The sequence below is a fragment of the Taudactylus pleione genome, unplaced genomic scaffold (assembly GCF_031769625.1).
Source record: "Taudactylus pleione unplaced genomic scaffold, aTauple2 ptg000026l, whole genome shotgun sequence".
Taxonomy (NCBI): domain Eukaryota; kingdom Metazoa; phylum Chordata; class Amphibia; order Anura; family Myobatrachidae; genus Taudactylus; species Taudactylus pleione.
The window spans coordinates 20,639,795-20,711,883 of NW_028284428.1; positions in this window are offsets into that span (position 1 = coordinate 20,639,795).

The window sequence follows — 72,089 nt, forward strand, 5'->3', positions numbered from 1 at the left end:
CCAGCACTTTCATCATACAGATCCCGGAACTCCATGGGGTCCTATGTAGTGAACCGTGTCAATCCTTTGCAAATGACTGATGTCACTATCTTCTTAGCAAAAGACTCCTATGTTTCATCTTGACTGTAGACAACATCAGCAGTGGAGAATAAGGCCAGCCATTTAACTCTCAGCATCATGGTGGAGACCAAACAGCAGTCAAAGAAAGATTCCGGCTAAATTGGTGTACTTTACAGCTGCATTACGACGCATTATTACATTGTTTGGCATCATATTTACTTAATGTTATCTGACATAGCATTTTGTCCTATATTAAATGTTCATGTATCACTGTTATGAAATGTTATCTGCTGCATATTAGCTTTATGTTTAACATTGTTATTTGTTATACACTTTTTACTGTATGACACAGTATAATGTGCTTATATTACCGTTGTGCATTGTCTATATTATTTGTACATTGCCGCAGTATTGTTTTAATATTAAATTGTTATGTAATAGTTATATGTTGTTCACTGAAGCATTTTTGCCTCTGTATATAGCATTGTTACATATTAAGTTAATACACTGTTATCTTATGCAAAAATAGTGTTCAGTAAAATTATGTATTGTGTTTATACATTGTTGGGTTGGAGTAAAGGGTCCTGATTCACTGATTGGCTCGAAAATGGTTTAAATTAAAAATGGTGTTTCCTGACTAGCTGAGCCTCATTCTTTACAGATTGAGGCTTACCAAATAGAAGAAACATTGCAAATGTACCTGCTATAGTTTGAGCGATGGGGAAAACCTCACGGAATGATCCTTCTTCTGGCAGATAAGTGCTACTAATGGACGTCATCAAGCAGACACTTCCTGCCAAAATGCTGTATATTGCTTTGATCGTCCAGCACTTTCATCCTACTGATCTCGGAGCTCCATGGGGTCCCATGTAGTGAACCGTGTCATTCCTTTGCAAATGACTGATGTCTCTATCTTCTTAGCAAAAGACTCCTACGTTCCATCTGACTGTAGACAACATCAGCAGTGGAGAAGGCCAGCCATTTAACTCTCAGCATCATGGTGGAGACCAAACAGCGGTCAAAGAAAGATTCCGGCTAAATTGGTGTACTTTACCGCTGCATTACGACGCTTTATTACATTGTTTGGCATCATATTTACATAATGTTATCTGACATAGCATTTTGTCCCTATGTAAAATGTTCATGTATCACTGTTATGAAATGTTATCTGCTGCATTTTAGCTTTATGTTTAACATTGTTATATGTTATACACTTTTTATTGTATGACACAGTATAATGTGCTTATATTATCGTCGTGCATTGTCTATATTATTTGTACATTGCCGCAGTATTGTTTTAATATTAAATTGTTATGTAATAGTTATATGTTGTTCACTGAAGCATTTTTGCCTCTGTATATAGCATTGTTACATATTAAGTTAATACACTGTTATCTTATGCAAAAATAGTGTTCAGTAAAATTATGTATTGTGTTTATACATTGTTGGGTTGGAGTAAAGGGTCCTGATTCACTGATTGGCTCGAAAATGGTTTAAATTAAAAATGGTGTTTCCTGACTAGCTGAGCCTCATTCTTTACAGATTGAGGCTTACCAAATAGAAGAAACATTGCAAATGTACCCGCTATAGATCCAGCGATGGGGCAAACCTCACGGAATGATCCTTCTTCTGGCAGATAAGTGCTACTAATGGACGTCATCAAGCAGACACTTCCTGCCAAAATGCTGTATATTGCTTTGATCGTCCAGCACTTTCATCCTACTGATCTCGGAGCTCCATGGGGTCCCATGTAGTGAACCGTGTCATTCCTTTGCAAATGACTGATGTCTCTATCTTCTTAGCAAAAGACTCCTACGTTCCATCTTGACTGTAGACAACATCAGCAGTGGAGAAGGCCAGCCATTTAACTCTCAGCATCATGGTGGAGACCAAACAGCGGTCAAAGAAAAATTCCGGCTAAATTGGTGTACTTTACCGCTGCATTACGATGCTTTATTACATTGTTTGGCATCATATTTACCTAATGTTATCTGACATAGCATTTTGTCCCTATGTAAAATGTTCATGTATCACTGTTATGAAATGTTATCTGCTGCATATTAGCTTTATGTTTAACATTGTTATATGTTATACACTTTTTACTGTATGACACAGTATAATGTGCTTATATTACCGTCGTGCATTGTCTATATTATTTGTACATTGCCGCAGTATTGTTTTAATATTAAATTGTTATGTAATAGTTATATGTTGTTCACTGAAGCATTTTTGCCTCTTTATATAGCATTGTTACATATTAAGTTAATACACTGTTATCTTATGCAAAAATAGTGTTCAGTAAAATTATGTATTGTGTTTATACATTGTTGGGTTGGAGTAAAGGGTCCTGATTCACTGATTGGCTCGAAAATAGTTTAAATTAAGAATGGTGTTTCCCGACTATCTGAGCCTCAGTCTTTACAGATTGAGGCTTACCAAATAGAAGAAACATTGCAAATGTACCTGCTATAGTTTCAGCGATGGGGCAAACCTCACGGAATGATCCTTCTTCTGGCAGGTAAGTGCTACTAATGGACATCATCAAGCAGACACTTCCTGCCAAAATGCTGTATATTGCTTTGATCATCCAGCACTTTCATCATACAGATCCCGGAACTCCATGGGGTCCTATGTAGTGAACCGTGTCAATCCTTTGCAAATGACTGATGTCGCTATCTTCTTAGCAAAAGACTCCTATGTTTCATCTTGACTGTAGACAACATCAGCAGTGGAGAATAAGGCCAGCCATTTAACTCTCAGCATCATGGTGGAGACCAAACAGCAGTCAAAGAAAGATTCCGGCTAAATTGGTGTACTTTACAGCTGCATTACGACGCATTATTACATTGTTTGGCATCATATTTACTTAATGTTATCTGACATAGCATTTTGTCCTATATTAAATGTTCATGTATCACTGTTATGAAATGTTATCTGCTGCATATTAGCTTTATGTTTAACATTGTTATTTGTTATACACTTTTTACTGTATGACACAGTATAATGTGCTTATATTACCGTTGTGCATTGTCTATATTATTTGTACATTGCCGCAGTATTGTTTTAATATTAAATTGTTATGTAATAGTTATATGTTGTTCACTGAAGCATTTTTGCCTCTGTATATAGCATTGTTACATATTAAGTTAATACACTGTTATCTTATGCAAAAATAGTGTTCAGTAAAATTATGTATTGTGTTTATACATTGTTGGGTTGGAGTAAAGGGTCCTGATTCACTGATTGGCTCGAAAATGGTTTAAATTAAAAATGGTGTTTCCTGACTAGCTGAGCCTCATTCTTTACAGATTGAGGCTTACCAAATAGAAGAAACATTGCAAATGTACCTGCTATAGTTTCAGCGATGGGGCAAACCTCACGGAATGATCCTTCTTCTGGCAGATAAGTGCTACTAATGGACGTCATCAAGCAGACACTTCCTGCCAAAATGCTGTATATTGCTTTGATCGTCCAGCACTTTCATCCTACTGATCTCGGAGCTCCATGGGGTCCCATGTAGTGAACCGTGTCATTCCTTTGCAAATGACTGATGTCTCTATCTTCTTAGCAAAAGACTCCTACGTTCCATCTTGACTGTAGACAACATCAGCAGTGGAGAAGGCCAGCCATTTAACTCTCAGCATCATGGTGGAGACCAAACAGCGGTCAAAGAAAGATTCCGGCTAAATTGGTGTACTTTACCGCTGCATTACGACGCTTTATTACATTGTTTGGCATCATATTTACCTAATGTTATCTGACATAGCATTTTGTCCCTATGTAAAATGTTCATGTATCACTGTTATGAAATGTTATCTGCTGCATATTAGCTTTATGTTTAACATTGTTATATGTTATACACTTTTTACTGTATGACACAGTATAATGTGCTTATATTACCGTCGTGCATTGTCTATATTATTTGTACATTGCCGCAGTATTGTTTTAATATTAAATTGTTATGTAATAGTTATATGTTGTTCACTCAAGCATTTTTGCCTCTTTATATAGCATTGTTACATATTAAGTTAATACACTGTTATCTTATGCAAAAATAGTGTTCAGTAAAATTATGTATTGTGTTTATACATTGTTGGGTTGGAGTAAAGGGTCCTGATTCACTGATTGGCTCGAAAATAGTTTAAATTAAGAATGGTGTTTCCCGACTATCTGAGCCTCAGTCTTTACAGATTGAGGCTTACCAAATAGAAGAAACATTGCAAATGTACCTGCTATAGTTTCAGCGATGGGGCAAACCTCACGGAATGATCCTTCTTCTGGCAGGTAAGTGCTACTAATGGACATCATCAAGCAGACACTTCCTGCCAAAATGCTGTATATTGCTTTGATCATCCAGCACTTTCATCATACAGATCCCGGAACTCCATGGGGTCCTATGTAGTGAACCGTGTCAATCCTTTGCAAATGACTGATGTCGCTATCTTCTTAGCAAAAGACTCCTATGTTTCATCTTGACTGTAGACAACATCAGCAGTGGAGAATAAGGCCAGCCATTTAACTCTCAGCATCATGGTGGAGACCAAACAGCAGTCAAAGAAAGATTCCGGCTAAATTGGTGTACTTTACAGCTGCATTACGACGCATTATTACATTGTTTGGCATCATATTTACTTAATGTTATCTGACATAGCATTTTGTCCTATATTAAATGTTCATGTATCACTGTTATGAAATGTTATCTGCTGCATATTAGCTTTATGTTTAACATTGTTATTTGTTATACACTTTTTACTGTATGACACAGTATAATGTGCTTATATTACCGTTGTGCATTGTCTATATTATTTGTACATTGCCGCAGTATTGTTTTAATATTAAATTGTTATGTAATAGTTATATGTTGTTCACTGAAGCATTTTTGCCTCTGTATATAGCATTGTTACATATTAAGTTAATACACTGTTATCTTATGCAAAAATAGTGTTCAGTAAAATTATGTATTGTGTTTATACATTGTTGGGTTGGAGTAAAGGGTCCTGATTCACTGATTGGCTCGAAAATGGTTTAAATTAAAAATGGTGTTTCCTGACTAGCTGAGCCTCATTCTTTACAGATTGAGGCTTACCAAATAGAAGAAACATTGCAAATGTACCTGCTATAGTTTCAGCGATGGGGCAAACCTCACGGAATGATCCTTCTTCTGGCAGATAAGTGCTACTAATGGACGTCATCAAGCAGACACTTCCTGCCAAAATGCTGTATATTGCTTTGATCGTCCAGCACTTTCATCCTACTGATCTCGGAGCTCCATGGGGTCCCATGTAGTGAACCGTGTCATTCCTTTGCAAATGACTGATGTCTCTATCTTCTTAGCAAAAGACTCCTACGTTCCATCTTGACTGTAGACAACATCAGCAGTGGAGAAGGCCAGCCATTTAACTCTCAGCATCATGGTGGAGACCAAACAGCGGTCAAAGAAAGATTCCGGCTAAATTGGTGTACTTTACCGCTGCATTACGACGCTTTATTACATTGTTTGGCATCATATTTACATAATGTTATCTGACATAGCATTTTGTCCCTATGTAAAATGTTCATGTATCACTGTTATGAAATGTTATCTGCTGCATTTTAGCTTTATGTTTAACATTGTTATATGTTATACACTTTTTACTGTATGACACAGTATAATGTGCTTATATTATCGTCGTGCATTGTCTATATTATTTGTACATTGCCGCAGTATTGTTTTAATATTAAATTGTTATGTAATAGTTATATGTTGTTCACTGAAGCATTTTTGCCTCTGTATATAGCATTGTTACATATTAAGTTAATACACTGTTATCTTATGCAAAAATAGTGTTCAGTAAAATTATGTTTTGTGTTTATACATTGTTGGGTTGGAGTAAAGGGTCCTGATTCACTGATTGGCTCGAAAATGGTTTAAATTAAAAATGGTGTTTCCTGACTAGCTGAGCCTCATTCTTTACAGATTGAGGCTTACCAAATAGAAGAAACATTGCAAATGTACCCGCTATAGATCCAGCGATGGGGCAAACCTCACGGAATGATCCTTCTTCTGGCAGGTAAGTGCTACTAATGGACGTCATCAAGCAGACACTTCCTGCCAAAATGCTGTATATTGCTTTGATCGTCCAGCACTTTCATCCTACTGATCTCGGAGCTCCATGGGGTCCCATGTAGTGAACCGTGTCATTCCTTTGCAAATGACTGATGTCTCTATCTTCTTAGCAAAAGACTCCTACGTTCCATCTTGACTGTAGACAACATCAGCAGTGGAGAAGGCCAGCCATTTAACTCTCAGCATCATGGTGGAGACCAAACAGCGGTCAAAGAAAAATTCCGGCTAAATTGGTGTACTTTACCGCTGCATTACGATGCTTTATTACATTGTTTGGCATCATATTTACCTAATGTTATCTGACATAGCATTTTGTCCCTATGTAAAATGTTCATGTATCACTGTTATGAAATGTTATCTGCTGCATATTAGCTTTATGTTTAACATTGTTATATGTTATACACTTTTTACTGTATGACACAGTATAATGTGCTTATATTACCGTCGTGCATTGTCTATATTATTTGTACATTGCCGCAGTATTGTTTTAATATTAAATTGTTATGTAATAGTTATATGTTGTTCACTGAAGCATTTTTGCCTCTTTATATAGCATTGTTACATATTAAGTTAATACACTGTTATCTTATGCAAAAATAGTGTTCAGTAAAATTATGTATTGTGTTTATACATTGTTGGGTTGGAGTAAAGGGTCCTGATTCACTGATTGGCTCGAAAATAGTTTAAATTAAGAATGGTGTTTCCCGACTATCTGAGCCTCAGTCTTTACAGATTGAGGCTTACCAAAAAGAAGAAACAGTGCAAATGTACCTGTTATAGAACTAGCGATGGGGGCAAACCTCACGGAATGATCCTTCTTCTGACAGGTAAGTGCTACTAATGGACATCATCAAGCAGACACTTCCTGCCAAAATGCTGTATATTGCTTTGATCATCCAGCACTTTCATCCTACAGATCCCGGAACTCCATGGGGTCCTATGTAGTGAACCGTGTCAATCCTTTGCAAATGACTGATGTCACTATCTTCTTAGCAAAAGACTCCTACGTTTCATCTTGACTGTAGACAACATCAGCAGTGGAGAAGAAGGCCAGCCATTTAACTCTCAGCATCATGGTGGAGACCAAACAGCGGTCAAAGAAAGATTCCGGCTAAATTGGTGCACTTTACCGCTGCATTACGACGCTTTATTTCATTGTTTGGCATCATATTTACATAATGTTATCTGACATAGCATTTTGTCATATATTAAATGTTCATGTATCACTGTTATGAAATGTTATCTGCTGCATTTTAGCTTTATGTTTAACATTGTTATATGTTATACACTTTTTACTGTATGACACAATATAATGTGCTTATATTACCGTCGTGCATTGTCTATATTATTTGTACATTGCCGCAGTATTGTTTTAAAATTGAATTGTTATGTAATAGTTATATGTTGTTCACTGAAGCATTTTTGCCTCTGTATATAGCATTGTTACAGTTAATACACTGTTATCTTATGCAAAAATAGTGTTCAGTAAAATTATGTATTGTGTTTATACATTGTTGGGTTGGAGTAAAGGGTCCTGATTCACTGATTGGCTCGAAAATGGTTTAAACTAAGAATGGTGTTTCCCGACTATCTGAGCCTCAGTCTTTACAGATTGAGGCTTACCAAAAAGAAGAAACAGTGCAAATGTACCTGCTATAGAACTAGCGATGGGGGCAAACCTCACGGAATGATCCTTCTTCTGACAGGTAAGTGCTACTAATGGACATCATCAAGCAGACACTTCCTGCCAAAATGCTGTATATTGCTTTGATCATCCAGCACTTTCATCATACAGATCCCGGAACTCCATGGGGTCCTATGTAGTGAACCGTGTCAATCCTTTGCAAATGACTGATGTCGCTATCTTCTTAGCAAAAGACTCCTATGTTTCATCTTGACTGTAGACAACATCAGCAGTGGAGAATAAGGCCAGCCATTTAACTCTCAGCATCATGGTGGAGACCAAACAGCAGTCAAAGAAAGATTCCGGCTAAATTGGTGTACTTTACAGCTGCATTACGACGCATTATTACATTGTTTGGCATCATATTTACTTAATGTTATCTGACATAGCATTTTGTCCTATATTAAATGTTCATGTATCACTGTTATGAAATGTTATCTGCTGCATATTAGCTTTATGTTTAACATTGTTATTTGTTATACACTTTTTACTGTATGACACAGTATAATGTGCTTATATTACCGTTGTGCATTGTCTATATTATTTGTACATTGCCGCAGTATTGTTTTAATATTAAATTGTTATGTAATAGTTATATGTTGTTCACTGAAGCATTTTTGCCTCTGTATATAGCATTGTTACATATTAAGTTAATACACTGTTATCTTATGCAAAAATAGTGTTCAGTAAAATTATGTATTGTGTTTATACATTGTTGGGTTGGAGTAAAGGGTCCTGATTCACTGATTGGCTCGAAAATGGTTTAAATTAAAAATGGTGTTTCCTGACTAGCTGAGCCTCATTCTTTACAGATTGAGGCTTACCAAATAGAAGAAACATTGCAAATGTACCTGCTATAGTTTCAGCGATGGGGCAAACCTCACGGAATGATCCTTCTTCTGGCAGATAAGTGCTACTAATGGACGTCATCAAGCAGACACTTCCTGCCAAAATGCTGTATATTGCTTTGATCGTCCAGCACTTTCATCCTACTGATCTCGGAGCTCCATGGGGTCCCATGTAGTGAACCGTGTCATTCCTTTGCAAATGACTGATGTCTCTATCTTCTTAGCAAAAGACTCCTACGTTCCATCTTGACTGTAGACAACATCAGCAGTGGAGAAGGCCAGCCATTTAACTCTCAGCATCATGGTGGAGACCAAACAGCGGTCAAAGAAAGATTCCGGCTAAATTGGTGTACTTTACCGCTGCATTACGACGCTTTATTACATTGTTTGGCATCATATTTACATAATGTTATCTGACATAGCATTTTGTCCCTATGTAAAATGTTCATGTATCACTGTTATGAAATGTTATCTGCTGCAGTTTAGCTTTATGTTTAACATTGTTATATGTTATACACTTTTTACTGTATGACACAATATAATGTGCTTATATTACCGTCGTGCATTGTCTATATTATTTGTACATTGCCGCAGTATTGTTTTAATATTAAATTGTTATGTAATAGTAATATGTTGTTCACTGAAGCATTTTTGCCTCTGTATATAGCATTGTTACATATTAAGTTAATACACTGTTATCTTATGCAAAAATAGTGTTCAGTAAAATTATGTATTGTGTTTATACATTGTTGGGTTGGAGTAAAGGGTCCTGATTCACTGATTGGCTCGAAAATGGTTTAAATTAAAAATGGTGTTTCCTGACTAGCTGAGCCTCATTCTTTACAGATTGAGGCTTACCAAATAGAAGAAACATTGCAAATGTACCCGCTATAGATCCAGCGATGGGGCAAACCTCACGGAATGATCCTTCTTCTGGCAGGTAAGTGCTACTAATGGACGTCATCAAGCAGACACTTCCTGCCAAAATGCTGTATATTGCTTTGATCGTCCAGCACTTTCATCCTACTGATCTCGGAGCTCCATGGGGTCCCATGTAGTGAACCGTGTCATTCCTTTGCAAATGACTGATGTCTCTATCTTCTTAGCAAAAGACTCCTACGTTCCATCTTGACTGTAGACAACATCAGCAGTGGAGAAGGCCAGCCATTTAACTCTCAGCATCATGGTGGAGACCAAACAGCGGTCAAAGAAAAATTCCGGCTAAATTGGTGTACTTTACCGCTGCATTACGATGCTTTATTACATTGTTTGGCATCATATTTACCTAATGTTATCTGACATAGCATTTTGTCCCTATGTAAAATGTTCATGTATCACTGTTATGAAATGTTATCTGCTGCATATTAGCTTTATGTTTAACATTGTTATATGTTATACACTTTTTACTGTATGACACAGTATAATGTGCTTATATTACCGTCGTGCATTGTCTATATTATTTTTACATTGCCGCAGTATTAAATTGTTATGTAATAGTTATATGTTGTTCACTGAAGCATTTTTGCCTCTGTATATAGCATTGTTACATATTAAGTTAATACACTGTTATCTTATGCAAAAATAGTGTTCAGTAAAATTATGTATTGTGTTTATACATTGTTGGGTTGGAGTAAAGGGTCCTGATTCACTGATTGGCTCGAAAATAGTTTAAATTAAGAATGGTGTTTCCCGACTATCTGAGCCTCAGTCTTTACAGATTGAGGCTTACCAAAAAGAAGAAACAGTGCAAATGTACCTGTTATAGAACTAGCGATGGGGGCAAACCTCACGGAATGATCCTTCTTCTGACAGGTAAGTGCTACTAATGGACATCATCAAGCAGACACTTCCTGCCAAAATGCTGTATATTGCTTTGATCATCCAGCACTTTCATCCTACAGATCCCGGAACTCCATGGGGTCCTATGTAGTGAACCGTGTCAATCCTTTGCAAATGACTGATGTCACTATCTTCTTAGCAAAAGACTCCTACGTTTCATCTTGACTGTAGACAACATCAGCAGTGGAGAAGAAGGCCAGCCATTTAACTCTCAGCATCATGGTGGAGACCAAACAGCGGTCAAAGAAAGATTCCGGCTAAATTGGTGTACTTTACCGCTGCATTACGACGCTTTATTTCATTGTTTGGCATCATATTTACATAATGTTATCTGACATAGCATTTTGTCCTATATTAAATGTTCATGTATCACTGTTATGAAATGTTATCTGCTGCATATTAGCTTTATGTTTTACATTGTTATATGTTATACACTTTTTACTGTATGACACAGTATAATGTGCTTATATTACCGTCGTGCATTGTCTATATTATTTGTACATTGCCGCAGTATTGTTTTAATATTAAATTGTTATGTAATAGTTATATGTTGTTCACTGAAGCATTTTTGCCTCTGTATATAGCATTGTTACAGTTAATACACTGTTATCTTATGCAAAAATAGTGTTCAGTAAAATTATGTATTGTGTTTATACATTGTTGGGTTGGAGTAAAGGGTCCTGATTCACTGATTGGCTCGAAAATAGTTTAAATTAAGAATGGTGTTTCCCGACTATCTGAGCCTCAGTCTTTATAGATTGAGGCTTACCAAAAAGAAGAAACAGAGCAAATGAACCTGTTATAGAACTAGCGATGGGGGCAAACCTCACGGAATGATCCTTCTTCTGACTGGTTAGTGCTACTAATGGACATCATCAAGCAGACACTTCCTGCCAAAATGCTGTATATTGCTTTGATCATCCAGCACTTTCATCCTACAGATCTCGGAACTCCATGGGGTCCTATGTAGTGAAACGTGTCAATCCTTTGCAAATGACTGATGTCACTATCTTCTTAGCAAAAGACTCCTACGTTTCATCTTGACTGTAGACAACATCAGCAGTGGAGAAGAAGGCCAGCCATTTAACTCTCAGCATCATGGTGGAGACCTAACACCGGTCAAAGAAAGATTCCGGCTAAATTGGTGTACTTTAACGCTGCATTAACACGCTTTATTTCATTGTTTGGCATCATATTTACATAATGTTATCTGACATAGCATTTTGTCCTATATTAAATGTTCATGTATCACTGTTATGAAATGTTATCTGCTGCATTTTAGCTTTATGTTTAACATTGTTATATGTTATACACTTTTTACTGTATGACACAATATAATGTGCTTATATTACCGTCGTGCATTGTCTATATTATTTGTACATTGCCGCAGTATTGTTTTAAAATTGAATTGTTATGTAATAGTTATATGTTGTTCACTGAAGCATTTTTGCCTCTGTATATAGCATTGTTAAATATTAAGTTAATACACTGTTATCTTATGCAAAAATAGTGTTCAGTAAAATTATGTATTGTGTTTATACATTGTTGGGTTGGAGTAAAGGGTCCTGATTCACTGATTGGCTCGAAAATGGTTTAAATTAAAAATGGTGTTTCCTGACTAGCTGAGCCTCATTCTTTACAGATTGAGGCTTACCAAATAGAAGAAACATTGCAAATGTACCTGCTATAGATCCAGCGATGGGGCAAACCTCACGGAATGATCCTTCTTCTGGCAGGTAAGTGCTACTAATGGACGTCATCAAGCAGACACTTCCTTCCAAAATGCTGTGTATTGCTTTGATCGTCCAGCACTTTCATCCTACTGATCTCGGAGCTCCATGGGGTCCCATGTAGTGAACCGTGTCATTCCTTTGCAAATGACTGATGTCTCTATCTTCTTAGCAAAAGACTCCTACGTTTCATCTTGACTGTAGACAACATCAGCAGTGGAGAAGGCCAGCCATTTAACTCTCAGCATCATGGTGGAGACCAAACTGCGGTCAAAGAAAAATTCCGGCTAAATTGGTGTACTTTACCGCTGCATTACGATGCTTTATTACATTGTTTGGCATCATATTTACCTAATGTTATCTGACATAGCATTTTGTCCCTATGTAAAATGTTCATGTATCACTGTTATGAAATGTTATCTGCTGCATATTAGCTTTATGTTTAACATTGTTATATGTTATACACTTTTTACTGTATGACACAATATAATGTGCTTATATTACCGTCGTGCATTGTCTATATTATTTGTACATTGCCGCAGTATTGTTTTAAAATTGAATTGTTATGTAATAGTTATATGTTGTTCACTGAAGCATTTTTGCCTCTGTATATAGCATTGTTACATATTAAGTTAATACACTGTTATCTTATGCAAAAATAGTGTTCAGTAAAATTATGTATTGTGTTTATACATTGTTGGGTTGGAGTAAAGGGTCCTGATTCACTGATTGGCTCGAAAATAGTTTAAATTAAGAATGGTGTTTCCCGACAATCTGAGCCTCAGTCTTTACAGATTGAGGCTTACCAAAAAGAAGAAACAGTGCAAATGTACCTGCTATAGAACTAGCGATGGGGCAAACCTCACGGAATGATCCTTCTTCTGACAGGTAAGTGCTACTAATGGACATCATCAAGCAGACACTTCCTGCCAAAATGCTGTATATTGCTTTGATCATCCAGCACTTTCATCATACAGATCCCGGAACTCCATGGGGTCCTATGTAGTGAACCGTGTCAATCCTTTGCAAATGACTGATGTCGCTATCTTCTTAGCAAAAGACTCCTATGTTTCATCTTGACTGTAGACAACATCAGCAGTGGAGAATAAGGCCAGCCATTTAACTCTCAGCATCATGGTGGAGACCAAACAGCAGTCAAAGAAAGATTCCGGCTAAATTGGTGTACTTTACAGCTGCATTACGACGCATTATTACATTGTTTGGCATCATATTTACTTAATGTTATCTGACATAGCATTTTGTCCTATATTAAATGTTCATGTATCACTGTTATGAAATGTTATCTGCTGCATATTAGCTTTATGTTTAACATTGTTATTTGTTATTAGGGGTGAGCGGGTTCGGATTTCTGAAATCCGAACCCCCCCGAGCCCCCCCGATCCGAGTCCGATCCGAGTCAGGCTCGACTTTTCCCGCCTGACTCGGATCTGACATCGAGGCAAAACGTCATCATCCCGCCTTCCGAGTCTCGCGGGTTTTGGATCCTATATAAGGTACCCGCATCGGCGCCATTTTCTCACTCGGCTGTGGACAGTGAAGAGGGAGGGTGGGAGTTAGTGCTGTGTAGTGTAGTGTAGTGTAGTGCTGCTGTTGTCCACTACTTCAAAGTCCATAGGGGCTGGCTGTGTTGTGCTGTGCTGCTGTTGTTAATAGGGGCTGTGTCCACTACTTCAAAGTCCATAGGGGCTGGCTGGACTGTGTTGTGCAGTCAGTTCTCCATAGGGGCTGTGTCCACTCCAAAGTCCTGTGCAGTGTCCCAGTCCTATCGGGGTGCTGTAGTGTTGTCCAGGGGGTGCTCTGTCCATCAGGGGTGCTCCCCCCAAGTGCTAAAAAAATAATATATTTTCTGTGTTTGTGAATTGTGTGCGCAGTAGCCGCACGTGCATCAACAAAGTAGTGCCAAGCGTGCGCCTGTGTCATAAGTAAAGGGCCGGCTGGCTTGACCGTTAAGGGTGCTGTAACCCCCGAAAGTACACTCCAGTCCAAACCAAAAAAAAAATTATTTTCTGTGTTTGTGAATTGTGTGCGCAGTAGCCGCACGTGCATCAACAAAGTAGTGCCAAGCGTGCGCCTGTGTCATAAGTAAAGGGCCGGCTGGCTTGACCGTTAAGGGTGCTGTAACCCCCGAAAGTACACTCCAGTTCAAACCTAAAAAAAAATTATTTTCTGTGTTTGTGAATTGTGTGCGCAGTAGCCGCACGTGCATCAACAAAGTAGTGCCAAGCGTGCGCCTGTGTCATAAGTAAAGGGCCGGCTGGCTTGACCATTAAAGGGTGCTGTAACCCCCGAAAGTACACTCCAGTCCAAACCAAAAAAAAATTATTTTCTGTGTTTGTGAATTGTGTGCGCAGTAGCCGCACGTGCATCAACAAAGTAGTGCCAAGCGTGCGCCTGTGTCATAAGTAAAGGGCCGGCTGGCTTGACCGTTAAGGGTGCTGTAACCCCCGAAAGTACACTCCAGTCCAAACCAAAAAAAAAATTATTTTCTGTGTTTGTGAATTGTGTGCGCAGTAGCCGCACGTGCATCAACAAAGTAGTGCCAAGCGTGCGCCTGTGTCATAAGTAAAGGGCCGGCTGGCTTGACCGTTAAAGGGTGCTGTAACCCCCGAAAGTACACTCCAGTCCAAACCAAAAAAAAATTATTTTCTGTGTTTGTGAATTGTGTGCGCAGTAGCCGCACGTGCATCAACAAAGTAGTGCCAAGCGTGCGCCTGTGTCATAAGTAAAGGGCCGGCTGGCTTGACCGTTAAGGGTGCTGTAACCCCCGAAAGTACACTCCAGTCCAAACCAAAAAAAAAATTATTTTCTGTGTTTGTGAATTGTGTGCGCAGTAGCCGCACGTGCATCAACAAAGTAGTGCCAAGCGTGCGCCTGTGTCATAAGTAAAGGGCCGGCTGGCTTGACCGTTAAGGGTGCTGTAACCCCCGAAAGTACACTCCAGTCCAAACCAAAAAAAAAATTATTTTCTGTGTTTGTGAATTGTGTGCGCAGTAGCCGCACGTGCATCAACAAAGTAGTGCCAAGCGTGCGCCTGTGTCATAAGTAAAGGGCCGGCTGGCTTGACCGTTAAGGGTGCTGTAACCCCCGAAAGTACACTCCAGTTCAAACCTAAAAAAAAATTATTTTCTGTGTTTGTGAATTGTGTGCGCAGTAGCCGCACGTGCATCAACAAAGTAGTGCCAAGCGTGCGCCTGTGTCATAAGTAAAGGGCCGGCTGGCTTGACCGTTAAAGGGTGCTGTAACCCCCGAAAGTACACTCCAGTCCAAACCAAAAAAAAATTATTTTCTGTGTTTGTGAATTGTGTGCGCAGTAGCCGCACGTGCATCAACAAAGTAGTGCCAAGCGTGCGCCTGTGTCATAAGTAAAGGGCCGGCTGGCTTGACCGTTAAAGGGTGCTGTAACCCCCGAAAGTACACTCCAGTCCAAACCAAAAAAAAATTATTTTCTGTGTTTGTGAATTGTGTGCGCAGTAGCCGCACGTGCATCAACAAAGTAGTGCCAAGCGTGCGCCTGTGTCATAAGTAAAGGGCCGGCTGGCTTGACCGTTAAAGGGTGCTGTAACCCCCAAAGTACACTCCAGTCCAAACCAAAAAAAAATTATTTTCTGTGTTTGTGAATTGTGTGCGCAGTAGCCGCACGTGCATCAACAAAGTAGTGCCAAGAGTGCGCCTGTGTCATAAGTAAAGGGCCGGCTGGCTTGACCGTTAAAGGGTGCTGTAACCCACAAAGTACACTCCAGTCCAAACCAAAAAAAAAATTATTTTTTGTGTTTAGCCGCACGTATATATCAAATCGATATAACATAAATGGAGGACCAAACTTTCTCCGATAAAAATAAAATAGAGAAAGATCAAGAACCACTTCCTCCTAGTGCTGAAGCTGCTGCCACTAGTCATGACATAGACGATAACATGCCATCAACGTCGTCTGCCAAGGCCGATGCCCAATGTCATAGTAGAGGGCACATACAATCCCAAATGGCAAAGTTCAGGAAAATGACCTTGAAAAAGACATTTAAATCAGCTGAAGAGAAACGTAAACTTGCCAATATGCCATTTACGACACGGAGTGGCAAGGAACGGCTAAGGTCGATCCCTAGTATGTTCATGACTAGTGGTTCAGCTTCACATGACGATGGAAGCACTCCTCCCACTAAAAAAATCAAAAGAGTTAAGCTGGCAAAAGCACAGCGAAGAACTGTGCTTTCTAAGAAGATATCACAAATCCCCAAGGAGAGTCCAAGTGTGGTGGTGGTTGCGATGCCTGACCTTCCCAGCACTGGACGGGAAGAGGTGGCTCTTTCCACCATTTGCACGCCCCCTGCAAGTGCTGAAAGGAGCACCCACAGTCCACTTGCTGATATGCAAATTGAAGATGTCACTGTTGAAGTACAACAGGATGAGGATACTGGTGTAGCTGGCGATGAGGAGGAAGTTGGCGAGGAGGATTCTGATGGTGATGTGGTTTGTTTAAATCAGGCTCCGGGGGAGACAGTTGTTGTCCGTGGGATGAAAAAGCCCATCACGGTCATGCCTGGGCAGAAGACCAAACATTCCACCTCTTTGGTCTGGCAATATTTCTATCCAAATCCGGACAACAACTGTCTTGCCATATGTACCATATGTAAAGGTGAAATAAGTAGGGGTAGGGACGTCAACCACCTAGGAACATCCTCCCTTATACGGCACCTGCAGCGCGTTCATAAAAAGTTACTGTCAAGTTCAGAAACTTTGGCTCAGACCGTAAGCAGTCCACGGACACCTAAATCCCGTTGTCCTGTTGTATCCAAGCGCCTGCAAACCACACCGTCAACTCCCTCCTCGTCAATTTCCTCCTTAGTCAGGATCGGAAGTAGTCCTGCAGGCCATATCACTGGCATGACTGACTCTCCTATCCGGGATTCCTCCGGAGGATCCTGCATTGCTACGCCTACTGCTGCCGCTGCTGCTGTTGCTGCTGCTGGGAGTCGTTCATCATCCCAGAGAGGAAGTAGGAACACCACTACTTTTACTAAACAATTGACCCTCCAACAGTCCTTAGCGAGGAGGATGAAGTACGACAGCAGTCATCCTGAAGCAAAACGTATAACTGAGGCCTTGACTGCTATGTTGGTGTTAGACGTGCGTCCGGTATCCGCCATTAGTGCAGTGGGATTTAGACAATTGATGGAGGTAGTGTGTCCCCGGTTCCAAATCCCGTCTAGATTCCACTTCACTAGGCAGGCGATACCGAGAATGTACAGAAACGTCAGAAAAAGTGTCCTCAGTGTCCTGAAAAATGCCGTTGTACACAATGTCCACTTAACCACGGACATGTGGACAAGTGGAACAGGGCAGACTAAGGACTATATGACTGTGACAGCCCACTGGGTAGATGTATCACCTTACGCAGCAACAGCAGCAGCGTCACCAGTAGCAGCATCTCAGAAACGCCAGCTCGTTACAAGGCAGGCTACGCTGTGTATCACCGGTTTCAGTAAGAGGCACACCGCCGACAACCTCTTAGAGAAACTGAGGGAAATCATCGCCCAGTGGCTTACCCCACTTAGACTCTCCTGGGGATTTGTGATATCTGACAACGCCACCAATATTGTGCGGGCATTACATCTGGGCAAATTCCAGCATGTCCCATGTTTTGCTCACACAATAAACTTGGTGGTGCAGAATTTTCTGAAAAGCGACAGGGGCGTGCAGGAGACGCTTTGGGTGGCCCGAAAAATTTCTGGCCACTTTCGCCATTCAGCGACTGCGTGCCGAAGACTGGAGCGCCAGCAAACACTCTTGAACCTGCCCCGCCATCACCTGAAGCAAGAGGTTGTGACGCGGTGGAACTCAACCCTCTATATGCTTCAGAGGATGGAGGAGCAGCAAAAGGCCATACAAGCCTATACATCCACCTATGACATAGGCAAAGGAGGGGGTATGCACCTGACTCAAGCGCAGTGGAGAATGATTTCCGTGTTGTGCAAGGTTCTTCAGCCCTTCGAACTTGCCACACGTGAAGTCAGTTCAGACACTGCCAGCTTGAGTCAGGTCATTCCCCTCATCAGGCTTTTGCAGAAGCAGCTGGAGAAAGTGAAGGAGGAGCTAAGACGGAGCGATTCCGCTCGGCATGTGGGACTTGTGGATGAAGCCCTTCATTCGCTTTGCCAGGATTCCAGGGTGGTCAATCTGTTGAAATCAGACCACTACATTTTGGCCACCGTGCTCGATCCTAGGTTTAAAGCCTATGTGGTGTCTCTCTTTCCGGCCGACACAAGCCTGCAGAGGTGCAAAGACCTGCTGGTGAACACACTGTCAGCTGAAGCGGAACGTGACACGTCAACGGCTCCTTCTTCATTTTCTCCCGCAACTGGGGCTGCCAGGAAAAAACTTAGGTATCCTAAGCAACCCGCTGGCGGTGATGCAGGGCAGGCAGGACCAAGTTTGGACATCTGGTCCGGACTGAAGGACCTGGCAACAATTTCTGACATGTCTACTGTCACTGCATATGATACTGTCACCATTGACAGAATGGTGGAGGATTACATCGGTGACAGCATCCAAGTAGGCATGTCAGACAGTCCATACCTGTACTGGCAGGAAAAAGAGGCAATTTGGAGGCCCCTGTACAAACTGGCTCTATTTTACCTGAGTTGCCCCCCCTCCAGTGTGTACTCCGAAAGAGTGTTTAGTGCAGCCGGGAACCTTGTCAGCGAAAGGCGTAGGAGGTTGCTTCCACAGAATGTGGAGAAGATGATGTTCATCAAAATGAATTATCAGCTCTTCCAGGGAGACCAGCCTCCAGAACGTACAGAGGGACCTGTGGTGGTGGATTCAAGTGGGGACGAGTTAATACTTTGTGAGGATGAGGATGTACACACTGAAGAGGGTGAGGAATCGGTGGATGAGGAGGATGAGGATGACATCTTGCCTCCGTAGAGCCAGTTTGTGCAGGGACACATTAATTGCCAGCTTGTTTTGTGGGGGCCCAAACGAACCAATCATTTCAGCCACAGTTGTGTGGCAGACCCTGGCGCTGAAATGATTGATTTGTTAAAGTGTGCATGTCCTGTTTATACAACATAAGGGTGGGTGGGAGGGCCCAAGGACAATTCCATCTTGCACCTCTTTTTTTCTTTGCATTATGTACAGTTTGGGGCCTAGTTTTTCTAACTGCCATCCTGTCTGCCACTGCAGTGTCACTCCTAGATGGGTCACGTGTTTGTGCCGCATAACTCGTGTCGCTTAGCATAGTCATCCAGCTACCTCGGTGCAACCTTTTGGACATAAAAACACTATTGTGAGGTGTGAGGTGTTCAGAATAGACTGGAAATGAGTGGAAATTAAGGTTATTGAGGTTAATAATAGCATAGGAGCAGAAAAACCTACAAATTCTGTGATTTTAGCTGTTTTTATGCTTTTTTTCAAAAAAATACAGATCCAAAACACAAAACCCAGAACCCAAAACACGGAAGGGTGGTTTTGGCAAAACCAATCCAGATCCAAAACACGAAGAAAGATCCAGATCCAAAACCAAAACACAAAACACGAAAAGTGGCCGGTGCACACCCCTATTTGTTATACACTTTTTACTGTATGACACAGTATAATGTGCTTATATTACCGTTGTGCATTGTCTATATTATTTGTACATTGCCGCAGTATTGTTTTAATATTAAATTGTTATGTAATAGTTATATGTTGTTCACTGAAGCATTTTTGCCTCTGTATATAGCATTGTTACATATTAAGTTAATACACTGTTATCTTATGCAAAAATAGTGTTCAGTAAAATTATGTATTGTGTTTATACATTGTTGGGTTGGAGTAAAGGGTCCTGATTCACTGATTGGCTCGAAAATGGTTTAAATTAAAAATGGTGTTTCCTGACTAGCTGAGCCTCATTCTTTACAGATTGAGGCTTACCAAATAGAAGAAACATTGCAAATGTACCTGCTATAGTTTCAGCGATGGGGCAAACCTCACGGAATGATCCTTCTTCTGGCAGATAAGTGCTACTAATGGACGTCATCAAGCAGACACTTCCTGCCAAAATGCTGTATATTGCTTTGATCGTCCAGCACTTTCATCCTACTGATCTCGGAGCTCCATGGGGTCCCATGTAGTGAACCGTGTCATTCCTTTGCAAATGACTGATGTCTCTATCTTCTTAGCAAAAGACTCCTACGTTCCATCTTGACTGTAGACAACATCAGCAGTGGAGAAGGCCAGCCATTTAACTCTCAGCATCATGGTGGAGACCAAACAGCGGTCAAAGAAAGATTCCGGCTAAATTGGTGTACTTTATCGCTGCATTACGACGCTTTATTACATTGTTTGGCATCATATTTACATAATGTTATCTGACATAGCATTTTGTCCCTATGTAAAATGTTCATGTATCACTGTTATGAAATGTTATCTGCTGCATTTTAGCTTTATGTTTAACATTGTTATATGTTATACACTTTTTACTGTATGACACAGTATAATGTGCTTATATTATCGTCGTGCATTGTCTATATTATTTGTACATTGCCGCAGTATTGTTTTAATATTAAATTGTTATGTAATAGTTATATGTTGTTCACTGAAGCATTTTTGCCTCTTTATATAGCATTGTTACATATTAAGTTAATACACTGTTATCTTATGCAAAAATAGTGTTCAGTAAAATTATGTATTGTGTTTATACATTGTTGGGTTGGAGTAAAGGGTCCTGATTCACTGATTGGCTCGAAAATAGTTTAAATTAAGAATGGTGTTTCCCGATTATCTGAGCCTCAGTCTTTACAGATTGAGGCTTACCAAAAAGAAGAAACAGTGCAAATGTACCTGTTATAGAACTAGCGATGGGGGCAAACCTCACGGAATGATCCTTCTTCTGACAGGTAAGTGCTACTAATGGACATCATCAAGCAGACACTTCCTGCCAAAATGCTGTATATTGCTTTGATCATCCAGCACTTTCATCCTACAGATCCCGGAACTCCATGGGGTCCTATGTAGTGAACCGTGTCAATCCTTTGCAAATGACTGATGTCACTATCTTCTTAGCAAAAGACTCCTACGTTTCATCTTGACTGTAGACAACATCAGCAGTGGAGAATAAGGCCAGCCATTTAACTCTCAGCATCATGGTGGAGACCAAACAGCAGTCAAAGAAAGATTCCGGCTAAATTGGTGTACTTTACCGCTGCATTACGACGCTTTATTACATTGTTTGGCATCATATTTACATAATGTTATCTGACATAGCATTTTGTCCCTATGTAAAATGTTCATGTATCACTGTTATGAAATGTTATCTGCTGCATTTTAGCTTTATGTTTAACATTGTTATATGTTATACACTTTTTACTGTATGACACAATATAATGTGCTTATATTACCGTCGTGCATTGTCTATATTATTTGTACATTGCCGCAGTATTGTTTTAAAATTGAATTGTTATGTAATAGTTATATGTTGTTCACTGAAGCATTTTTGCCTCTGTATATAGCATTGTTACAGTTAATACACTGTTATCTTATGCAAAAATAGTGTTCAGTAAAATTATGTATTGTGTTTATACATTGTTGGGTTGGAGTAAAGGGTCCTGATTCACTGATTGGCTAGAAAATGGTTTAAACTAAGAATGGTGTTTCCCGACTATCTGAGCCTCAGTCTTTACAGATTGAGGCTTACCAAAAAGAAGAAACAGTGCAAATGTACCTGCTATAGAACTAGCGATGGGGGCAAACCTCACGGAATGATCCTTCTTCTGACAGGTAAGTGCTACTAATGGACATCATCAAGCAGACACTTCCTGCCAAAATGCTGTATATTGCTTTTATCGTCCAGCTCTTTCATCCTACTGATCTCGGAGCTCCATGGGGTCCCATGTAGTGAACCGTGTCATTCCTTTGCAAATGACTGATGTCTCTATCTTCTTAGCAAAAGACTCCTACGTTCCATCTTGACTGTAGACAACATCAGCAGTGGAGAATAAGGCCAGCCATTTAACTCTCAGCATCATGGTGGAGACCAAACAGCGGTCAAAGAAAGATTCCGGCTAAATTGGTGTACTTTACCGCTGCATTACGACACTTTATTACATTGTTTGGCATCATATTTATATAATGTTATCTGACATAGCATTTTGTCCCTACGTAAAATGTTCATGTATCACTGTTATTTAATGTTATCTGCTGCATATTAGCTATATGTTTTACATTGTTATATGTTATACACTTTTTACTGTATGACACAGTATAATGTGCTTTTATTACCGTCGTGCATTGTCTATATTATTTGTACATTGCCGCAGTATTGTTTTAATATTAAATTGTTATGTAATAGTTATATGTTGTTCACTGAAGCATTTTTGCCTCTGTATATAGCATTGTTACATATTAAGTTAATACACTGTTATCTTATGCAAAAATAGTGTTCAGTAAAATTATGTATTGTGTTTATACATTGTTGGGTTGGAGTAAAGGGTCCTGATTCACTGATTGGCTCGAAAATGGTTTAAATTAAAAAAGGTGTTTCCTGACTAGCTGAGCCTCATTCTTTACAGATTGAGGCTTACCAAATAGAAGAAACATTGCAAATGTACCTGCTATAGATCCAGCGATGGGGCAAACCTCACGGAATGATCCTTCTTCTGGCAGGTAAGTGCTACTAATGGACGTCATCAAGCAGACACTTCCTGCCAAAATGCTATATATTGCTTTCATCATCCAGCACTTTCATCCTACTGATCTCGGAGCTCCATTGGGTTCCATGTAGTGAACCGTGTCATTCCTTTGCAAATGACTGATGTCTCTAACTTCTTAGCAAAAGACTCCTACATTCTATCTTGACTGTAGACAACATCAGCAGTGGAGAAGGCCAGCCATTTAACTCTCAGCATCATGGTGGAGACCAAACAGCGGTCAAAGAAAGATTCCGGCTAAATTGGTGCACTTTACCGCTGCATTACGACGCTTTATTACATTGTTTGGCATCATATTTACCTAATGTTATCTGACATAGCATTTTGTCCCTATGTAAAATGTTCATGTATCACTGTTATGAAATGTTATCTGCTGCATATTAGCTTTATGTTTAACATTGTTATATGTTATACACTTTTTACTGTATGACACAGTATAATGTGCTTATATTACCGCCGTGCATTGTCTATATTATTTGTACATTGCCGCAGTATTGTTTTAATATTAAATTGTTATGTAATAGTTATATGTTGTTCACTGAAGCTTTTTTGCCTCTGTATATAGCATTGTTACATATTAAGTTAATACACTGTTATCTTATGCAAAAATAGTGTTCAGTAAAATTATGTATTGTGTTTATACATTGTTGGGTTGGAGTAAAGGGTCCTGATTCACTGATTGGCTCGAAAATAGTTTAAATTAAGAATGGTGTTTCCCGACAATCTGAGCCTCAGTCTTTACAGATTGAGGCTTACCAAAAAGAAGAAACAGTGCAAATGTACCTGCTATAGAACTAGCGATGGGGCAAACCTCACGGAATGATCCTTCTTCTGACAGGTAAGTGCTACTAATGGACATCATCAAGCAGACACTTCCTGCCAAAATGCTGTATATTGCTTTGATCATCCAGCACTTTCATCATACAGATCCCGGAACTCCATGGGGTCCTATGTAGTGAACCGTGTCAATCCTTTGCAAATGACTGATGTCGCTATCTTCTTAGCAAAAGACTCCTATGTTTCATCTTGACTGTAGACAACATCAGCAGTGGAGAAGATGGCCAGCCATTTAACTCTCAGCATCATGGTGGAGACCAAACAGCAGTCAAAGAAAGATTCCGGCTAAATTGGTGTACTTTACAGCTGCATTATGACGCATTATTACATTGTTTGGCATCATATTTACTTAATGTTATCTGACATAGCATTTTGTCCTATATTAAATGTTCATGTATCACTGTTATGAAATGTTATCTGCTGCATATTAGCTTTATGTTTAACATTGTTATTTGTTATACACTTTTTACTGTATGACACAGTATAATGTGCTTATATTACCGTCGTGCATTGTCTATATTATTTGTACATTGCCGCAGTATTGTTTTAATATTAAATTGTTATGTAATAGTTATATGTTGTTCACTGAAGCATTTTTGCCTCTGTATATAGCATTGTTACATATTAAGTTAATACACTGTTATCTTATTCAAAAATAGTGTTCAGTAAAATTATGTATTGTGTTTATACATTGTTGGGTTGGAGTAAAGGGTCCTGATTCACTGATTGGCTCGAAAATGGTTTAAATTAAAAAAGGTGTTTCCTGACTAGCTGAGCCTCATTCTTTACAGATTGAGATTTACCAAATAGAAGAAACATTGCAAATGTACCTGCTATAGATCCAGCGATGGGGCAAACCTCACGGAATGATCCTTCTTCTGGCAGGTAAGTGCTACTAATGGACGTCATCAAGCAGACACTTCCTGCCAAAATGCTGTATATTGCTTTTATCGTCCAGCTCTTTCATCCTACTGATCTCGGAGCTCCATGGGGTACCATGTAGTGAACCGTGTCATTCCTTTGCAAATGACTGATGTCTCTATCTTCTTAGCAAAAGACTCCTACGTTCCATCTTGACTGTAGACAACATCAGCAGTGAAGAAGGCCAGCCATTTAACTCTCAGCATCATGGTGGAGACCAAACAGCGGTCAAAGAAAGATTCCCGCTAAAATGGTGTACTTTACCGCTGCATTACGACACTTTATTACATTGTTTGGCATCATATTTATATAATGTTATCTGACATAGCATTTTGTCCCTATGTAAAATGTTCATGTATCACTGTTATTTAATGTTATCTGCTGCATATTAGCTTTATGTTTTACATTGTTATATGTTATACACGTTTTACTGTATGACACAGTATAATGTGCTTATATTACCGTCGTGCATTGTCTATATTATTTGTACATTGCCGCAGTATTGTTTTAATATTAAATTGTTATGTAATAGTTATATGTTGTTCACTGAAGCATTTTTGCCTCTGTATATAGCATTGTTACATATTAAGTTAATACACTGTTATCTTATGCAAAAATAGTGTTCAGTAAAATTATGTATTGTGTTTATACATTGTTGGGTTTGAGTAAAGGGTCCTGATTCACTGATTGGCTCGAAAATGGTTTAAATTAAAAAAGGTGTTTCCTGACTAGCTGAGCCTCTTTCTTTACAGATTGAGGCTTACCAAATAGAAGAAACATTGCAAATGTACCTGCTATAGATCCAGCGATGGGGCAAACCTCACGGAATGATCCTTCTTCTGGCAGGTAAGTGCTACTAATTGACGTCATCAAGCAGACACTTCCTGCCAAAATGCTATATATTGCTTTGATCGTCCAGCACTTTCATCCTACTGATCTCGGAGCTCCATGGGGTTCCATGTAGTGAACCGTGTCATTCCTTTGCAAATGACTGATGTCTCTATCTTCTTAGCAAAAGACTCCTACGTTCCATCTTGACTGTAGACAACATCAGCAATGGAGAAGGCCAGCCATTTAACTCTCAGCATCATGGTGGAGACCAAACAGCGGTCAAAGAAAGATTCCGGCTAAATTGGTGTACTTTACCGCTGCATTACGATGCTTTATTACATTGTTTGGCATCATATTTACCTAATGTTATCTGACATAGCATTTTGTCCCTATGTAAAATGTTCATGTATCACTGTTATGAAATGTTATCTGCTGCATATTAGCTTTATGTTTAACATTGTTATATGTTATACACTTTTTACTGTATGACACAGTATAATGTGCTTATATTACCGTCGTGCATTGTCTATATTATTTGTACATTGCCGCAGTATTGTTTTAATATTAAATTGTTATGTAATAGTTATATGTTGTTCACTGAAGCATTTTTGCCTCTGTATATAGCATTGTTACATATTAAGTTAATACACTGTTATCTTATGCAAAAATAGTGTTCAGTAAAATTATGTATTGTGTTTATACATTGTTGGGTTGGAGTAAAGGGTCCTGATTCACTGATTGGCTCGAAAATGGTTTAAATTAAAAATGGTGTTTCCTGACTAGCTGAGCCTCATTCTTTACAGATTGAGGCTTACCAAATAGAAGAAACATTGCAAATGTACCTGCTATAGATCCAGCGATGGGGCAAACCTCACGGAATGATCCTTCTTCTGGCAGGTAAGTGCTACTAATGGACGTCATCAAGCAGACACTTCCTGCCAAAATGCTGTATATTGCTTTGATCGTCCAGCACTTTCATCCTACTGATCTCGGAGCTCCATGGGGTCCCATGTAGTGAACCGTGTCATTCCTTTGCAATTGACTGATGTCTCTATCTTCTTAGCAAAAGACTCCGACGTTCCATCTTGACTGTAGACAACATCAGCAGTGGAGAAGGCCAGCCATTTAACTCTCAGCATCATGGTGGAGACCAAACAGCGGTCAAAGAAAGATTCCGGCTAAATTGGTGTACTTTACCGCAGCATTACGACGCTTTATTACATTGTTTGGCATCATATTTACCTAATGTTATCTGACATAGCATTTTGTCCCTATGTAAAATGTTCATGTATCACTGTTATGAAATGTTATCTGCTGCATATTAGCTTTATGTTTAACATTGTTATATGTTATACACTTTTTACTGTATGACACAGTATAATGTGCTTATATTACCGTCGTGCATTGTCTATATTATTTGTACATTGCCGCAGTATTGTTTTAATATTAAATTGTTATGTAATAGTTATATGTTGTTCACTGAAGCATTTTTGCCTCTGTATATAGCATTGTTACATATTAAGTTAATACACTGTTATCTTATGCAAAAATAGTGTTCAGTAAAATTATGTATTGTGTTTATACATTGTTGGGTTGGAGTAAAGGGTCCTGATTCACTGATTGGCTCGAAAATAGTTTAAATTAAGAATGGTGTTTCCTGACTATGTGAGCCTCAGTCTTTACAGATTGAGGCTTACCAAAAAGAAGAAACAGTGCAAATGTACCTGTTATAGAACTAGCGATGGGGGCAAACCTCACGGAATGATCCTTCTTCTGACAGGTAAGTGCTACTAATGGACATCATCAAGCAGACACTTCCTGCCAAAATGCTGTATATTGCTTTGATCATCCAGCACTTTCATCCTACAGATCCCGGAACTCCATGGGGTCCTATGTAGTGAACCGTGTCAATCCTTTGCAAATGACTGATGTCACTATCTTCTTAGCAAAAGACTCCTACGTTTCATCTTGACTGTAGACAACATCAGCAGTGGAGAAGATGGCCAGCCATTTAACTCTCAGCATCATGGTGGAGACCAAACAGCGGTCAAAGAAAGATTCCGGCTAAATTGGTGTACTTTACCGCTGCATTACGACGCTTTATTTCAATGTTTGGCATCATATTTACATAATGTTATCTGACATAGCATTTTGTCCTATATTAAATGTTCATGTATCACTGTTATGAAATGTTATCTGCTGCATTTTAGCTTTATGTTTAACATTGTTATATGTTATACATTTTTTACGGTATGACACATTATAATGTGCTTATATTACCGTCGTGCATTGTCAATATTATTTGTACATTGCCGCAGTATTGTATTAATATTAAATTGTTATGTAATAGTTATATGTTGTTCACTGAAGCATTTTTGCCTCTGTATATAGCATTGTTACATATTAAGTTAATACACTGTTATCTTATGCAAAAATAGTGTTCAGTAAAATTATGTATTGTGTTTATACATTGTTGGGTTGGAGTAAAGGGTCCTGATTCACTGATTGGCTCGAAAATGGTTTAAATTAAAAATGGTGTTTCCTGACTAGCTGAGCCTCATTCTTTACAGATTGAGGTTTACCAAATAGAAGAAACATTGCAAATGTACCTGCTATAGATCCAGCGATGGGGCAAACCTCACGGAATGATCCTTCTTCTGGCAGGTAAGTGCTACTAATGGACGTCATCAAGCAGACACTTCCTGCCAAAATGCTGTATATTGCTTTTATCGTCCAGCTCTTTCATCCTACTGATCTCGGAGCTCCATGGGGACCCATGTAGTGAACCGTGTCATTCCTTTGCAAATGACTGATGTCTCTATCTTCTTAGCAAAAGACTCCTACGTTCCATCTTGACTGTAGACAACATCAGCAGTGGAGAAGGCCAGCCATTTAACTCTCAGCATCATGGTGGAGACCAAACAGCGGTCAAAGAAAGATTCCGGCTAAATTGGTGTACTTTACCGCTGCATGTCGACGCTTTATTTCATTGTTTGGCATCATATTTACCTAATATTATCTGACATAGCATTTTGTCCCTATGTAAAATGTTGATGTATCACTGTTATGAAATGTTATCTGCTGCATTTTAGCTTTATGTTTTACATTGTTATATGTTATACACTTTTTACTGTATGACACAGTATAATGTGCTTATATTACCGTCGTGCATTGTCTATATTATTTGTACATTGCTGCAGTATTGTTTTAATATTAAATTGTTATGTAATAGTTATATGTTGTTCACTGAAGCATTTTTGCCTCTGTATATAGCATTGTTACATATTAAGTTAATACACTGTTATCTTATGCAAAAATAGTGTTCAGTAAAATTATGTATTGTGTTTATACATTGTTGGGTTGGAGTAAAGGGTCCTGATTCACTGATTGGCTCGAAAATGGTTTCAATTAAAAAAGGTGTTTCCTGACTAGCTGAGCCTCATTCTTTACAGATTGAGGCTTACCAAATAGAAGAAACATTGCAAATGTACCTGCTATAGATCCAGCGATGGGGCAAACCTCACGGAATGATCCTTCTTCTGGCAGGTAAGTGCTACTAATGGACGTCATCAAGCAGACACTTCCTGCCAAAATGCTATATATTGCTTTGATCGTCCAGCACTTTCATCCTACTGATGTCGGAGCTCCATGGGGTTCCATGTAGTGAACCATGTCATTCCTTTGCAAAGGACTGATGTCTCTATCTTCTTAGCAAAAGACTCCTACGTTCCATCTTGACTGTAGACAACATCAGCAGTGGAGAAGGCCAGCCATTTAACTCTCAGCATCATGGTGGAGACCAAACAGCGGTCAAAGAAAGATTCCGGCGAAATTGGTGTACTTTACCACTGCATTACGACGCTTTATTACATTGTTTGGCATCATATTTACATAATGTTATCTGACATAGCATTTTGTCCCTATGTAAAATGTTCATGTATCACTGTTATGAAATGTTATCTGCTGCATATTAGCTTTATGTTTAACATTGTTATATGTTATACACTTTTTACTGTATGACACAGTATAATGTGCTTATATTACCGTCGTGCATTGTCTATATTATTTGTACATTGCCGCAGTATTGTTTTAATATTAAATTGTTATGTAATAGTTATATGTTGTTCACTGAAGCATTTTTGCCTCTGTATATAGCATTGTTACGTATTAAGTTAATACACTGTTATCTTATGCAAAAATAGTGTTCAGTAAAATTATGTATTGTGTTTATACATTGTTGGGTTGGAGTAAAGGGTCCTGATTCACTGATTGGCTCGAAAATAGTTTAAATTAAGAATGGTGTTTCCCGACTATCTGAGCCTCAGTCTTTACAGATTGAGGCTTACCAAAAAGAAGAAACAGTGCAAATGTACCTGTTATAGAACTAGCGATGGGGGCAAACCTCACGGAATGATCCTTCTTCTGACAGGTAAGTGCTACTAATGGACATCATCAAGCAGACACTTCCTGCCAAAATGCTGTATATTGCTTTGATCATCCAGCACTTTCATCCTACAGATCCCGGAACTCCATGGGGTCCTATGTAGTGAACCGTGTCAATCCTTTGCAAATGACTGATGTCACTATCTTCTTAGCAAAAGACTCCTACGTTTCATCTTGACTGTAGACAACATCAGCAGTGGAGAAGAAGGCCAGCCATTTAACTCTCAGCATCATGGTGGAGACCAAACAGCGGTCAAAGAAAGATTCCGGCTAAATTGGTGTACTTTACCGCTGCATTACGACGCTTTATTTCATTGTTTGGCATCATATTTACATAATGTTATCTGACATAGCATTTTGTCCTATATTAAATGTTCATGTATCACTGTTATGAAATGTTATCTGCTGCATTTTAACTTTATGTTTAAAATTGTTATATGTTATACACTTTTTACTGTATGACACAATATAATGTGCTTATATTACTGTCGTGCATTGTCTATATTATTTGTACATTGCCGCAGTATTGTTTTAAAATTGAATTGTTATGTAATAGTTATATGTTGTTCACTGAAGCATTTTTGCCTCTGTATATAGCATTGTTACATATTAAGTTAATACACTGTTATCTTATGCAAAAATAGTGTTCAGTAAAATTATGTATTGTGTTTATACATTGATGGGTTGGAGTAAAGGGTCCTGATTCACTGATTGGCTCGAAAATGGTTTAAATTAAAAATTGTGTTTACTGACTAGCTGAGCCTCATTTTTTACAGATTGAGGCTTACCAAATAGAAGAAACATTGCAAATGTACCTGTTATAGATCCAGCGATGGGGCAAACCTCACGGAATGATCCTTCTTCTGGCAGGTAAGTGCTACTAATGGACGTCATCAAGCAGACACTTCCTGCCAAAATGCTGTATATTGCTTTGATCGTCCAGCACTTTCATCCTACTGATCTCGGAGCTCCATGGGGTCCCATGTAGTGAACCGTGTCATTCCTATGCAAATGACTGATGTCTCTATCTTCTTAGCAAAAGACTCCTACGTTCCATCTTGACTGTAGACAACATCAGCAGTGGAGAAGGCCAGCCATTTAACTCTCAGCATCATGGTGGAGACCAAACAGCGGTCAAAGAAAGATTCCGGCTAAATTGGTGTACTTTACCGCTGCATTATGACGCTTTATTACATTGTTTGGCATCATATTTACCTAATGTTATCTGACATAGCATTTTGTCCCTATGTAAAATGCTCATGTATCACTGTTATGAAATGTTATCTGCTGCATATTAGCTTTATGTTTAACATTGTTATATGTTATACACTTTTTACTGTATGACACAGTATAATGTGCTTATATTACCGTCGTGCATTGTCTATATTATTTGTACATTGCTGCAGTATTGTTTTAATATTAAATTGTTATGTAATAGTTATATGTTGCTTACTGAAGCATTTTTGCCTCTGTATATAGCATTGTTACATATTAAGTTAATACACTGTTATCTTATGCAAAAATAGTGTTCAGTAAAATTATGTATTGTGTTTATACATTGTTGGGTTGGAGTAAAGGGTCCTGATTCACTGATTGGCTCGAAAATAGTTTAAATTAAGAATGGTGTTTCCCGACTATCTGAGCCTCAGTCTTTACAGATTGAGGCTTTCCAAAAAGAAGAAACAGTGCAAATGTACCTGTTATAGAACTAGCGATGGGGGCAAACCTCACGGAATGATCCTTCTTCTGACAGGTAAGTGCTACTAATGGACATCATCAAGCAGACACTTCCTGTCAAAATGCTGTATATTGCTTTGATCATCCAGCACTTTCATCCTACAGATCCCGGAACTCCATGGGGTCCTATGTAGTGAACCGTGTCAATCCTTTGCAAATGACTGATGTCACTATCTTCTTAGCAAAAGACTCCTACGTTTCATCTTGACTGTAGACAACATCAGCAGTGGAGAAGAAGGCCAGCCATTTAACTCTCAGCATCATGGTGGAGACCAAACAGCGGTCAAAGAAAGATTCCGGCTAAATTGGTGTACTTTACCGCTGCATTACGACGCTTTATTTCATTGTTTGGCATCATATTTACATAATGTTATCTGACATAGCATTTTGTCCTATATTAAATGTTCATGTATCACTGTTATGAAATGTTATCTGCTGCATTTTAGCTTTATGTTTAACATTGTTATATGTTATACACTTTTTACTGTATGACACAATATAATGTGCTTATATTACCATCGTGCATTGTCTATTTTATTTGTACATTGCCGCAGTATTGTTTAAAATTGAATTGTTATGTAATAGTTATATGTTGTTCACTGAAGCATTTTTGCCTCTGTATATAGCATTGTTACATATTAAGTTAATACACTGTTATCTTATGCAAAAATAGTGTTCAGTAAAATTATGTATTGTGTTTATACATTGTTGGGTTGGAGTAAAGGGTCCTGATTCACTGATTGGCTCGAAAATGGTTTAAACTAAGAATGGTGTTTCCCGACTATCTGAGCCTCAGTCTTTACAGATTGAGGCTTACCAAAAAGAAGAAACAGTGCAAATGTACCTGCTATAGAACTAGCGATGGGGGCAAACCTCACGGAATGATCCTTCTTCTGACAGGTAAGTGCTACTAATGGACATCATCAAGCAGACACTTCCTGCCAAAATGCTGTATATTGCTTTGATCATCCAGCACTTTCATCATACAGATCCCGGAACTCCATGGGGTCCTATGTAGTGAACCGTGTCAATCCTTTGCAAAGGACTGATGTCGCTATCTTCTTAGCAAAAGACTCCTATGTTTCATCTTGACTGTAGACAACATCAGCAGTGGAGAATAAGGCCAGCCATTTAACTCTCAGCATCATGGTGGAAACCAAACAGCAGTCAAAGAAAGATTCCGGCTAAATTGGTGTACTTTAAAGCTGCATTACGACGCATTATTACATTGTTTGGCATCATATTTACATAATGTTATCTGACATAGCATTTTGTCCTATATTAAATGTTCATGTATCACTGTTATGAAATGTTATCTGCTGCATTTTAGCTTTATGTTTAACATTGTTATATGTTATACATTTTTTACGGTATGACACATTATAATGTGCTTATATTACCGTCGTGCATTGTCAATATTATTTGTACATTGCCGCAGTATTGTATTAATATTAAATTGTTATGTAATAGTTATATGTTGTTCACTGAAGCATTTTTGCCTCTGTATATAGCATTGTTACATATTAAGTTAATACACTGTTATCTTATGCAAAAATAGTGTTCAGTAAAATTATGTATTGTGTTTATACATTGTTGGGTTGGAGTAAAGGGTCCTGATTCACTGATTGGCTCGAAAATGGTTTAAATTAAAAATGGTGTTTCCTGACTAGCTGAGCCTCATTCTTTACAGATTGAGGCTTACCAAATAGAAGAAACATTGCAAATGTACCTGCTATAGATCCAGCGATGGGGCAAACCTCACGGAATGATCCTTCTTCTTGCAGGTAAGTGCTACTAATGGACGTCATCAAGCAGACACTTCCTGCCAAAATGCTATATATTGCTTTGATCGTCCAGCACTTTCATCCTACTGATCTCGGAGCTCCATGGGGTTCCATGTAGTGAACCGTGTCATTCCTTTGCAAATGACTGATGTCTCTATCTTCTTAGCAAAAGACTCCTACGTTCCATCTTGACTGTAGACAACATCAGCAGTGGAGAAGGCCAGCCATTTAACTCTCAGCATCATGGTGGAGACCAAACAGCGGTCAAAGAAAGATTCCGGCTAAATTGGTGTACTTTACCACTGCATTACGACGCTTTATTACATTGTTTGGCATCATATTTACATAATGTTATCTGACATAGCATTTTGTCCCTATGTAAAATGTTCATGTATCACTGTTATGAAATGTTATCTGCTGCATATTAGCTTTATGTTTAACATTGTTATATGTTATACACTTTTTACTGTATGACACAGTATAATGTGCTTATATTACCGTCGTGCATTGTCTATATTATTTGTACATTGCTGCAGTATTGTTTTAATATTAAATTGTTATGTAATAGTTATATGTTGCTTACTGAAGCATTTTTGCCTCTGTATATAGCATTGTTACATATTAAGTTAATACACTGTTATCTTATGCAAAAATAGTGTTCAGTAAAATTATGTATTGTGTTTATACATTGTTGGGTTGGAGTAAAGGGTCCTGATTCACTGATTGGCTCGAAAATGGTTTAAATTAAAAATGGTGTTTCCTGACTAGCTGAGCCTCATTCTTTACAGATTGAGGTTTACCAAATAGAAGAAACATTGCAAATGTACCTGCTATAGATCCAGCGATGGGGCAAACCTCACGGAATGATCCTTCTTCTGGCAGGTAAGTGCTACTAATGGACGTCATCAAGCAGACACTTCCTGCCAAAATGCTGTATATTGCTTTTATCGTCCAGCTCTTTCATCCTACTGATCTCGGAGCTCCATGGGGACCCATGTAGTGAACCGTGTCATTCCTTTGCAAATGACTGATGTCTCTATCTTCTTAGCAAAAGACTCCTACGTTCCATCTTGACTGTAGACAACATCAGCAGTGGAGAAGGCCAGCCATTTAACTCTCAGCATCATGGTGGAGACCAAACAGCGGTCAAAGAAAGATTCCGGCTAAATTGGTGTACTTTACCGCTGCATTACGACGCTTTATTTCATTGTTTGGCATCATATTTACCTAATATTATCTGACATAGCATTTTGTCCCTATGTAAAATGTTGATGTATCACTGTTATGAAATGTTATCTGCTGCATTTTAGCTTTATGTTTTACATTGTTATATGTTATACACTTTTTACTGTATGACACAGTATAATGTGCTTATATTACCGTCGTGCATTGTCTATATTATTTGTACATTGCTGCAGTATTGTTTTAATATTAAATTGTTATGTAATAGTTATATGTTGTTCACTGAAGCATTTTTGCCTCTGTATATAGCATTGTTACATATTAAGTTAATACACTGTTATCTTATGCAAAAATAGTGTTCAGTAAAATTATGTATTGTGTTTATACATTGTTGGGTTGGAGTAAAGGGTCCTGATTCACTGATTGGCTCGAAAATGGTTTCAATTAAAAAAGGTGTTTCCTGACTAGCTGAGCCTCATTCTTTACAGATTGAGGCTTACCAAATAGAAGAAACATTGCAAATGTACCTGCTATAGATCCAGCGATGGGGCAAACCTCACGGAATGATCCTTCTTCTGGCAGGTAAGTGCTACTAATGGACGTCATCAAGCAGACACTTCCTGCCAAAATGCTATATATTGCTTTGATCGTCCAGCACTTTCATCCTACTGATGTCGGAGCTCCATGGGGTTCCATGTAGTGAACCGTGTCATTCCTTTGCAAATGACTGATGTCTCTATCTTCTTAGCAAAAGACTCCTACGTTCCATCTTGACTGAAGACAACATCAGCAGTGGAGAAGGCCAGCCATTTAACTCTCAGCATCATGGTGGAGACCAAACAGCGGTCAAAGAAAGATTCCGGCTAAATTGGTGTACTTTACCGCTGCATTACGACGCTTTATTACATTGTTTGGCATCATATTTACCTAATGTTATCTGACATAGCATTTTGTCCCTATGTAAAATGTTCATGTATCACTGTTATGAAATGTTATCTGCTGCATATTAGCTTTATGTTTAACATTGTTATATGTTATACACTTTTTACTGTATGACACAGTATAATGTGCTTATATTACCGTCGTGCATTGTCTATATTATTTGTACATTGCCGCAGTATTGTTTTAATATTAAATTGTTATGTAATAGTTATATGTTGTTCACTGAAGCATTTTTGCCTCTGTATATAGCATTGTTACGTATTAAGTTAATACACTGTTATCTTATGCAAAAATAGTGTTCAGTAAAATTATGTATTGTGTTTATACATTGTTGGGTTGGAGTAAAGGGTCCTGATTCACTGATTGGCTCGAAAATAGTTTAAATTAAGAATGGTGTTTCCCGACTATCTGAGCCTCAGTCTTTACAGATTGAGGCTTACCAAAAAGAAGAAACAGTGCAAATGTACCTGTTATAGAACTAGCGATGGGGGCAAACCTCACGGAATGATCCTTCTTCTGACAGGTAAGTGCTACTAATGGACATCATCAAGCAGACACTTCCTGCCAAAATGCTGTATATTGCTTTGATCATCCAGCACTTTCATCCTACAGATCCCGGAACTCCATGGGGTCCTATGTAGTGAACCGTGTCAATCCTTTGCAAATGACTGATGTCACTATCTTCTTAGCAAAAGACTCCTACGTTTCATCTTGACTGTAGACAACATCAGCAGTGGAGAAGAAGGCCAGCCATTTAACTCTCAGCATCATGGTGGAGACCAAACAGCGGTCAAAGAAAGATTCCGGCTAAATTGGTGTACTTTACCGCTGCATTACGACGCTTTATTTCATTGTTTGGCATCATATTTACATAATGTTATCTGACATAGCATTTTGTCCTATATTAAATGTTCATGTATCACTGTTATGAAATGTTATCTGCTGCATTTTAACTTTATGTTTAACATTGTTATATGTTATACACTTTTTACTGTATGACACAATATAATGTGCTTATATTACCGTCATGCATTGTCTATATTATTTGTACATTGCCGCAGTATTGTTTTAAAATTGAATTGTTATGTAATAGTTATATGTTGTTCACTGAAGCATTTTTGCCTCTGTATATAGCATTGTTACATATTAAGTTAATACACTGTTATCTTATGCAAAAATAGTGTTCAGTAAAATTATGTATTGTGTTTATACATTGATGGGTTGGAGTAAAGGGTCCTGATTCACTGATTGGCTCGAAAATGGTTTAAATTAAAAATTGTGTTTACTGACTAGCTGAGCCTCATTTTTTACAGATTGAGGCTTACCAAATAGAAGAAACATTGCAAATGTACCTGTTATAGATCCAGCGATGGGGCAAACCTCACGGAATGATCCTTCTTCTGGCAGGTAAGTGCTACTAATGGACGTCATCAAGCAGACACTTCCTGCCAAAATGCTGTATATTGCTTTTATCGTCCAGCACTTTCATCCTACTGATCTCGGAGCTCCATGGGGTCCCATGTAGTGAACCGTGTCATTCCTATGCAAATGACTGATGTGTCTATCTTCTTAGCAAAAGACTCCTACGTTCCATCTTGACTGTAGACAACATCAGCAGTGGAGAAGGCCAGCCATTTAACTCTCAGCATCATGGTGGAGACCAAACAGCGGTCAAAGAAAGATTCCGGCTAAATTGGTGTACTTTACTGCTGCATTACGACGCTTTATTTCATTGTTTGGCATCATATTTACATAATGTTATCTGACATAGCATTTTGTCCTATATTAAATGTTCATGTATCACTGTTATGAAATGTTATCTGCTGCATTTTAGCTTTATGTTTAACATTGTTATATGTTATACACTTTTTACTGTATGACACAATATAATGTGCTTATATTACCATCGTGCATTGTCTATTTTATTTGTACATTGCCGCAGTATTGTTTTAAAATTGAATTGTTATGTAATAGTTATATGTTGTTCACTGAAGCATTTTTGCCTCTGTATATAGCATTGTTACATATTAAGTTAATACACTGTTATCTTATGCAAAAATAGTGTTCAGTAAAATTATGTATTGTGTTTATACATTGTTGGGTTGGAGTAAAGGGTCCTGATTCACTGATTGGCTCGAAAATGGTTTAAACTAAGAATGGTGTTTCCCGACTATCTGAGCCTCAGTCTTTACAGATTGAGGCTTACCAAAAAGAAGAAACAGTGCAAATGTACCTGCTATAGAACTAGCGATGGGGGCAAACCTCACGGAATGATCCTTCTTCTGACAGGTAAGTGCTACTAATGGACATCATCAAGCAGACACTTCCTGCCAAAATGCTGTATATTGCTTTGATCATCCAGCACTTTCATCATACAGATCCCGGAACTCCATGGGGTCCTATGTAGTGAACCGTGTCAATCCTTTGCAAATGACTGATGTCGCTATCTTCTTAGCAAAAGACTCCTATGTTTCATCTTGACTGTAGACAACATCAGCAGTGGAGAATAAGGCCAGCCATTTAACTCTCAGCATCATGGTGGAGACCAAACAGCAGTCAAAGAAAGATTCCGGCTAAATTGGTGTACTTTAAAGCTGCATTACGACGCATTATTACATTGTTTGGCATCATATTTACATAATGTTATCTGACATAGCATTTTGTCCTATATTAAATGTTCATGTATCACTGTTATGAAATGTTATCTGCTGCATTTTAGCTTTATGTTTAACATTGTTATATGTTATACATTTTTTACGGTATGACACATTATAATGTGCTTATATTACCGTCGTGCATTGTCAATATTATTTGTACATTGCCGCAGTATTGTATTAATATTAAATTGTTATGTAATAGTTATATGTTGTTCACTGAAGCATTTTTGCCTCTGTATATAGCATTGTTACATATTAAGTTAATACACTGTTATCTTATGCAAAAATAGTGTTCAGTAAAATTATGTATTGTGTTTATACATTGTTGGGTTGGAGTAAAGGGTCCTGATTCACTGATTGGCTCGAAAATGGTTTAAATTAAAAATGGTGTTTCCTGACTAGCTGAGCCTCATTCTTTACAGATTGAGGCTTACCAAATAGAAGAAACATTGCAAATGTACCTGCTATAGATCCAGCGATGGGGCAAACCTCACGGAATGATCCTTCTTCTTGCAGGTAAGTGCTACTAATGGACGTCATCAAGCAGACACTTCCTGCCAAAATGCTATATATTGCTTTGATCGTCCAGCACTTTCATCCTACTGATCTCGGAGCTCCATGGGGTTCCATGTAGTGAACCGTGTCATTCCTTTGCAAATGACTGATGTCTCTATCTTCTTAGCAAAAGACTCCTACGTTCCATCTTGACTGTAGACAACATCAGCAGTGGAGAAGGCCAGCCATTTAACTCTCAGCATCATGGTGGAGACCAAACAGCGGTCAAAGAAAGATTCCGGCTAAATTGGTGTACTTTACCGCTGCATTACGACGCTTTATTACATTGTTTGGCATCATATTTACATAATGTTATCTGACATAGCATTTTGTCCCTATGTAAAATGTTCATGTATCACTGTTATGAAATGTTATCTGCTGCATATTAGCTTTATGTTTAACATTGTTATATGTTATACACTTTTTACTGTATGACACAGTATAATGTGCTTATATTACCGCCGTGCATTGTCTATATTATTTGTACATTGCCGCAGTATTGTTTTAATATTAAATTGTTATGTAATAGTTATATGTTGTTCACTGAAGCTTTTTTGCCTCTGTATATAGCATTGTTACATATTAAGTTAATACACTGTTATCTTATGCAAAAATAGTGTTCAGTAAAATTATGTATTGTGTTTATACATTGTTGGGTTGGAGTAAAGGGTCCTGATTCACTGATTGGCTCGAAAATAGTTTAAATTAAGAATGGTGTTTCCCGACTATCTGAGCCTCAGTCTTTACAGATTGAGGCTTACCAAAAAGAAGAAACAGTGCAAATGTACCTGTTATAGAACTAGCGATGGGGGCAAACCTCACGGAATGATCCTTCTTCTGACAGGTAAGTGCTACTAATGGACATCATCAAGCAGACACTTCCTGCCAAAATGCTGTATATTGCTTTGATCATCCAGCACTTTCATCCTACAGATCCCGGAACTCCATGGGGTCCTATGTAGTGAACCGTGTCAATCCTTTGCAAATGACTGATGTCACTATCTTCTTAGCAAAAGACTCCTACGTTTCATCTTGACTGTAGACAACATCAGCAGTGGAGAAGAAGGCCAGCCATTTAACTCTCAGCATCATGGTGGAGACCAAACAGCGGTCAAAGAAAGATTCCGGCTAAATTGGTGCACTTTACCGCTGCATTACGACGCTTTATTTCATTGTTTGGCATCATATTTACATAATGTTATCTGACATAGCATTTTGTCATATATTAAATGTTCATGTATCACTGTTATGAAATGTTATCTGCTGCATTTTAGCTTTATGTTTAACATTGTTATATGTTATACACTTTTTACTGTATGACACAATATAATGTGCTTATATTACCATCGTGCATTGTCTATATTATTTGTACATTGCCGCAGTATTGTTTTAAAATTGAATTGTTATGTAATAGTTATATGTTGTTCACTGAAGCATTTTTGCCTACGTATATAGCATTGTTACAGTTAATACACTGTTATCTTATGCAAAAATAGTGTTCAGTAAAATTATGTATTGTGTTTATACATTGTTGGGTTGGAGTAAAGGGTCCTGATTCACTGATTGGCTCGAAAATGGTTTAAACTAAGAATGGTGTTTCCCGACTATCTGAGCCTCAGTCTTTACAGATTGAGGCTTACCAAAAAGAAGAAACAGTGCAAATGTACCTGCTATAGAACTAGCGATGGGGGCAAACCTCACGGAATGATCCTTCTTCTGACAGGTAAGTGCTACTAATGGACATCATCAAGCAGACACTTCCTGCCAAAATGCTGTATATTGCTTTTATCGTCCAGCTCTTTCATCCTACTGATCTCGGAGCTCCATGGGGTCCCATGTAGTGAACCGTGTCATTCCTTTGCAAATGACTGATGTCTCTATCTTCTTAGCAAAAGACTCCTACGTTCCATCTTGACTGTAGACAACATCAGCAGTGGAGAATAAGGCCAGCCATTTAACTCTCAGCATCATGGTGGAGACCAAACAGCGGTCAAAGAAAGATTCCGGCTAAATTGGTGTACTTTACCGCTGCATTACGACACTTTATTACATTGTTTGGCATCATATTTATATAATGTTATCTGACATAGCATTTTGTCCCTACGTAAAATGTTCATGTATCACTGTTATTTAATGTTATCTGCTGCATATTAGCTATATGTTTTACATTGTTATATGTTATACACTTTTTACTGTATGACACAGTATAATGTGCTTTTATTACCGTCGTGCATTGTCTATATTATTTGTACATTGCCGCAGTATTGTTTTAATATTAAATTGTTATGTAATAGTTATATGTTGTTCACTGAAGCATTTTTGCCTCTGTATATAGCATTGTTACATATTAAGTTAATACACTGTTATCTTATGCAAAAATAGTGTTCAGTAAAATTATGTATTGTGTTTATACATTGTTGGGTTGGAGTAAAGGGTCCTGATTCACTGATTGGCTCGAAAATGGTTTAAATTAAAAAAGGTGTTTCCTGACTAGCTGAGCCTCATTCTTTACAGATTGAGGCTTACCAAATAGAAGAAACATTGCAAATGTACCTGCTATAGATCCAGCGATGGGGCAAACCTCACGGAATGATCCTTCTTCTGGCAGGTAAGTGCTACTAATGGACGTCATCAAGCAGACACTTCCTGCCAAAATGCTATATATTGCTTTCATCATCCAGCACTTTCATCCTACTGATCTCGGAGCTCCATTGGGTTCCATGTAGTGAACCGTGTCATTCCTTTGCAAATGACTGATGTCTCTAACTTCTTAGCAAAAGACTCCTACGTTCTATCTTGACTGTAGACAACATCAGCAGTGGAGAAGGCCAGCCATTTAACTCTCAGCATCATGGTGGAGACCAAACAGCGGTCAAAGAAAGATTCCGGCTAAATTGGTGCACTTTACCGCTGCATTACGACGCTTTATTACATTGTTTGGCATCATATTTACCTAATGTTATCTGACATAGCATTTTGTCCCTTTTTAAAATGTTCATGTATCACTGTTATGAAATGTTATCTGCTGCATATTAGCTTTATGTTTAACATTGTTATATGTTATACACTTTTTACTGTATGACACAGTATAATGTGCTTATATTACCGCCGTGCATTGTCTATATTATTTGTACATTGCCGCAGTATTGTATTAATATTAAATTGTTATGTAATAGTTATATGTTGTTCACTGAAGCATTTTTGCCTCTGTATATAGCATTGTTACATATTAAGTTAATACACTGTTATCTTATGCAAAAATAGTGTTCAGTAAAATTATGTATTGTGTTTATACATTGTTGGGTTGGAGTAAAGGGTCCTGATTCACTGATTGGCTCGAAAATGGTTTAAATTAAAAATGGTGTTTCCTGACTAGCTGAGCCTCATTCTTTACAGATTGAGGCTTACCAAATAGAAGAAACATTGCAAATGTACCTGCTATAGATCCAGCGATGGGGCAAACCTCACGGAATGATCCTTCTTCTTGCAGGTAAGTGCTACTAATGGACGTCATCAAGCAGACACTTCCTGCCAAAATGCTATATATTGCTTTGATCGTCCAGCACTTTCATCCTACTGATCTCGGAGCTCCATGGGGTTCCATGTAGTGAACCGTGTCATTCCTTTGCAAATGACTGATGTCTCTATCTTCTTAGCAAAAGACTCCTACGTTCCATCTTGACTGTAGACAACATCAGCAGTGGAGAAGGCCAGCCATTTAACTCTCAGCATCATGGTGGAGACCAAACAGTGGTCAAAGAAAGATTCCGGCTAAATTGGTGTACTTTACCGCTGCATTACGACGCTTTATTACATTGTTTGGCATCATATTTACATAATGTTATCTGACATAGCATTTTGTCCCTATGTAAAATGTTCATGTATCACTGTTATGAAATGTTATCTGCTGCATTTTAGCTTTATGTTTAACATTGTTATATGTTATACACTTTTTACTGTATGACACAATATAATGTGCTTATATTATCGTCGTGCATTGTCTATATTATTTGTACATTGCCGCAGTATTGTTTTAATATTAAATTGTTATGTAATAGTTATATGTTGTTCACTGAAGCATTTTTGCCTCTTTATATAGCATTGTTACATATTAAGTTAATACACTGTTATCTTATGCAAAAATAGTGTTCAGTAAAATTATGTATTGTGTTTATACATTGTTGGGTTGGAGTAAAGGGTCCTGATTCACTGATTGGCTCGAAAATGGTTTAAACTAAGAATGGTGTTTCCCGACTATCTGAGCCTCAGTCTTTACAGATTGAGGCTTACCAAAAAGAAGAAACAGTGCAAATGTACCTGCTATAGAACTAGCGATGGGGGCAAACCTCACGGAATGATCCTTCTTCTGACAGGTAAGTGCTACTAATGGACATCATCAAGCAGACACTTCCTGCCAAAATGCTATATATTGCTTTCATCGTCCAGCACTTTCATCCTACTGATCTCGGAGCTCCATTGGGTTCCATGTAGTGAACCGTGTCATTCCTTTGCAAATGACTGATGTCTCTAACTTCTTAGCAAAAGACTCCTACGTTCTATCTTGAATGTAGACAACATCAGCAGTGGAGAAGGCCAGCCATTTAACTCTCAGCATCATGGTGGAGACCAAACAGCGGTCAAAGAAAGATTCCGGCTAAATTGGTGCACTTTACCGCTGCATTACGACGCTTTATTAAATTGTTTGGCATCATATTTACCTAATGTTATCTGACATAGCATTTTGTCCCTATGTAAAATGTTCATGTATCACTGTTATGAAATGTTATCTGCTGCATATTAGCTTTATGTTTAACATTGTTATATGTTATACACTTTTTACTGTATGACACAGTATAATGTGCTTATATTACCGCCGTGCATTGTCTATATTATTTGTACATTGCCGCAGTATTGTTTTAATATTAAATTGTTATGTAATAGTTATATGTTGTTCACTGAAGCTTTTTTGCCTCTGTATATAGCATTGTTACATATTAAGTTAATACACTGTTATCTTATGCAAAAATAGTGTTCAGTAAAATTATGTATTGTGTTTATACATTGTTGGGTTGGAGTAAAGGGTCCTGATTCACTGATTGGCTCGAAAATAGTTTAAATTAAGAATGGTGTTTCCCGACTATCTGAGCCTCAGTCTTTACAGATTGAGGCTTACCAAAAAGAAGAAACAGTGCAAATGTACCTGTTATAGAACTAGCGATGGGGGCAAACCTCACGGAATGATCCTTCTTCTGACAGGTAAGTGCTACTAATGGACATCATCAAGCAGACACTTCCTGCCAAAATGCTGTATATTGCTTTGATCATCCAGCACTTTCATCCTACAGATCCCGGAACTCCATGGGGTCCTATGTAGTGAACCGTGTCAATCCTTTGCAAATGACTGATGTCACTATCTTCTTAGCAAAAGACTCCTACGTTTCATCTTGACTGTAGACAACATCAGCAGTGGAGAAGAAGGCCAGCCATTTAACTCTCAGCATCATGGTGGAGACCAAACAGCGGTCAAAGAAAGATTCCGGCTAAATTGGTGCACTTTACCGCTGCATTACGACGCTTTATTTCATTGTTTGGCATCATATTTACATAATGTTATCTGACATAGCATTTTGTCATATATTAAATGTTCATGTATCACTGTTATGAAATGTTATCTGCTGCATTTTAGCTTTATGTTTAACATTGTTATATGTTATACACTTTTTACTGTATGACACAATATAATGTGCTTATATTACCGTCGTGCATTGTCTATATTATTTGTACATTGCCGCAGTATTGTTTTAAAATTGAATTGTTATGTAATAGTTATATGTTGTTCACTGAAGCATTTTTGCCTCTGTATATAGCATTGTTACAGTTAATACACTGTTATCTTATGCAAAAATAGTGTTCAGTAAAATTATGTATTGTGTTTATACATTGTTGGGTTGGAGTAAAGGGTCCTGATTCACTGATTGGCTCGAAAATAGTTTAAAATAAGAATGGTGTTTCCCGACTATCTGAGCCTCAGTCTTTACAGATTGAGGCTTACCAAAAAGAAGAAACAGTGCAAATGTACCTGTTATAGAACTAGCGATAGGGGCAAACCTCACGGAATGATCCTTCTTCTGACAGGTAAGTGCTACTAATGGACATCATCAAGCAGACACTTCCTGCCAAAATGCTGTATATTGCTTTGATCATCCAGCACTTTCATCCTACAGATCCCGGAACTCCATGGGGTCCTATGTAGTGAACCGTGTCAATCCTTTGCAAATGACTGATGTCACTATCTTCTTAGCAAAAGACTCCTACGTTTCATCTTGACTGTAGACAACATCAGCAGTGGAGAAGAAGGCCAGCCATTTAACTCTCAGCATCATGGTGGAGACCAAACAGCGGTCAAAGAAAGATTCCGGCTAAATTGGTGTACTTTACCGCTGCATTACGACGCTTTATTTCATTGTTTGGCATCATATTTACATAATGTTATCTGACATAGCATTTTGTCCTATATTAAATGTTCATGTATCACTGTTATGAAATGTTATCTGCTGCATTTTAACTTTATGTTTAAAATTGTTATATGTTATACACTTTTTACTGTATGACACAATATAATGTGCTTATATTACCGTCGTGCATTGTCTATATTATTTGTACATTGCCGCAGTATTGTTTTAAAATTGAATTGTTATGTAATAGTTATATGTTGTTCACTGAAGCATTTTTGCCTCTGTATATAGCATTGTTACATATTAAGTTAATACACTGTTATCTTATGCAAAAATAGTGTTCAGTAAAATTATGTATTGTGTTTATACATTGATGGGTTGGAGTAAAGGGTCCTGATTCACTGATTGGCTCGAAAATGGTTTAAATTAAAAATTGTGTTTACTGACTAGCTGAGCCTCATTTTTTACAGATTGAGGCTTACCAAATAGAAGAAACATTGCAAATGTACCTGTTATAGATCCAGCGATGGGGCAAACCTCACGGAATGATCCTTCTTCTGGCAGGTAAGTGCTACTAATGGACGTCATCAAGCAGACACTTCCTGCCAAAATGCTGTATATTGCTTTGATCGTCCAGCACTTTCATCCTACTGATCTCGGAGCTCCATGGGGTCCCATGTAGTGAACCGTGTCATTCCTATGCAAATGACTGATGTCTCTATCTTCTTAGCAAAAGACTCCTATGTTCCATCTTGACTGTAGACAACATCAGCAGTGGAGAAGGCCAGCCATTTAACTCTCAGCATCATGGTGGAGACCAAACAGCGGTCAAAGAAAGATTCCGGCTAAATTGGTGTACTTTACCGCTGCATTATGACGCTTTATTACATTGTTTGGCATCATATTTACCTAATGTTATCTGACATAGCATTTTGTCCCTATGTAAAATGCTCATGTATCACTGTTATGAAATGTTATCTGCTGCATATTAGCTTTATGTTTAACATTGTTATATGTTATACACTTTTTACTGTATGACACAGTATAATGTGCTTATATTACCGTCGTGCATTGTCTATATTATTTGTACATTGCTGCAGTATTGTTTTAATATTAAATTGTTATGTAATAGTTATATGTTGCTTACTGAAGCATTTTTGCCTCTGTATATAGCATTGTTACATATTAAGTTAATACACTGTTATCTTATGCAAAAATAGTGTTCAGTAAAATTATGTATTGTGTTTATACATTGTTGGGTTGGAGTAAAGGGTCCTGATTCACTGATTGGCTCGAAAATAGTTTAAATTAAGAATGGTGTTTCCCGACTATCTGAGCCTCAGACTTTACAGATTGAGGCTTTCCAAAAAGAAGAAACAGTGCAAATGTACCTGTTATAGAACTAGCGATGGGGGCAAACCTCACGGAATGATCCTTCTTCTGACAGGTAAGTGCTACTAATGGACATCATCAAGCATACACTTCCTGTCAAAATGCTGTATATTGCTTTGATCATCCAGCACTTTCATCCTACAGATCCCGGAACTCCATGGGGTCCTATGTAGTGAACCGTGTCAATCCTTTGCAAATGACTGATGTCACTATCTTCTTAGCAAAAGACTCCTACGTTTCATCTTGACTGTAGACAACATCAGCAGTGGAGAAGAAGGCCAGCCATTTAACTCTCAGCATCATGGTGGAGACCAAACAGCGGTCAAAGAAAGATTCCGGCTAAATTGGTGTACTTTACCGCTGCATTACGACGCTTTATTTCATTGTTTGGCATCATATTTACATAATGTTATCTGACATAGCATTTTGTCCTATATTAAATGTTCATGTATCACTGTTATGAAATGTTATCTGCTGCATTTTAGCTTTATGTTTAACATTGTTATATGTTATACACTTTTTACTGTATGACACAATATAATGTGCTTATATTACCATCGTGCATTGTCTATTTTATTTGTACATTGCCGCAGTATTGTTTTAAAATTGAATTGTTATGTAATAGTTATATGTTGTTCACTGAAGCATTTTTGCCTCTGTATATAGCATTGTTACATATTAAGTTAATACACTGTTATCTTATGCAAAAATAGTGTTCAGTAAAATTATGTATTGTGTTTATACATTGTTGGGTTGGAGTAAAGGGTCCTGATTCACTGATTGGCTCGAAAATGGTTTAAACTAAGAATGGTGTTTCCCGACTATCTGAGCCTCAGTCTTTACAGATTGAGGCTTACCAAAAAGAAGAAACAGTGCAAATGTACCTGCTATAGAACTAGCGATGGGGGCAAACCTCACGGAATGATCCTTCTTCTGACAGGTAAGTGCTACTAATGGACATCATCAAGCAGACACTTCCTGCCAAAATGCTGTATATTGCTTTGATCATCCAGCACTTTCATCATACAGATCCCGGAACTCCATGGGGTCCTATGTAGTGAACCGTGTCAATCCTTTGCAAAGGACTGATGTCGCTATCTTCTTAGCAAAAGACTCCTATGTTTCATCTTGACTGTAGACAACATCAGCAGTGGAGAATAAGGCCAGCCATTTAACTCTCAGCATCATGGTGGAAACCAAACAGCAGTCAAAGAAAGATTCCGGCTAAATTGGTGTACTTTAAAGCTGCATTACGACGCATTATTACATTGTTTGGCATCATATTTACATAATGTTATCTGACATAGCATTTTGTCCTATATTAAATGTTCATGTATCACTGTTATGAAATGTTATCTGCTGCATTTTAGCTTTATGTTTAACATTGTTATATGTTATACATTTTTTACGGTATGACACATTATAATGTGCTTATATTACCGTCGTGCATTGTCAATATTATTTGTACATTGCCGCAGTATTGTATTAATATTAAATTGTTATGTAATAGTTATATGTTGTTCACTGAAGCATTTTTGCCTCTGTATATAGCATTGTTACATATTAAGTTAATACACTGTTATCTTATGCAAAAATAGTGTTCAGTAAAATTATGTATTGTGTTTATACATTGTTGGGTTGGAGTAAAGGGTCCTGATTCACTGATTGGCTCGAAAATGGTTTAAATTAAAAATGGTGTTTCCTGACTAGCTGAGCCTCATTCTTTACAGATTGAGGCTTACCAAATAGAAGAAACATTGCAAATGTACCTGCTATAGATCCAGCGATGGGGCAAACCTCACGGAATGATCCTTCTTCTTGCAGGTAAGTGCTACTAATGGACGTCATCAAGCAGACACTTCCTGCCAAAATGCTATATATTGCTTTGATCGTCCAGCACTTTCATCCTACTGATCTCGGAGCTCCATGGGGTTCCATGTAGTGAACCGTGTCATTCCTTTGCAAATGACTGATGTCTCTATCTTCTTAGCAAAAGACTCCTACGTTCCATCTTGACTGTAGACAACATCAGCAGTGGAGAAGGCCAGCCATTTAACTCTCAGCATCATGGTGGAGACCAAACAGCGGTCAAAGAAAGATTCCGGCTAAATTGGTGTACTTTACCACTGCATTACGACGCTTTATTACATTGTTTGGCATCATATTTACATAATGTTATCTGACATAGCATTTTGTCCCTATGTAAAATGTTCATGTATCACTGTTATGAAATGTTATCTGCTGCATATTAGCTTTATGTTTAACATTGTTATATGTTATACACTTTTTACTGTATGACACAGTATAATGTGCTTATATTACCGTCGTGCATTGTCTATATTATTTGTACATTGCTGCAGTATTGTTTTAATATTAAATTGTTATGTAATAGTTATATGTTGCTTACTGAAGCATTTTTGCATCTGTATATAGCATTGTTACATATTAAGTTAATACACTGTTATCTTATGCAAAAATAGTGTTCAGTAAAATTATGTATTGTGTTTATACATTGTTGGGTTGGAGTAAAGGGTCCTGATTCACTGATTGGCTCGAAAATAGTTTAAATTAAGAATGGTGTTTCCCGACTATCTGAGCCTCAGTCTTTACAGATTGAGGCTTACCAAAAAGAAGAAACAGTGCAAATGTACCTGCTATAGAACTAGCGATGGGGGCAAACCTCACGGAATGATCCTTCTTCTGACAGGTAAGTGCTACTAATGGACATCATCAAGCAGACACTTCCTGCCAAAATGCTGTATATTGCTTTGATCATCCAGCACTTTCATCATACAGATCCCGGAACTCCATGGGGTCCTATGTAGTGAACCGTGTCAATCCTTTGCAAATGACTGATGTCGCTATCTTCTTAGCAAAAGACTCCTATTTTTCATCTTGACTGTAGACAACATCAGCAGTGGAGAATAAGGCCAGCCATTTAACTCTCAGCATCATGGTGGAGACCAAACAGCAGTCAAAGAAAGATTCCGGCTAAATTGGTGTACTTTAAAGCTGCATTACGACGCATTATTACATTGTTTGGCATCATATTTACATAATGTTATCTGACATAGCATTTTGTCCTATATTAAATGTTCATGTATCACTGTTATGAAATGTTATCTGCTGCATTTTAGCTTTATGTTTAACATTGTTATATGTTATACATTTTTTACGGTATGACACATTATAATGTGCTTATATTACCGTCGTGCATTGTCAATATTATTTGTACATTGCAGCAGTATTGTATTAATATTAAATTGTTATGTAATAGTTATATGTTGTTCACTGAAGCATTTTTGCCTCTGTATATAGCATTGTTACATATTAAGTTAATACACTGTTATCTTATGCAAAAATAGTGTTCAGTAAAATTATGTATTGTGTTTATACATTGTTGGGTTGGAGTAAAGGGTCCTGATTCACTGATTGGCTCGAAAATGGTTTAAATTAAAAATGGTGTTTCCTGACTAGCTGAGCCTCATTCTTTACAGATTGAGGTTTACCAAATAGAAGAAACATTGCAAATGTACCTGCTATAGATCCAGCGATGGGGCAAACCTCACGGAATGATCCTTCTTCTGGCAGGTAAGTGCTACTAATGGACGTTATCAAGCAGACACTTCCTGCCAAAATGCTGTATATTGCTTTTATCGTCCAGCTCTTTCATCCTACTGATCTCGGAGCTCCATGGGGACCCATGTAGTGAACCGTGTCATTCCTTTGCAAATGACTGATGTCTCTATCTTCTTAGCAAAAGACTCCTACGTTCCATCTTGACTGTAGACAACATCAGCAGTGGAGAAGGCCAGCCATTTAACTCTCAGCATCATGGTGGAGACCAAACAGCGGTCAAAGAAAGATTCCGGCTAAATTGGTGTACTTTACCGCTGCATTACGACGCTTTATTTCATTGTTTGGCATCATATTTACCTAATATTATCTGACATAGCATTTTGTCCCTATGTAAAATGTTGATGTATCACTGTTATGAAATGTTATCTGCTGCATTTTAGCTTTATGTTTTACATTGTTATATGTTATACACTTTTTACTGTATGACACAGTATAATGTGCTTATATTACCGTCGTGCATTGTCTATATTATTTGTACATTGCTGCAGTATTGTTTTAATATTAAATTGTTATGTAATAGTTATATGTTGTTCACTGAAGCATTTTTGCCTCTGTATATAGCATTGTTACATATTAAGTTAATACACTGTTATCTTATGCAAAAATAGTGTTCAGTAAAATTATGTATTGTGTTTATACATTGTTGGGTTGGAGTAAAGGGTCCTGATTCACTGATTGGCTCGAAAATGGTTTCAATTAAAAAAGGTGTTTCCTGACTAGCTGAGCCTCATTCTTTACAGATTGAGGCTTACCAAATAGAAGAAACATTGCAAATGTACCTGCTATAGATCCAGCGATGGGGCAAACCTCACGGAATGATCCTTCTTCTGGCAGGTAAGTGCTACTAATGGACGTCATCAAGCAGACACTTCCTGCCAAAATGCTATATATTGCTTTGATCGTCCAGCACTTTCATCCTACTGATGTCGGAGCTCCATGGGGTTCCATGTAGTGAACCGTGTCATTCCTTTGCAAATGACTGATGTTTCTATCTTCTTAGCAAAAGACTCCTACGTTCCATCTTGACTGTAGACAACATCAGCAGTGGAGAAGGCCAGCCATTTAACTCTCAGCATCATGGTGGAGACCAAACAGCGGTCAAAGAAAGATTCCGGCTAAATTGGTGTACTTTACCGCTGCATTACGACGCTTTATTACATTGTTTGGCATCATATTTACCTAATGTTATCTGACATAGCATTTTGTCCCTATGTAAAATGTTCATGTATCACTGTTATGAAATGTTATCTGCTGCATATTAGCTTTATGTTTAACATTGTTATATGTTATACACTTTTTACTGTATGACACAGTATAATGTGCTTATATTACCGTCGTGCATTGTCTATATTATTTGTACATTGCCGCAGTATTGTTTTAATATTAAATTGTTATGTAATAGTTATATGTTGTTCACTGAAGCATTTTTGCCTCTGTATATAGCATTGTTACGTATTAAGTTAATACACTGTTATCTTATGCAAAAATAGTGTTCAGTAAAATTATGTATTGTGTTTATACATTGTTGGGTTGGAGTAAAGGGTCCTGATTCACTGATTGGCTCGAAAATAGTTTAAATTAAGAATGGTGTTTCCCGACTATCTGAGCCTCAGTCTTTACAGATTGAGGCTTACCAAAAAGAAGAAACAGTGCAAATGTACCTGTTATAGAACTAGCGATGGGGGCAAACCTCACGGAATGATCCTTCTTCTGACAGGTAAGTGCTACTAATGGACATCATCAAGCAGACACTTCCTGCCAAAATGCTGTATATTGCTTTGATCATCCAGCACTTTCATCCTACAGATCCCGTAACTCCATGGGGTCCTATGTAGTGAACCGTGTCAATCCTTTGCAAATGACTGATGTCACTATCTTCTTAGCAAAAGACTCCTACGTTTCATCTTGACTGTAGACAACATCAGCAGTGGAGAAGAAGGCCAGCCATTTAACTCTCAGCATCATGGTGGAGACCAAACAGCGGTCAAAGAAAGATTCCGGCTAAATTGGTGTACTTTACCGCTGCATTACGACGCTTTATTTCATTGTTTGGCATCATATTTACATAATGTTATCTGACATAGCATTTTGTCCTATATTAAATGTTCATGTATCACTGTTATGAAATGTTATCTGCTGCATTTTAGCTTTATGTTTAACATTGTTATATGTTATACACTTTTTACTGTATGACACAATATAATGTGCTTATATTACCATCGTGCATTGTCTATTTTATTTGTACATTGCCGCAGTATTGTTTTAAAATTGAATTGTTATGTAATAGTTATATGTTGTTCACTGAAGCATTTTTGCCTCTGTATATAGCATTGTTACATATTAAGTTAATACACTGTTATCTTATGCAAAAATAGTGTTCAGTAAAATTATGTATTGTGTTTATACATTGTTGGGTTGGAGTAAAGGGTCCTGATTCACTGATTGGCTCGAAAATGGTTTAAACTAAGAATGGTGTTTCCCGACTATCTGAGCCTCAGTCTTTACAGATTGAGGCTTACCAAAAAGAAGAAACAGTGCAAATGTACCTGCTATAGAACTAGCGATGGGGGCAAACCTCACGGAATGATCCTTCTTCTGACAGGTAAGTGCTACTAATGGACATCATCAAGCAGACACTTCCTGCCAAAATGCTGTATATTGCTTTGATCATCCAGCACTTTCATCATACAGATCCCGGAACTCCATGGGGTCCTATGTAGTGAACCGTGTCAATCCTTTGCAAATGACTGATGTCGCTATCTTCTTAGCAAAAGACTCCTATGTTTCATCTTGACTGTAGACAACATCAGCAGTGGAGAATAAGGCCAGCCATTTAACTCTCAGCATCATGGTGGAGACCAAACAGCAGTCAAAGAAAGATTCCGGCTAAATTGGTGTACTTTAAAGCTGCATTACGACTCATTATTACATTGTTTGGCATCATATTTACATAATGTTATCTGACATAGCATTTTGTCCTATATTAAATGTTCATGTATCACTGTTATGAAATGTTATCTGCTGCATTTTAGCTTTATGTTTAACATTGTTATATGTTATACATTTTTTACGGTATGACACATTATAATGTGCTTATATTACCGTCGTGCATTGTCAATATTATTTGTACATTGCCGCAGTATTGTATTAATATTAAATTGTTATGTAATAGTTATATGTTGTTCACTGAAGCATTTTTGCCTCTGTATATAGCATTGTTACATATTAAGTTAATACACTGTTATCTTATGCAAAAATAGTGTTCAGTAAAATTATGTATTGTGTTTATACATTGTTGGGTTGGAGTAAAGGGTCCTGATTCACTGATTGGCTCGAAAATGGTTTCAATTAAAAAAGGTGTTTCCTGACTAGCTGAGCCTCATTCTTTACAGATTGAGGCTTACCAAATAGAAGAAACATTGCAAATGTACCTGCTATAGATCCAGCGATGGGGCAAACCTCACGGAATGATCCTTCTTCTGGCAGGTAAGTGCTACTAATGGACGTCATCAAGCAGACACTTCCTGCCAAAATGCTATATATTGCTTTGATCGTCCAGCACTTTCATCCTACTGATGTCGGAGCTCCATGGGGTTCCATGTAGTGAACCGTGTCATTCCTTTGCAAATGACTGATGTTTCTATCTTCTTAGCAAAAGACTCCTACGTTCCATCTTGACTGTAGACAACATCAGCAGTGGAGAAGGCCAGCCATTTAACTCTCAGCATCATGGTGGAGACCAAACAGCGGTCAAAGAAAGATTCCGGCTAAATTGGTGTACTTTACCGCTGCATTACGACGCTTTATTACATTGTTTGGCATCATATTTACCTAATGTTATCTGACATAGCATTTTGTCCCTATGTAAAATGTTCATGTATCACTGTTATGAAATGTTATCTGCTGCATATTAGCTTTATGTTTAACATTGTTATATGTTATACACTTTTTACTGTATGACACAGTATAATGTGCTTATATTACCGTCGTGCATTGTCTATATTATTTGTACATTGCCGCAGTATTGTTTTAATATTAAATTGTTATGTAATAGTTATATGTTGTTCACTGAAGCATTTTTGCCTCTGTATATAGCATTGTTACGTATTAAGTTAATACACTGTTATCTTATGCAAAAATAGTGTTCAGTAAAATTATGTATTGTGTTTATACATTGTTGGGTTGGAGTAAAGGGTCCTGATTCACTGATTGGCTCGAAAATAGTTTAAATTAAGAATGGTGTTTCCCGACTATCTGAGCCTCAGTCTTTACAGATTGAGGCTTACCAAAAAGAAGAAACAGTGCAAATGTACCTGTTATAGAACTAGCGATGGGGGCAAACCTCACGGAATGATCCTTCTTCTGACAGGTAAGTGCTACTAATGGACATCATCAAGCAGACACTTCCTGCCAAAATGCTGTATATTGCTTTGATCATCCAGCACTTTCATCCTACAGATCCCGTAACTCCATGGGGTCCTATGTAGTGAACCGTGTCAATCCTTTGCAAATGACTGATGTCACTATCTTCTTAGCAAAAGACTCCTACGTTTCATCTTGACTGTAGACAACATCAGCAGTGGAGAAGAAGGCCAGCCATTTAACTCTCAGCATCATGGTGGAGACCAAACAGCGGTCAAAGAAAGATTCCGGCTAAATTGGTGTACTTTACCGCTGCATTACGACGCTTTATTTCATTGTTTGGCATCATATTTACATAATGTTATCTGACATAGCATTTTGTCCTATATTAAATGTTCATGTATCACTGTTATGAAATGTTATCTGCTGCATTTTAGCTTTATGTTTAACATTGTTATATGTTATACACTTTTTACTGTATGACACAATATAATGTGCTTATATTACCATCGTGCATTGTCTATTTTATTTGTACATTGCCGCAGTATTGTTTTAAAATTGAATTGTTATGTAATAGTTATATGTTGTTCACTGAAGCATTTTTGCCTCTGTATATAGCATTGTTACATATTAAGTTAATACACTGTTATCTTATGCAAAAATAGTGTTCAGTAAAATTATGTATTGTGTTTATACATTGTTGGGTTGGAGTAAAGGGTCCTGATTCACTGATTGGCTCGAAAATGGTTTAAACTAAGAATGGTGTTTCCCGACTATCTGAGCCTCAGTCTTTACAGATTGAGGCTTACCAAAAAGAAGAAACAGTGCAAATGTACCTGCTATAGAACTAGCGATGGGGGCAAACCTCACGGAATGATCCTTCTTCTGACAGGTAAGTGCTACTAATGGACATCATCAAGCAGACACTTCCTGCCAAAATGCTGTATATTGCTTTGATCATCCAGCACTTTCATCATACAGATCCCGGAACTCCATGGGGTCCTATGTAGTGAACCGTGTCAATCCTTTGCAAATGACTGATGTCGCTATCTTCTTAGCAAAAGACTCCTATGTTTCATCTTGACTGTAGACAACATCAGCAGTGGAGAATAAGGCCAGCCATTTAACTCTCAGCATCATGGTGGAGACCAAACAGCAGTCAAAGAAAGATTCCGGCTAAATTGGTGTACTTTAAAGCTGCATTACGACGCATTATTACATTGTTTGGCATCATATTTACATAATGTTATCTGACATAGCATTTTGTCCTATATTAAATGTTCATGTATCACTGTTATGAAATGTTATCTGCTGCATTTTAGCTTTATGTTTAACATTGTTATATGTTATACATTTTTTACGGTATGACACATTATAATGTGCTTATATTACCGTCGTGCATTGTCAATATTATTTGTACATTGCCGCAGTATTGTATTAATATTAAATTGTTATGTAATAGTTATATGTTGTTCACTGAAGCATTTTTGCCTCTGTATATAGCATTGTTACATATAAAGTTAATACACTGTTATCTTATGCAAAAATAGTGTTCAGTAAAATTATGTATTGTGTTTATACATTGTTGGGTTGGAGTAAAGGGTCCTGATTCACTGATTGGCTCGAAAATGGTTTAAATTAAAAATGGTGTTTCCTGACTAGCTGAGCCTCATTCTTTACAGATTGAGGTTTACCAAATAGAAGAAACATTGCAAATGTACCTGCTATAGATCCAGCGATGGGGCAAACCTCACGGAATGATCCTTCTTCTTGCAGGTAAGTGCTACTAATGGACGTCATCAAGCAGACACTTCCTGCCAAAATGCTATATATTGCTTTGATCGTCCAGCACTTTCATCCTACTGATCTCGGAGCTCCATGGGGTTCCATGTAGTGAACCGTGTCATTCCTTTGCAAATGACTGATGTCTCTATCTTCTTAGCAAAAGACTCCTACGTTCCATCTTGACTGTAGACAACATCAGCAGTGGAGAAGGCCAGCCATTTAACTCTCAGCATCATGGTGGAGACCAAACAGCGGTCAAAGAAAGATTCCGGCTAAATTGGTGTACTTTACCGCTGCATTACGACGCTTTATTACATTGTTTGGCATCATATTTACATAATGTTATCTGACATAGCATTTTGTCCCTATGTAAAATGTTCATGTATCACTGTTATGAAATGTTATCTGCTGCATATTAGCTTTATGTTTAACATTGTTATATGTTATACACTTTTTACTGTATGACACAGTATAATGTGCTTATATTACCGCCGTGCATTGTCTATATTATTTGTACATTGCCGCAGTATTGTTTTAATATTAAATTGTTATGTAATAGTTATATGTTGTTCACTGAAGCTTTTTTGCCTCTGTATATAGCATTGTTACATATTAAGTTAATACACTGTTATCTTATGCAAAAATAGTGTTCAGTAAAATTATGTATTGTGTTTATACATTGTTGGGTTGGAGTAAAGGGTCCTGATTCACTGATTGGCTCGAAAATAGTTTAAATTAAGAATGGTGTTTCCCGACTATCTGAGCCTCAGTCTTTACAGATTGAGGCTTACCAAAAAGAAGAAACAGTGCAAATGTACCTGTTATAGAACTAGCGATGGGGGCAAACCTCACGGAATGATCCTTCTTCTGACAGGTAAGTGCTACTAATGGACATCATCAAGCAGACACTTCCTGCCAAAATGCTGTATATTGCTTTGATCATCCAGCACTTTCATCCTACAGATCCCGGAACTCCATGGGGTCCTATGTAGTGAACCGTGTCAATCCTTTGCAAATGACTGATGTCACTATCTTCTTAGCAAAAGACTCCTACGTTTCATCTTGACTGTAGACAACATCAGCAGTGGAGAAGAAGGCCAGCCATTTAACTCTCAGCATCATGGTGGAGACCAAACAGCGGTCAAAGAAAGATTCCGGCTAAATTGGTGCACTTTACCGCTGCATTACGACGCTTTATTTCATTGTTTGGCATCATATTTACATAATGTTATCTGACATAGCATTTTGTCATATATTAAATGTTCATGTATCACTGTTATGAAATGTTATCTGCTGCATTTTAGCTTTATGTTTAACATTGTTATATGTTATACACTTTTTACTGTATGACACAATATAATGTGCTTATATTACCGTCGTGCATTGTCTATATTATTTGTACATTGCCGCAGTATTGTTTTAAAATTGAATTGTTATGTAATAGTTATATGTTGTTCACTGAAGCATTTTTGCCTCTGTATATAGCATTGTTACAGTTAATACACTGTTATCTTATGCAAAAATAGTGTTCAGTAAAATTATGTATTGTGTTTATACATTGTTGGGTTGGAGTAAAGGGTCCTGATTCACTGATTGGCTCGAAAATGGTTTAAACTAAGAATGGTGTTTCCCGACTATCTGAGCCTCAGTCTTTACAGATTGAGGCTTACCAAAAAGAAGAAACAGTGCAAATGTACCTGCTATAGAACTAGCGATGGGGGCAAACCTCACGGAATGATCCTTCTTCTGACAGGTAAGTGCTACTAATGGACATCATCAAGCAGACACTTCCTGCCAAAATGCTGTATATTGCTTTTATCGTCCAGCTCTTTCATCCTACTGATCTCGGAGCTCCATGGGGTCCCATGTAGTGAACCGTGTCATTCCTTTGCAAATGACTGATGTCTCTATCTTCTTAGCAAAAGACTCCTACGTTCCATCTTGACTGTAGACAACATCAGCAGTGGAGAATAAGGCCAGCCATTTAACTCTCAGCATCATGGTGGAGACCAAACAGCGGTCAAAGAAAGATTCCGGCTAAATTGGTGTACTTTACCGCTGCATTACGACACTTTATTACATTGTTTGGCATCATATTTATATAATGTTATCTGACATAGCATTTTGTCCCTACGTAAAATGTTCATGTATCACTGTTATTTAATGTTATCTGCTGCATATTAGCTATATGTTTTACATTGTTATATGTTATACACTTTTTACTGTATGACACAGTATAATGTGCTTTTATTACCGTCGTGCATTGTCTATATTATTTGTACATTGCCGCAGTATTGTTTTAATATTAAATTGTTATGTAATAGTTATATGTTGTTCACTGAAGCATTTTTGCCTCTGTATATAGCATTGTTACATATTAAGTTAATACACTGTTATCTTATGCAAAAATAGTGTTCAGTAAAATTATGTATTGTGTTTATACATTGTTGGGTTGGAGTAAAGGGTCCTGATTCACTGATTGGCTCGAAAATGGTTTAAATTAAAAAAGGTGTTTCCTGACTAGCTGAGCCTCATTCTTTACAGATTGAGGCTTACCAAATAGAAGAAACATTGCAAATGTACCTGCTATAGATCCAGCGATGGGGCAAACCTCACGGAATGATCCTTCTTCTGGCAGGTAAGTGCTACTAATGGACGTCATCAAGCAGACACTTCCTGCCAAAATGCTATATATTGCTTTCATCATCCAGCACTTTCATCCTACTGATCTCGGAGCTCCATTGGGTTCCATGTAGTGAACCGTGTCATTCCTTTGCAAATGACTGATGTCTCTAACTTCTTAGCAAAAGACTCCTACGTTCTATCTTGACTGTAGACAACATCAGCAGTGGAGAAGGCCAGCCATTTAACTCTCAGCATCATGGTGGAGACCAAACAGCGGTCAAAGAAAGATTCCGGCTAAATTGGTGCACTTTACCGCTGCATTACGACGCTTTATTACATTGTTTGGCATCATATTTACCTAATGTTATCTGACATAGCATTTTGTCCCTATGTAAAATGTTCATGTATCACTGTTATGAAATGTTATCTGCTGCATATTAGCTTTATGTTTAACATTGTTATATGTTATACACTTTTTACTGTATGACACAGTATAATGTGCTTATATTACCGCCGTGCATTGTCTATATTATTTGTACATTGCCGCAGTATTGTATTAATATTAAATTGTTATGTAATAGTTATATGTTGTTCACTGAAGCATTTTTGCCTCTGTATATAGCATTGTTACATATTAAGTTAATACACTGTTATCTTATGCAAAAATAGTGTTCAGTAAAATTATGTATTGTGTTTATACATTGTTGGGTTGGAGTAAAGGGTCCTGATTCACTGATTGGCTCGAAAATAGTTTAAATTAAAAATGGTGTTTCCTGACTAGCTGAGCCTCATTCTTTACAGATTGAGGCTTACCAAATAGAAGAAACATTGCAAATGTACCTGCTATAGATCCAGCGATGGGGCAAACCTCACGGAATGATCCTTCTTCTTGCAGGTAAGTGCTACTAATGGACGTCATCAAGCAGACACTTCCTGCCAAAATGCTATATATTGCTTTGATCGTCCAGCACTTTCATCCTACTGATCTCGGAGCTCCATGGGGTTCCATGTAGTGAACCGTGTCATTCCTTTGCAAATGACTGATGTCTCTATCTTCTTAGCAAAAGACTCCTACGTTCCATCTTGACTGTAGACAACATCAGCAGTGGAGAAGGCCAGCCATTTAACTCTCAGCATCATGGTGGAGACCAAACAGCGGTCAAAGAAAGATTCCGGCTAAATTGGTGTACTTTACCGCTGCATTACGACGCTTTATTACATTGTTTGGCATCATATTTACATAATGTTATCTGACATAGCATTTTGTCCCTATGTAAAATGTTCATGTATCACTGTTATGAAATGTTATCTGCTGCATATTAGCTTTATGTTTAACATTGTTATATGTTATACACTTTTTACTGTATGACACAGTATAATGTGCTTATATTACCGCCGTGCATTGTCTATATTATTTGTACATTGCCGCAGTATTGTTTTAATATTAAATTGTTATGTAATAGTTATATGTTGTTCACTGAAGCTTTTTTGCCTCTGTATATAGCATTGTTACATATTAAGTTAATACACTGTTATCTTATGCAAAAATAGTGTTCAGTAAAATTATGTATTGTGTTTATACATTGTTGGGTTGGAGTAAAGGGTCCTGATTCACTGATTGGCTCGAAAATAGTTTAAATTAAGAATGGTGTTTCCCGACTATCTGAGCCTCAGTCTTTACAGATTGAGGCTTACCAAAAAGAAGAAACAGTGCAAATGTACCTGTTATAGAACTAGCGATGGGGGCAAACCTCACGGAATGATCCTTCTTCTGACAGGTAAGTGCTACTAATGGACATCATCAAGCAGACACTTCCTGCCAAAATGCTGTATATTGCTTTGATCATCCAGCACTTTCATCCTACAGATCCCGGAACTCCATGGGGTCCTATGTAGTGAACCGTGTCAATCCTTTGCAAATGACTGATGTCACTATCTTCTTAGCAAAAGACTCCTACGTTTCATCTTGACTGTAGACAACATCAGCAGTGGAGAAGAAGGCCAGCCATTTAACTCTCAGCATCATGGTGGAGACCAAACAGCGGTCAAAGAAAGATTCCGGCTAAATTGGTGCACTTTACCGCTGCATTACGACGCTTTATTTCATTGTTTGGCATCATATTTACATAATGTTATCTGACATAGCATTTTGTCATATATTAAATGTTCATGTATCACTGTTATGAAATGTTATCTGCTGCATTTTAGCTTTATGTTTAACATTGTTATATGTTATACACTTTTTACTGTATGACACAATATAATGTGCTTATATTACCGTCGTGCATTGTCTATATTATTTGTACATTGCCGCAGTATTGTTTTAAAATTGAATTGTTATGTAATAGTTATATGTTGTTCACTGAAGCATTTTTGCCTCTGTATATAGCATTGTTACAGTTAATACACTGTTATCTTATGCAAAAATAGTGTTCAGTAAAATTATGTATTGTGTTTATACATTGTTGGGTTGGAGTAAAGGGTCCTGATTCACTGATTGGCTCGAAAATGGTTTAAACTAAGAATGGTGTTTCCCGACTATCTGAGCCTCAGTCTTTACAGATTGAGGCTTACCAAAAAGAAGAAACAGTGCAAATGTACCTGCTATAGAACTAGCGATGGGGGCAAACCTCACGGAATGATCCTTCTTCTGACAGGTAAGTGCTACTAATGGACATCATCAAGCAGACACTTCCTGCCAAAATGCTGTATATTGCTTTTATCGTCCAGCTCTTTCATCCTACTGATCTCGGAGCTCCATGGGGTCCCATGTAGTGAACCGTGTCATTCCTTTGCAAATGACTGATGTCTCTATCTTCTTAGCAAAAGACTCCTACGTTCCATCTTGACTGTAGACAACATCAGCAGTGGAGAAGAAGGCCAGCCATTTAACTCTCAGCATCATGGTGGAGACCAAACAGCGGTCAAAGAAAGATTCCGGCTAAATTGGTGTACTTTACCGCTGCATTACGACACTTTATTACATTGTTTGGCATCATATTTATATAATGTTATCTGACATAGCATTTTGTCCCTACGTAAAATGTTCATGTATCACTGTTATTTAATGTTATCTGCTGCATATTAGCTATATGTTTTACATTGTTATATGTTATACACTTTTTACTGTATGACACAGTATAATGTGCTTTTATTACCGTCGTGCATTGTCTATATTATTTGTACATTGCCGCAGTATTGTTTTAATATTAAATTGTTATGTAATAGTTATATGTTGTTCACTGAAGCATTTTTGCCTCTGTATATAGCATTGTTACATATTAAGTTAATACACTGTTATCTTATGCAAAAATAGTGTTCAGTAAAATTATGTATTGTGTTTATACATTGTTGGGTTGGAGTAAAGGGTCCTGATTCACTGATTGGCTCGAAAATGGTTTAAATTAAAAAAGGTGTTTCCTGACTAGCTGAGCCTCATTCTTTACAGATTGAGGCTTACCAAATAGAAGAAACATTGCAAATGTACCTGCTATAGATCCAGCGATGGGGCAAACCTCACGGAATGATCCTTCTTCTGGCAGGTAAGTGCTACTAATGGACGTCATCAAGCAGACACTTCCTGCCAAAATGCTATATATTGCTTTCATCATCCAGCACTTTCATCCTACTGATCTCGGAGCTCCATTGGGTTCCATGTAGTGAACCGTGTCATTCCTTTGCAAATGACTGATGTCTCTAACTTCTTAGCAAAAGACTCCTACGTTCTATCTTGACTGTAGACAACATCAGCAGTGGAGAAGGCCAGCCATTTAACTCTCAGCATCATGGTGGAGACCAAACAGCGGTCAAAGAAAGATTCCGGCTAAATTGGTGCACTTTACCGCTGCATTACGACGCTTTATTACATTGTTTGGCATCATATTTACCTAATGTTATCTGACATAGCATTTTGTCCCTATGTAAAATGTTCATGTATCACTGTTATGAAATGTTATCTGCTGCATATTAGCTTTATGTTTAACATTGTTATATGTTATACACTTTTTACTGTATGACACAGTATAATGTGCTTATATTACCGCCGTGCATTGTCTATATTATTTGTACATTGCCGCAGTATTGTTTTAATATTAAATTGTTATGTAATAGTTATATGTTGTTCACTGAAGCTTTTTTGCCTCTGTATATAGCATTGTTACATATTAAGTTAATACACTGTTATCTTATGCAAAAATAGTGTTCAGTAAAATTATGTATTGTGTTTATACATTGTTGGGTTGGAGTAAAGGGTCCTGATTCACTGATTGGCTCGAAAATAGTTTAAATTAAGAATGGTGTTTCCCGACAATCTGAGCCTCAGTCTTTACAGATTGAGGCTTACCAAAAAGAAGAAACAGTGCAAATGTACCTGCTATAGAACTAGCGATGGGGCAAACCTCACGGAATGATCCTTCTTCTGACAGGTAAGTGCTACTAATGGACATCATCAAGCAGACACTTCCTGCCAAAATGCTGTATATTGCTTTGATCATCCAGCACTTTCATCATACAGATCCCGGAACTCCATGGGGTCCTATGTAGTGAACCGTGTCAATCCTTTGCAAATGACTGATGTCGCTATCTTCTTAGCAAAAGACTCCTATGTTTCATCTTGACTGTAGACAACATCAGCAGTGGAGAATAAGGCCAGCCATTTAACTCTCAGCATCATGGTGGAGACCAAACAGCAGTCAAAGAAAGATTCCGGCTAAATTGGTGTACTTTACAGCTGCATTATGACGCATTATTACATTGTTTGGCATCATATTTACTTAATGTTATCTGACATAGCATTTTGTCCTATATTAAATGTTCATGTATCACTGTTATGAAATGTTATCTGCTGCATATTAGCTTTATGTTTAACATTGTTATTTGTTATACACTTTTTACTGTATGACACAGTATAATGTGCTTATATTACCGTCGTGCATTGTCTATATTATTTGTACATTGCCGCAGTATTGTTTTAATATTAAATTGTTATGTAATAGTTATATGTTGTTCACTGAAGCATTTTTGCCTCTGTATATAGCATTGTTACATATTAAGTTAATACACTGTTATCTTATGCAAAAATAGTGTTCAGTAAAATTATGTATTGTGTTTATACATTGTTGGGTTGGAGTAAAGGGTCCTGATTCACTGATTGGCTCGAAAATGGTTTAAATTAAAAATGGTGTTTCCTGACTAGCTGAGCCTCATTCTTTACAGATTGAGGCTTACCATTTAGAAGAAACATTGCAAATGTACCTGCTATAGATCCAGCGATGGGGCAAACCTCACGGAATGATCCTTCTTCTGGCAGGTAAGTGCTACTAATGGACGTCATCAAGCAGACACTTCCTGCCAAAATGCTATATATTGCTTTGATCGTCCAGCACTTTCATCCTACTGATGTCGGAGCTCCATGGGGTTCCATGTAGTGAACCGTGTCATTCCTTTGCAAATGACTGATGTCTCTATCTTCTTAGCAAAAGACTCCTACGTTCCATCTTGACTGTAGACAACATCAGCAGTGGAGAAGGCCAGCCATTTAACTCTCAGCATCATGGTGGAGACCAAACAGCGGTCAAAGAAAGATTCCGGCTAAATTGGTGTACTTTACCGCTGCATTACGACGCTTTATTACATTGTTTGGCATCATATTTACCTAATGTTATCTGACATAGCATTTTGTCCCTATGTAAAATGCTCATGTATCACTGTTATGAAATGTTAACTGCTGCATATTAGCTTTATGTTTAACATTGTTATGTGTTATACACTTTTTACTGTATGACACAGTATAATGTGCTTATATTACCGTCGTGCATTGTCTATATTATTTGTACATTGGCGCAGTATTGTTTTAATATTAAATTGTTATGTAATAGTTATATGTTGTTCACTGAAGCATTTTTGCCTCTGTATATAGCATTGTTACATATTAAGTTAATACACTGTTATCTTATTCAAAAATAGTGTTCAGTAAAATTATGTATTGTGTTTATACATTGTTGGGTTGGAGTAAAGGGTCCTGATTCACTGATTGGCTCGAAAATGGTTTAAATTAAAAAAGGTGTTTCCTGACTAGCTGAGCCTCATTCTTTACAGATTGAGGTTTACCAAATAGAAGAAACATTGCAAATGTACCTGCTATAGATCCAGCGATGGGGCAAACCTCACGGAATGATCCTTCTTCTGGCAGGTAAGTGCTACTAATGGACGTCATCAAGCAGACACTTCCTGCCAAAATGCTGTATATTGCTTTTATCGTCCAGCTCTTTCATCCTACTGATCTCGGAGCTCCATGGGGTACCATGTAGTGAACCGTGTCATTCCTTTGCAAATGACTGATGTCTCTATCTTCTTAGCAAAAGACTCCTACGTTCCATCTTGACTGTAGACAACATCAGCAGTGAAGAAGGCCAGCCATTTAACTCTCAGCATCATGGTGGAGACCAAACAGCGGTCAAAGAAAGATTCCGGCTAAATTGGTGTACTTTACCGCTGCATTACGACACTTTATTACATTGTTTGGCATCATATTTATATAATGTTATCTGACATAGCATTTTGTCCCTATGTAAAATGTTCATGTATCACTGTTATTTAATGTTATCTGCTGCATATTAGCTTTATGTTTTACATTGTTATATGTTATACACGTTTTACTATATGACACAGTATAATGTGCTTATATTACCGTCGTGCATTGTCTATATTATTTGTACATTGCCGCAGTATTGTTTTAATATTAAATTGTTATGTAATAGTTATATGTTGTTCACTGAAGCATTTTTGCCTCTGTATATAGCATTGTTACATATTAAGTTAATACACTGTTATCTTATGCAAAAATAGTGTTCAGTAAAATTATGTATTGTGTTTATACATTGTTGGGTTTGAGTAAAGGGTCCTGATTCACTGATTGGCTCGAAAATGGTTTAAATTAAAAAAGGTGTTTCCTGACTAGCTGAGCCTCTTTCTTTACAGATTGAGGCTTACCAAATAGAAGAAACATTGCAAATGTACCTGCTATAGATCCAGCGATGGGGCAAACCTCACGGAATGATCCTTCTTCTGGCAGGTAAGTGCTACTAATGGACGTCATCAAGCAGACACTTCCTGCCAAAATGCTATATATTGCTTTGATCGTCCAGCACTTTCATCCTACTGATCTCGGAGCTCCATGGGGTTCCATGTAGTGAACCGTGTCATTCCTTTGCAAATGACTGATGTCTCTATCTTCTTAGCAAAAGACTCCTACGTTCCATCTTGACTGTAGACAACATCAGCAATGGAGAAGGCCAGCCATTTAACTCTCAGCATCATGGTGGAGACCAAACAGCGGTCAAAGAAAGATTCCGGCTAAATTGGTGTACTTTACCGCTGCATTACGACGCTTTATTACATTGTTTGGCATCATATTTACCTAATGTTATCTGACATAGCATTTTGTCCCTATGTAAAATGTTCATGTATCACTGTTATGAAATGTTATCTGCTGCATATTAGCTTTATGTTTAACATTGTTATATGTTATACACTTTTTACTGTATGACACAGTATAATGTGCTTATATTACCGTCGTGCATTGTCTATATTATTTGTACATTGCCGCAGTATTGTTTTAATATTAAATTGTTATGTAATAGTTATATGTTGTTCACTGAAGCATTTTTGCCTCTGTATATAGCATTGTTACATATTAAGTTAATACACTGTTATCTTATGCAAAAATAGTGTTCAGTAAAATTATGTATTGTGTTTATACATTGTTGGGTTGGAGTAAAGGGTCCTGATTCACTGATTGGCTCGAAAATGGTTTAAATTAAAAATGGTGTTTCCTGACTAGCTGAGCCTCATTCTTTACAGATTGAGGCTTACCAAATAGAAGAAACATTGCAAATGTACCTGCTATAGATCCAGCGATGGGGCAAACCTCACGGAATGATCCTTCTTCTGGCAGGTAAGTGCTACTAATGGACGTCATCAAGCAGACACTTCCTGCCAAAATGCTGTATATTGCTTTGATCGTCCAGCACTTTCATCCTACTGATCTCGGAGCTCCATGGGGTCCCATGTAGTGAACCGTGTCATTCCTATGCAAATGACTGATGTCACTATCTTCTTAGCAAAAGACTCCTACGTTTCATCTTGACTGTAGACAACATCAGCAGTGGAGAAGAAGGCCAGCCATTTAACTCTCAGCATCATGGTGGAGACCAAACAGCGGTCAAAGAAAGATTCCGGCTAAATTGGTGTACTTTACCGCTGCATTACGACGCTTTATTTCATTGTTTGGCATCATATTTACATAATGTTATCTGACATAGCATTTTGTCCTATATTAAATGTTCATGTATCACTGTTATGAAATGTTATCTGCTGCATTTTAGCTTTATGTTTAACATTGTTATATGTTATACACTTTTTACTGTATGACACAATATAATGTGCTTATATTACCATCGTGCATTGTCTATTTTATTTGTACATTGCCGCAGTATTGTTTTAAAATTGAATTGTTATGTAATAGTTATATGTTGTTCACTGAAGCATTTTTGCCTCTGTATATAGCATTGTTACATATTAAGTTAATACACTGTTATCTTATGCAAAAATAGTGTTCAGTAAAATTATGTATTGTGTTTATACATTGTTGGGTTGGAGTAAAGGGTCCTGATTCACTGATTGGCTCGAAAATGGTTTAAACTAAGAATGGTGTTTCCCGACTATCTGAGCCTCAGTCTTTACAGATTGAGGCTTACCAAAAAGAAGAAACAGTGCAAATGTACCTGCTATAGAACTAGCGATGGGGGCAAACCTCACGGAATGATCCTTCTTCTGACAGGTAAGTGCTACTAATGGACATCATCAAGCAGACACTTCCTGCCAAAATGCTGTATATTGCTTTGATCATCCAGCACTTTCATCATACAGATCCCGGAACTCCATGGGGTCCTATGTAGTGAACCGTGTCAATCCTTTGCAAAGGACTGATGTCGCTATCTTCTTAGCAAAAGACTCCTATGTTTCATCTTGACTGTAGACAACATCAGCAGTGGAGAATAAGGCCAGCCATTTAACTCTCAGCATCATGGTGGAAACCAAACAGCAGTCAAAGAAAGATTCCGGCTAAATTGGTGTACTTTAAAGCTGCATTACGACGCATTATTACATTGTTTGGCATCATATTTACATAATGTTATCTGACATAGCATTTTGTCCTATATTAAATGTTCATGTATCACTGTTATGAAATGTTATCTGCTGCATTTTAGCTTTATGTTTAACATTGTTATATGTTATACATTTTTTACGGTATGACACATTATAATGTGCTTATATTACCGTCGTGCATTGTCAATATTATTTGTACATTGCCGCAGTATTGTATTAATATTAAATTGTTATGTAATAGTTATATGTTGTTCACTGAAGCATTTTTGCCTCTGTATATAGCATTGTTACATATTAAGTTAATACACTGTTATCTTATGCAAAAATAGTGTTCAGTAAAATTATGTATTGTGTTTATACATTGTTGGGTTGGAGTAAAGGGTCCTGATTCACTGATTGGCTCGAAAATGGTTTAAATTAAAAATGGTGTTTCCTGACTAGCTGAGCCTCATTCTTTACAGATTGAGGCTTACCAAATAGAAGAAACATTGCAAATGTACCTGCTATAGATCCAGCGATGGGGCAAACCTCACGGAATGATCCTTCTTCTTGCAGGTAAGTGCTACTAATGGACGTCATCAAGCAGACACTTCCTGCCAAAATGCTATATATTGCTTTGATCGTCCAGCACTTTCATCCTACTGATCTCGGAGCTCCATGGGGTTCCATGTAGTGAACCGTGTCATTCCTTTGCAAATGACTGATGTCTCTATCTTCTTAGCAAAAGACTCCTACGTTCCATCTTGACTGTAGACAACATCAGCAGTGGAGAAGGCCAGCCATTTAACTCTCAGCATCATGGTGGAGACCAAACAGCGGTCAAAGAAAGATTCCGGCTAAATTGGTGTACTTTACCACTGCATTACGACGCTTTATTACATTGTTTGGCATCATATTTACATAATGTTATCTGACATAGCATTTTGTCCCTATGTAAAATGTTCATGTATCACTGTTATGAAATGTTATCTGCTGCATATTAGCTTTATGTTTAACATTGTTATATGTTATACACTTTTTACTGTATGACACAGTATAATGTGCTTATATTACCGTCGTGCATTGTCTATATTATTTGTACATTGCTGCAGTATTGTTTTAATATTAAATTGTTATGTAATAGTTATATGTTGCTTACTGAAGCATTTTTGCCTCTGTATATAGCATTGTTACATATTAAGTTAATACACTGTTATCTTATGCAAAAATAGTGTTCAGTAAAATTATGTATTGTGTTTATACATTGTTGGGTTGGAGTAAAGGGTCCTGATTCACTGATTGGCTCGAAAATAGTTTAAATTAAGAATGGTGTTTCCCGACTATCTGAGCCTCAGTCTTTACAGATTGAGGCTTTCCAAAAAGAAGAAACAGTGCAAATGTACCTGTTATAGAACTAGCGATGGGGGCAAACCTCACGGAATGATCCTTCTTCTGACAGGTAAGTGCTACTAATGGACATCATCAAGCAGACACTTCCTGTCAAAATGCTGTATATTGCTTTGATCATCCAGCACTTTCATCCTACAGATCCCGGAACTCCATGGGGTCCTATGTAGTGAACCGTGTCAATCCTTTGCAAATGACTGATGTCACTATCTTCTTAGCAAAAGACTCCTACGTTTCATCTTGACTGTAGACAACATCAGCAGTGGAGAAGAAGGCCAGCCATTTAACTCTCAGCATCATGGTGGAGACCAAACAGCGGTCAAAGAAAGATTCCGGCTAAATTGGTGTACTTTACCGCTGCATTACGACGCTTTATTTCAATGTTTGGCATCATATTTACATAATGTTATCTGACATAGCATTTTGTCCTATATTAAATGTTCATGTATCACTGTTATGAAATGTTATCTGCTGCATTTTAGCTTTATGTTTAACATTGTTATATGTTATACACTTTTTACTGTATGACACAATATAATGTGCTTATATTACCGTTGTGCATTGTCTATATTATTTGTACATTGCCGCAGTTTTGTTTTAAAATTGAATTGTTATGTAATAGTTATATGTTGTTCACTGAAGCATTTTTGCCTCTGTATATAGCATTGTTACATATTAAGTTAATACACTGTTATCTTATGCAAAAATAGTGTTCAGTAAAATTATGTATTGTGTTTATACATTGTTGGGTTGGAGTAAAGGGTCCTGATTCACTGATTGGCTCGAAAATGGTTTAAACTAAGAATGGTGTTTCCCGACTATCTGAGCCTCAGTCTTTACAGATTGAGGCTTACCAAAAAGAAGAAACAGTGCAAATGTACCTGCTATAGAACTAGCGATGGGGGCAAACCTCACGGAATGATCCTTCTTCTGACAGGTAAGTGCTACTAATGGACATCATCAAGCAGACACTTCCTGCCAAAATGCTGTATATTGCTTTGATCATCCAGCACTTTCATCATACAGATCCCGGAACTCCATGGGGTCCTATGTAGTGAACCGTGTCAATCCTTTGCAAATGACTGATGTCGCTATCTTCTTAGCAAAAGACTCCTATGTTTCATCTTGACTGTAGACAACATCAGCAGTGGAGAATAAGGCCAGCCATTTAACTCTCAGCATCATGGTGGAGACCAAACAGCAGTCAAAGAAAGATTCCGGCTAAATTGGTGTACTTTAAAGCTGCATTACGACGCATTATTACATTGTTTGGCATCATATTTACATAATGTTATCTGACATAGCATTTTGTCCTATATTAAATGTTCATGTATCACTGTTATGAAATGTTATCTGCTGCATTTTAGCTTTATGTTTAACATTGTTATATGTTATACATTTTTTACGGTATGACACATTATAATGTGCTTATATTACCGTCGTGCATTGTCAATATTATTTGTACATTGCAGCAGTATTGTATTAATATTAAATTGTTATGTAATAGTTATATGTTGTTCACTGAAGCATTTTTGCCTCTGTATATAGCATTGTTACATATTAAGTTAATACACTGTTATCTTATGCAAAAATAGTGTTCAGTAAAATTATGTATTGTGTTTATACATTGTTGGGTTGGAGTAAAGGGTCCTGATTCACTGATTGGCTCGAAAATGGTTTAAATTAAAAATGGTGTTTCCTGACTAGCTGAGCCTCATTCTTTACAGATTGAGGTTTACCAAATAGAAGAAACATTGCAAATGTACCAGCTATAGATCCAGCGATGGGGCAAACCTCACGGAATGATCCTTCTTCTGGCACGTAAGTGCTACTAATGGACGTCATCAACCAGACACTTCCTGCCAAAATGCTGTATATTGCTTTTATCGTCCAGCTCTTTCATCCTACTGATCTCGGAGCTCCATGGGGACCCATGTAGTGAACCGTGTCATTCCTTTGCAAATGACTGATGTCTCTATCTTCTTAGCAAAAGACTCCTACGTTCCATCTTGACTGTAGACAACATCAGCAGTGGAGAAGGCCAGCCATTTAACTCTCAGCATCATGGTGGAGACCAAACAGCGGTCAAAGAAAGATTCCGGCTAAATTGGTGTACTTTACCGCTGCATTACGACGCTTTATTTCATTGTTTGGCATCATATTTACCTAATATTATCTGACATAGCATTTTGTCCCTATGTAAAATGTTGATGTATCACTGTTATGAAATGTTATCTGCTGCATTTTAGCTTTATGTTTTACATTGTTATATGTTATACACTTTTTACTGTATGACACAGTATAATGTGCTTATATTACCGTCGTGCATTGTCTATATTATTTGTACATTGCTGCAGTATTGTTTTAATATTAAATTGTTATGTAATAGTTATATGTTGTTCACTGAAGCATTTTTGC